Source organism: Thermobia domestica, chromosome 7 (genome assembly GCF_964235325.1).
Source record: "Thermobia domestica chromosome 7, izTheDome1.hap1.1, whole genome shotgun sequence".
In the NCBI taxonomy this organism is placed as follows: Eukaryota; Metazoa; Arthropoda; class Insecta; order Zygentoma; family Lepismatidae; genus Thermobia; species Thermobia domestica.
Window position 1 is genome coordinate 145,698,066 of NC_137460.1, and position 60,948 is coordinate 145,759,013.

A 60,948-nucleotide genomic window follows, 5' to 3' on the forward strand; every position below is an offset into this window, starting at 1 on the left:
TGTCTGCACTCCAACAGTATCACTCTTACTAGACCGTAGATTTAATTTATTGTCAATTAGACGTTTATCAAAACTGGAATTTTCTTTACGGATGTCTTTGTTTTGGGTTGATGATCCTACCATAAAAAATAATCCGGACGATGTGTTGGAGGCTTTCTTTGTCTTTTTGATTTCCTATGTATATTGTCCTGATGTGATATAATTTCTTGAGGAGAAACAATGTCATTTGAAGCACCCCTATTTGCAATATTCGATTCTACACTGATATCTTCTTCATTAGATAGTATGGCATAATTTTGTCTTCCATTTACTACTCCAGAACAGATCGTTTCGTCGATTGACTTTTGCGAAAACTTACTGTTACATGACCTAGAAGGTGTGCTAATGCTTGTTTTCCTGTTTGTACTTACAATATTGCTAGCTTTTGGTTCATCTTCTACACTATTACTCGCTAACCAAAGACTGTTGTTATTTGTTGGAACTTTCCATGTTGCTGGAATAGCATGGCATATCTTCTTCTTGTTCTGGATATACTTTGCCAGTAGCTGGCTTACCTGTTTCTTACCTATCTTATTTAAGTGCATTCCATGCTTGGTGAAACAGTTTCTTCCTAGATTTGAGAGCTCAACAAAGGTTACATTAGGCTGACCTTTACATATTTTTTCGAATTTTCTATTCGTTGATTTAATTAAATCATTTACGCACGAGCTTTCGATTAGATCATATCTAATTGGAATGCCTATTACAACTATATTACAAACTTTATCTTTGAGTAATGACAGAGCACTGATTAAAATTGAGACAGAATTTTCACTTCTATTTGAATATACATCATTAGCTCTCCCCATTATAATTAATGTTCCCGTTGTTTTTGAGTAGAGACTATTAATTGAAGGATCCTTTAGTACTTCCTTCATTGGAGCTCCAGGTTTTACTAAACTGAAAATTGTGTAACTGTCATCCAGCGTATTGCTTAACATTTGAGCAATGTTTCTACCATGACTATCAGCTAAAATTGTAATAGGACTTTTAACATACCTTAAATCGGATCCTTCTACAGAACCTGCAGCAGGATCAAGCGACTTGGAAGAAAAGTTCGGTGTGATACCACTACACTTTAATTTTACAATTGAATTACCCCCCTTATTGTCATCAGAGCCCATTTTCATTTCACTCATTATATTTTCACTTGACTTTCTCATATTACTACACGCACTACCAGTACTCGTTTCAGCACGTACATTTTTCACAACTAAACTATTGCTCTCTTTACTCTCATTTGGCATTTCAACTGTAGCATTTTTAAATGTATCCTTCCTTGCACTTCTTCTTACACTGTTAGCAATAAGCACTTCATTTACTTCGTTTCTTTCTGCAACTGATAAACGAGCTTTTCTGTTTGCTTCCTTATGGGGCGTTTACACTTGGTCGATTTAGTCGCACGACTAAATCGACTCGCTGCATTTGCCACTAAATCGAAGCAACTAGGCCGAATCAGATCGATGGATGTGTTCAATTATTTCAACCACAGAAAATAGAACGTCTTTCAGTTCAGTTGCCAGTCGATTAGTCGCCTTCGATCAACAAGTGATTAAGTTGAAGTCCCGTTTACACGGTCGATTAAGTTGAAAGTGACGTCAATTCAACTGAATCGAACGCAAATCGACTAAGTGTAAACACCCCATATGACTCACAAGTGCTACATACGACGTCATTGAAATTGCCTTAGCAACTACCCTAGCGACAATGTTTTTATAACCAATATGGCTGCGCCCAGTAAAATACACAACAGACGACTTTAGCAGCGTATTAGGCGAATTGCAGAGGATAAATTAGAGGATATATATCTTCCTTATTCTGTATATTGAAACCATGCACATTACTAGAGCAATTTGTGCCACCACTTTTCGACTCGTGCCAGGACCGGATTAACCCATATGGAGGCTCGGGCTAAGAAAACCTCCGCCTTAATAACTTTTCTGTTAAAGTAAAATAGGAAAGCTATTAAAGGAACATGTTCCATATTTTTGGTCATATTTTATTTTATGATGATGATTGTATCTTTATGATTGTTTTTAGATAGCCAGTTCAGATTTTGGTCACAGTTAAGGCCCCTGTCCACCTGGAGGCCCGGAGCTACAGCTCCCCTAAGCCCCTCCCTTAATCCAGCCCTTGCTCGCGCCAAATCATCAGGATCCCGAAATGAAATATCTTGTTCTCCTATAGACCACCTTTTAAGTCCCTCTACACAAGAATAACACATTTTGTGAGGCATCCAAAATTTGTCTTGATTAGCCAATTTTATACTAAAGTACACTTTGTACTTAATTCACAAACGCAGTAATGTTTCTTTGTTACTTTTCCCCCATGAATTCACAACTTATGTAACAAAATAAACCCCAAGTCTTATTACAACTTCTTAAAGCCATTGAAAAATTTATTCAAAATACGATGTCTAAAGAGCGTCAGGTCAAGCACACTATCATTACTGGCAACATTTTGCAAATCTACCTCTGTACACTCCGATTGGATCACAGTGTTGATAGAAGGAAAGGCAGAAGGAAAACCAGGAAGAGGAAGACCAAGGATAGAATATCTAGACGCAGTTACGAAGAAGAGGCTTTATCAAAGTATAAAACAGCTGTCCCAAGCGAGAGAAAAGTTTTAAAATTTCCATGTTGCCCACCAACCTATGGTTGAGGTGAACAAGAAGACCTCTGTAAACGAGGACCGAAACTATTAGTCAGCGAGAACAATTAGGTTACGGATGTTATGACAGAAAAGAACATCTACTGCCTCAAGGTTCACGATCAAGCAACTACTGAAAACAAAAACACATCATCTTGCCATTAGCTGAAGGAAGTGAGTCACTCCTATCTTACTCAACAATGTGCTATGATGTATAACTATGAGTATAAAGAAGGGCCAAGAATAGACTGTATTAAACCGAAGACATTTTACTAAGAGATGCCCTTCACCCCAGGTTTTGAAACTGGATCAGCCGGGCAGGAGAACAATGCCTAGAATTATTCCTGTCCTGTTGATCAATTAGCTCTTCATGATTGTTATTAGGAAATAAATTAACATAATTAATAGCGGAAATAAACGAATAAATATTAAATACCAGTACATCACAAATGGGACAAAACAATTTTTCTTCTTTCGTAATACAAGCGGACTTTGCCGCTGTCGGATGATATATTATTCTCACTTGAAGTTTTAAAGTGTTTAATGCTTTATATCTGGGCGTTAGGACTCTTCTCTTTTTCATAAATCTACTTGGTATAAACCTAATTTTAAGGAACGGGTCAAAACTGACATTTTATTTTAATCAGAATTCAATTGGGAAATTTACAAGTATGGAATTTAAATCCTTGATTTGTGCAAAACTGGTGCGTGGTGGAATTTTTTCACTATTTTTTCCGACTTCAACGCCCCAAAATATATAGGAATCAGTTGAGAAAATTAGAAATACACAACGTTGTATGCCTGTGTTATCATCCAAATTCTCATCCTTATCCCCATTAGTTTCGGTATCTAGTGGGTTGTTAAACTATATACAGTATATGAGTGGCTCGGGGAAGACAATGGTAAACTCCAATTTTCTAAATTTCGAGTAAACTGAAAAAGAAAATTCAACATCCAATGTAATGACATGCACTGAGCAAGTTTCCTCTGCCGTATCCAAGAAGAAGTCCGAACTTAAAATACCCACATACTATTCTGTGATAAAATCTTAACCCATCTCATTTAATAACTCACTAGGGATGATTCCATACCGGGACCATATGTCACACATAAGGTCATAAACACCAACAAACTGGCCCCTTGTAGGGTGAAATTGTGGGTTTGCCCGTGATTTGAAAACGGTTTCGTACTTCTCATGGCAAGAGCTTTCAGACGATATATAGGTTTTATCCAGGTACTTGGTCCCGATATGGAATCATTCCTAGTCAATTTCGTCGGAAGTGGTGCCTACCATTGTCCCCTCCCCCCCCCCGAGGCGCTGATATAAAACCTCACAGGGTATTCCTCTGATATTTAATTAAGAGTACAGATAAAGTTTTTAAATTCACTTTAGGATTCGTTATATTTGTAGCCACATATTCATTTAGAAAATTTCTAATGCAGCTTGTGTGCGTTATATGTTAAGTTTCTTGTATTCGTGTTCACTTAACTCGACGTGAAGAACATTCATAAGGAATACAGGTTAAAAACTGGTTGCAGTACCTCAAGCCAAAATTATATTTTCTTCTATAACACTATAACACGAATCTCAGTTGGTGAACACTTTCTTATTTGAAACTATATTTGAATTAGGCATGGTGTGGTGATATTTGTTCGTAATTTTGGTTCATTAATCTTGCAAGTTCTTGAAAGAGTAATGGAAGAAATTATCCAGTCCTTCTAATTCTGTATGATAAGTTTTATAAGCAAATACTTTAATGTTATTTTATAATATCATAAGCACAACCGCAAAGAACTCGGTGCCGGTATAAGATAAGTAATTGAATTCGGAATCATTCAAGTCACTTTCCCACTTGTAATTTATACTTGTCTTTTGTGTTGTGACTAGTAGTCAAATTGCTGAATCAAAGATATTGTGTCTATCTACTTCACTGAATATAAAATGATAATGGTAAAGGTCACAATTTTTATGAAAACTGGGAAACAAAGTAATCATAGTTAGTACTAGTCAAGAAAATGATCCGCAACAGCTATAGAACTTGCGATTTGCTGATCACAATTTTCCCAATTTTAAATCGCAGCCTAATCGTCTTAAACCGTATTTTAAAAATTGTAAGAATAGAATACCTTCATGTCAAATTCGGAAAGAAAAAAAAAATAAAGTTACGTTTGTCTTATTACACGAGTACTTCTGAAAGTATTATTTTATATTTCAAAAGCATACTTATTACTTGATCTCAAAAAGGGAGCAAAAGGAAAAATCGTCATTGAAAAAAACTTTTCATGACTTGTACCTGTGGTAAATTGTTGCAAATATGTATTCATTTAAATATGCTGTGATATATAGTTTTTGAAAGCATCTGTTAGAGGTGAATTTGGTTGGGTTTTAAACGTAAGAATATGTTGATATATACAGCGGTTGGACAGAATAATGTGAATAGCCCGAAAATGAGTAAATAGTATTATGGGTGTAAGACTATCGCTTACGGCCAAAATTTGGATTTCATTAAAAACGAACTAATAAACGTTGGCAAGTTGTAGCACTCTTCGTGCGAAACACGCTCCAGTTTATCCAGAGTTGATGAGGAGGAGAACGCGACAACACACGGTTTTCTGAAACAGACAACAACGACTCGATAGTGTTTGGATCTGTCGATTGTGGAACGCAGGAAAAAATTCTTTAAGTTTCTGGTACTGGACCATGCTGTGATTATCCTAACCGTGTGACAGGAAGGCGAAATATCCTGATAGGTTTTTAGGTTTGGGTCCTCCCATAGCCACAGCAAATTTTAATGTTTGGCTATGGGAGGACCAGGACTAGGCAATCATCGTTCCACACAAGGGTACAGTAAGCTTTGCAGAAATCCACGATATCACTGCCCACACAGTCACAGAACCACTCTTATGCTTTATGGTTGGCACAAGAGAGTTCGGAGCGTAGGCTTCAGACGGTATTTGCACGCATACACATGTCCTGCTATGGGCTTGACTGTAGCAACTCTGCCATGAATGTCCGTTTTATGGAGTTCTGTGTGGGCTATTTTTTAGAAATCGATTTATCTTGATGAAATTTTAGTGGCATTTTTGAAGAGGACATAATCCGTTTTAATTTCCTCCTTTCTCTGTTTGACAATGTTGTCTTTCGACCACTCATGTTTCGCAGACATGATTTTCCTACTAAACTTTATATGCTCACATGAAATTGGAGATATTGGCTCTTGATACTCCCACAACACTTGCCATTTTTTTCTTTCATTACAGATGTTTTCATTAAGTGGGCACTAACAATGTACCCTCGTCTAAAGTCTGTCAGGTTTTGCCATTTGAACATACTACGGCCACATCACGGATGAACTGATGAATAGTGGTAACAGGTGAGCAAAATACACCTCGCAACATTACATTTTCTACCCCAGTTTGTCGAGAAGCGGAAGTGACGGAATATGACGTCATGACCATGAAGAGAAATGTAACAGTTGAAAAAAAGAACAGCGACGAGTAGAGAAACACGATTTGTGTGAAGAGTCATACATTTCATTCTAATAAAGCAACATAAAGAAATAGGTTACCTTTTTATTTGTGTGATAGGTAGTAAACCTATATATTGTGGTTTATGAATGTACCAACATCTCATATAACATGATTCCAAGTATTCAGTTACCGTACTGTATCAAACGGAGGAGGATGGAATTTTACCAATAACTCGTTACCATCCTTGTTCATATTTGTACATAAAATCATAATGATTATATGCTTGTACCTTCCTTAACTGCTTTGTTTTATTGTTCACTCACTCACCTACTGGCAGTAGAATACATGCTAAGGATGTGTTACTAGTGTAAAATCATTACAAGTGCTTTAAATGGATAAAATAAATGACTGTACAGTATTAGATACTATTTTCCCCCGACACGGTGCATTTCTGCACAGTATACAGAAGCAGTATTTTATATATGTAAGTTGAGCTTTGCTGGCGAGACTCGTATCATTGCTAAAACCCATTTGTTTTTACTCCCTGGCTTCACCGCTCCTGACACGTATGCTCCCTTCGGATGCACTCCCACCAGCCTCGCCCTACTCTGACTTGGTTAGGTAACATTCGTGCTTTTTAGTGGGCACCTAGCACATTTTACTTTGTCTTTTGCACTGTAGATTTTACGCCATACATCCAGACGCCGTATTTATACGAAAATCGTAAAAGAATTGTAATTTTTCAACATTTTGTTTCTGAGGGCCTCCTTGAATTTTATCTATGCTGGATAATGTCACATCTTGCAGCGCAAATGTTTGGAGAACAATAAGTGAATTAGTAAAAGAATTATAATTTTTCAACAGTTATTAGGGGAAGGTAGTAGAATTCTGCGCGGTGGATAATTCTGCGCACAGGTGTTTCTTCAACTTTGAGATTCTTTACGACACATTGGTTGCTGCTGCCATGAAGCGACCGTTACTAGTAACTAACATTAAAGGAGGGAAGCCAATATATCAAATGTTTAGGCTGTAAGTGGCCATTGAATAATTTCTTCCCTGTTGATGTTAAATTGTCTTCAAGAGAATTAAGAGGTACGTTCTATATTTTATATATTTCTAGATCGTTACTTTTATATTCCATTTATATTGTAAATGGACATGATAATTACGGCAATTCGTAGTTCTAATCAAATTTTAATAGCTCGTAGTTTTGTGTTTTTTGTTAAATGGCGGAGTGTGTTATTCTGCGCAAAATCGATGGGATATTCTGCGCAGTGCGCAGCATTGCACCTCAAGAAGTTTTATGTTAATAACAAGCATACGTAATAGATCTGCAAAATATCGTCACTCTCTGATTAAAGATACAGGGAAGAATAGAAAGAGCAACTACGAGAGGTAGTTATGCAGAGGAACAACTAAGAGAAACTATCAGTGCTGTTAAAAGTGAGTGTGCGATTCGAGAAGTTGGAAGATTGTACGGAATAGCAGAATCTACTATTCGTCTACGGATGAAAACTGGAAATATGGAACATGCTACTCTCGTAAGTGTTCTCGCGAGAACAAAAACACGAATTGGTGGACTACGTGATAAGCGTTGCAAGCGTTTGGTATCACACCTATAGACCATCGGCGTTTGGCATACGAATTTGCTGAAGCAAGTCGAATTGCGCATAATTTTAATGGAACTACCTAACTTGCTGGAAAGGACTGGTTGAGACTATTTCTTTAAAGAAATCCAAGAATAAGCCTAAGGAAACCTGAAGAAGTAAGTTTGAATACAATAAATTGATTCAATGAAGAAGCGGTAACACTATTCTTCAATAATTTGGAAACAGTGATGAAAAAGCACCATTTTCCCCTAAGTAGAATTTTCAACGTGGACGAAAGGGGTATTTCGAACGCACAAAAACTTGTGAGAATTTTAGCACCTAAAGGTCAGAAACAGGTAGGAAGTGCTATGGTGTGCGAACGTGGAAAGACAGCCACTGTTGTGTATGCTTGTAGTGCATTTGGAATCTTAGTCCCTCCCATGTTTATATTCTCACGGCGTTGCATGTACGATCTCGCCAGTATTTTCGATGAAGCATACGTCAAAGTTCCAACTATGGAGAAAGCCATAGCTGGATTTAGGACTGTGGGAATAATACCATTAAACCCTGACAAATTTTCAAAATCAGACTTTCACGATGTCACTATGGAGGAACCTAACATAGTCTTTACTCCTGGAGATGATGAGGACAGGTTGATATAAAACGTCGAGGAAACTAGTCATGATTGTGGAATTCATACTTCAACAGAACATAGTTTTAGTGTCACATCTCAGAATGACATTGTTCTCCCTTATCATAGCACGCTTATGATTTCAATACACTCAAAAATATGTAATATTTTGTTCAGTTATAAAACAAGTAGAGAATAAAGTATATAGTAAAACTTGTAGCCCACCTTGTCGTTCTTTTTCTGAACCCATGCCATCTACATATCTAAGTATGTTATATGTTATGAAAATGTTTCCTTGCTTTAAACATATATATTTGCTTTGCGCAGAATTACCCCATATTACGCGCAGAATTACCCACCTAGTTGGGTAATTCTGCGCAAATGTATAGTTCAGGTTTTTTGTCTATTGTCGAGCACTGGTATGAGCTTTTACTCAAACTACATTTTTAGCTTGTCTGCTACACAGCAAACAATGGCTGTGCAAAGTTATGTCGTGATACATGCAAAAACAGCGGAGAAATAACGATTTTTCCTTAAGTGCGCAGAATTCGACCACTTTCCCCTACGATCATGTAATCAATGTGAATACATTTTCATCAAGTAACGAAAGCTAGGGCATGCTTTAAGCCTGAAATTGAAAGATGAGGTTGCTTATTTTATCCGTTAATAAGAATCATAATTCCAATTATAATATTCAACCAAGTGTGGTCTAGTGTTTTATGTGAGATAACTTCCAACTTGTAGACGTACCAAGGACATCAACAATAAATTATAATAATAATATATCAATACGAGAGAAAACTACTTCATTAAATGAGTTCTATTTTAATAATACTTCGAATCTTTTTTTAATGGTTTTTAAAACTGAAGCTGGCACATAGCCAGGATTTGATAATAGCAAAAAAAAGGGGGGGGTCCGTGACATGAAATAATGTGTTATCACACCAGAGTTTGATCATTCTAAACCATTTTACTGACAACATATATTGGTTCGTTTAGCCACGATTTCTTAATGGGGGAGGGGGAAACGTGACATGAAATGCTGTGGTTATCACATCAGAGGCTAGATAAATCTAAACTATTTTACTAGAACTTTCTTGGGACAATAAAATCAGGATATGTTAGCAATTATTTTAATAACAAACTATGAAGAAATCTCGAGTAAAAGATATAAAAACATTGAAAAATATTTTTACAATATATACGTTCCTTCCTCTGTTTATTCAAATATAGCAATTTTTCCTTCATTATGACCTCAACTATTATAAAATGTACTCCATCCACTATTATAAAAAGTACGTATCCCCTATCATAAAAAGTAAATATCCAATAATGTCTTGTAAACTATTTTACAATACCTGCGTTTCTTTCTTTCCTGAATCAAATCTTAACAGAAATTTCTTTCCACATAACTTTTTGTTTTTATTATTCCGTCAACTACTGTCTGTTCCAAATGACAAGTTAAAGGAGCAGTAGAAAACTGTAACTCAATCTCTTCAACAAGTGATGGGTTTAACAAGATAAAAATATCTTCAAATGAAAATGACAATACATATAAAAAAGCCGATAACTACCTCCCACATAAAGATAATTCATACTAGTGATGGGTCGTTACTTGCGGAATCGTTACAAAGTAACGACTCTTCTTGAGTACTCAAAGGAACGAATACCGAAAACAACTCAAAGGACTCGGATTCACTTCAGAATCTTTTGAGTCCAAGGACTCAAAGTATTCATTTGGATTCGGATTTAAAGTTAGACATATGATTCCTGGAATCAATTCGCGTCTGCATTGGACAGATTGACAAGATTTAGTAACGAATACTCACACGAAACAGACAAAAAGACACGTTGGAAGCATATGGGTATTATAGTGCGCATGCGTTAAGAAAAAAAAATCTTCATTGCTTGATTCTTCTGCTTGTTGAGTGTTCTCTCCTCTTCGCCCTTATGCACGCTTCGTAAACAGGACGACGAAGCTAAGCTGTTTCCCTCCCCTTTCTTACGGCATGACAACTTTTAACATCCAGCGGTCAGAATCCATGGCTTTAGCCATACAAGCGAACAAACAACAAAGTAATAAAAAAAAATATGGTGCCGTCTATTCTCTAGTGATATACAATTTTTTTTAAATGTATTTACAACTATTTACACTGGCAGTCTTTCTTACATATTTGCATATAAAAACAGAATTTGGGAGACTTTGGAAGATTGCAATCACCTGCGTGCAGTTAGCACCCCCCTTACAAAAAAATTAAAATTATTTTTATGTCAATCGTGTGATCAGGTATGCTCAACAATTTTTAAGGTTTGATCAGATTTACTAACATAAATATGAGCTATATTTAGTAGGGGGGGAGTAACTACATGCTGGTCCCCTGCACGCCTGATTCTGAATTTTTCGATGCCAATTCAGTAGCGTCATTTCAGATTTGGCTTGGGGGGCAAGACCCCTTGATATATGTAAAATTTCGCGTTTTTCACTGACTTACTTCTATTCTATTGGTAAAATCTAAATAAATCTCAAACTCAGGGGGCGCAAATGCCCCTCCCTGCCCCCTAAATGACGCCCCTGTGCCAATTGTTCGATCAGGTTTGATCAACGATTTTCAACGTTTGATCAACTTTACTAACATAGAAATAATGGTTAGAAAATCAGGAGGCCAGTCCTCCTACACCACGATTCGACTTTTTCTTATGTCAATAATTTGATCACCAATTTTAAACGTTTGATCAGCTTTAGTAACATAAATTTAGTATATTTAGTATATTTAGTATATTTAGTAGGGGGCTAACTATACGCTAGGCCCCTCTCCGACTATGGCATAAGGAACCAGATAATTCACAGCAGCAGAAACAAAATGTCTCCATCTGTTGCCATTTTGAGCAGCTCCAATTCAATTTGAATCCTTATACGGCTTTGTTCTAATTGTCTAGTACTTTTATTACATTTGTAATAAGTAAAATCGTTTTGAAATACAATTATTGGAATTAAGTAGATGTAACATTTTAAAATACCGCAAAGATAACAATTTCTCATTTAATTTCGTTAAATTCATTTTTCTAGTCGCTTTCTTCACATAGATTTTTTGAATCGTAATTTGTGGTGACACTGCAAATGTCTACAGATATCAATGCTTATGGTTACTTTTATGTATCTTTTCTGCTGCATAACACCATTATTTATGATTATGGTTATTTACATTCCAGTATTTGCTTTCATTCTTGACAAACTAACAGACAAAAGAAAAAAAAACGTTAAAATGTCATCAGAGTCGACGTATTACCTGCTCTCAAAGATTCTATTTCATCCGTAGGATTATAAGATTAGGAATTAGGTTTCTGGGCTTTCAGCATGGGGGATGGCTACGTTAGCCCGTCACGTATGAGGGATGACGTCCTCGGCTATCCGGGGGAAGGGGAAGGAATTAAGTGGCCTAGGACCTATATATTAGGTACCATCCCGGCATTTGTCTGCTGTGAATGAGGAAAAACAGGAAATTCAGTCAGGATGGCTGGCCTCAGAAAGATTTAACACTTTTTCGACCGAGTGTACCCACCGGGAATAGAACCCGGGACCGCTCGCACCAAAGGCGAGAGAGTGTTAGCGGCTACGCTATGCGAGGCCACACTTACAATTCTTGCGCAGAAATTTACCGGTACCTTAAATTTTTGAACCTTGTCGAATTTGTCACTTGTAGTCAGTATGCTAATTAATTTATTTACGGAGAACAGAACCCAAGTTCTATTTAGTCACGGAAGATTTCAATTTTTCCGGGGGAGGAATTCCAAGGTATTCTTCAAGCAGTCCGCACACTGCTTGTAGCTGTTGTTTGTAAAGGCTTGATTTGTAGTGGAGGCCAGAAAGTTTTGCGTTCTACTTTTTTTAATCTCAAATTTCATTTTATTTTCCCGATATTTTCCTACTTTCGAAGGATATTATGTTAACTCACTCCAAATTCATGTAAATAACCAACACTATTTTTTTTTAAAAAAAAAAGTATATTAAAATACAGTGAAACATAGCCCTTCATTCTTTGTCTTATTTAGCCGCCCCACAGTTATTCACAATAGTACTATCAAACTTATGGCAGTTCTACGTTGGGTGTTCATTAAGTTAGGGAGAATGAAAACAACTATTTTCCACCGCTCGCTGGTGTCACTCCCTCTAAAGAGGATGAAGCGGGAGGTGCTATTTTCTTTTAAAATCAGTTGCCTAAAAATATTCTTTCCTTTTCTCCCTTTCACTCACCCAAAGCAGAATTCTACTTGATTGCTTTATGAATACTATGCTGCCGAAGATATACGAACTACTACGAAGCCAAACTGAATACATTGACGAAAACGAGGAATCAAGCTTTTGAAAACGTGTTTGAGTACGGGTAATCAGAACTGAAGGAAAGAAACCCAAAAGGCAACTGAGTACAGGGATTCAGAGGGACATATGAGTCCTTGTAATCAAAGTAACGAAAGTAGTCGTTACTTTTTATGATTTCTTGAACTCAACGAATCCAAGGGAATCGAATACCAGAAAGGAATCAGAATTCCCATCACTAATTCATAGATGTCACGGAGAAAAGTGACTTCTCCGGTACCGGAATGTTCTGGAAACCATAACTTCGCCCTTGAAGATTCGAAGGGAATAAATAGAAAGAATCCTCATAAATTAGAGCATCCGGAGACAGCTCTAATACAATTCTCCGGAAAGGATATTCTATGATAACATCAATAGTTACTCCACAACCTCAACAAAAGTTAAAAGAAGGAATCAGAAAGATAATTCATTCAGCAATGATATCAAACGAGGGAGATAGTATACAAACTACATCTGATATTATCTTCAACAACCTATGTTCTTTATTACAGCTATAAAAAATAGATATAGGTAGGAAAGACAGACTCATCTTCTTACAATGGAATTCCCAAAGTATTTATGGTAAATTACATCATTTAATAAATTTAATAAGTATTTTTTCTCCTGATGTCATATTAATACAAGAAATTGGTGTACTCCAAAGAAACCTTTACGAATTAAAGGTTATCAATGTTTAAATCAAATACGTCACGACTCACATGGAGGAATAGCTATATGTGTAAAAAATATTTTAAATTTTCAAACCATAAATGTTCACTTTCAAAATTTACACCCGCACATGCAATATCTTAGTATCAAGATTGGTAATTTAAAAGTTCTTAATCTTTATATTCCCCCTAAAATTCATGTAGATGTGTCTTTCTGGAAACAATTGTTTACTTATAATTTTGATTATATAGGTGGCGATTTCAATATCCATTCAGAAATATGGGGATCAAATAAAACCACCACAGGAGGAAGGGAATTTCTTGCAGAATTGTTGAAATCATCATATATCTTTCTTAACAATGGGTCACCTACCAGAATACAATTTAATAATTTATCAGCACCAGATCTTACGTTAACGAAAAATGTTTATTATTTGGAAACAGATTGGCAAACTTACTATCATACGTGTTCCAGCGACCATTTCCCTATTGTTTTCAAAACTCATTACATTTCACATGGAAAAACAAAGAAAAATATTTACTAAACATATATTAATTGTTTTAAATCTAAATTACAAAAAAATCTCTACAAATATTTCTTGGTCAGAATATCAAAACACAATTCAAATGCATTTGTCACAAAATAATACCCTGATAATTTATTTAAAATCATAAGGAAAACAGTTTCATATTTACGTAATGAGAATCATAAGGAATATTTTGGAAAAAATAAATCCAAGGAAAAATATAGACGTCGACCTATCTGGTGGAATAACATTTGTCAAAAGTATGTAAATAATATGATTATGTTATTTAAACAGTTTGTATCAACACGTACTCCTGAATCTTTTTTTCAATATCAAAGACAAAAAGCTCAAACCAAAAAGATATATACAATACTAAAAGATCTAGTTGGCAAGAATTTTGTAATAATATTTCGGATCGTACACCATCTTATAAAATATGGCATTTTTGGAAAAAATTTCAACTGTATCATGGACATCAGGATATTCAAATTCATTTGCAAAATTTAGAATGGCTGCTGTCTTTTCATAATAAATTAACTCCATGTACCGTTAATAATGATCGTCGTCTTCTTTCACTATATTTATTTTCCAACTACAATGAAGAACTTGATAAAAACTTTACAATAGCAGAATTAGAAGTGGTGCTAAAAAATATCCATAAAAATACTATGCCTGGTCTAGATGGAATCTCATACTCTCATTATAAAAATCTACCTTACTCAGGATTACAATCTCTATTAGAATATTACAATCATATATGGAATACTGGACATATTCTTTTAAGCTGGAAAAAATATTGATATCACCTATTCCAAAGAACTCCAAAGATTCAGTCACTTCTAATAATTTTCGACCAATTGCATTATTATCGTGCGCATATAAAATCTTTGAAAATTTATTACTTAAAAGATTAAATTGGTTCCTAGAATATTCACAAGTATTTCCTTCGCAAATTACAGGTTTTAGAAAGAACTTCTCTACGTACGATGCATTAACGAATTTAACACTAGATATTTATAAAACCATTTTAACAAGAGGAGCTCTTCTGACTATCTCATTTGATATTACTGGTGCTTATGATCATGTGAATTTAGATATTTTAATAGAAAAAATGCACAAATTGAAATTTTCAAGTAAAATAATCAGAATTATTCATAATACTTTAATAAACAGACAGGTATTTATCAAAGTAAGAAATACTTATTCAGAGTCCAGAAATACCTCATTATGTCTCCTTCAAGGGAGTAAATTAAGCCCTCTATTATTTAATATTTATATAATGGATCTGATAAATAGAAATTGGCAGAACAGTAAGATTACTAGTTATGCTGATGACATGGAATCACACTGAAGTTACATTTCCCAGACCTAACCGGACGTATAGATTTGCACAAGATTCTTAATAGAGGGAATGGGCATTCCAGTGATTCATTCAAAAGACCACTAACATCTTACTGTTTCGGGGCCTGACGAGGCTATGATTCGAAGGGATGGTATCGTCGACATGCATAACACTATGACTTGGCTGATGCACATCATTATGGTACGGACATTACTCATCATCAACACCAATTTGAACTCAATACATGGTGTGGTATTGTCCCTGATCAATTGATTAGCCCATACATGCTACCCCAAAGACTGAATGGAGCACAGTATTTGAGCTTTCTGTAAGATACACTGCCTGAATTACTGAAAAATGTTCAACTGGCGATTTGCCGCAACATGTGGTACATTCATGATGGGGCTCTTGCTCACTTCAGCGTTAATGTCCACTAGTGGTTGTACAGCAATTTCCGAAAACGTTGGATCGGGCGTCGCGGTCCAGTGCATTGGCCTGCCTAGTCTCCGGACCTGATTCCACAGGACTTTTATCTGAGGACACTCTAAATTGTGGTAGGGGCCGCAATGGCTCAGTCGTAGAGCGTTCACCTCTGGTGCTTGGGGTTCCGGGTTCGATCCCAGCCCCCGCCAAGTGAACTTTGTGGTGGACAAACACCGTGTGCGTGGGTTTCCTCGGGGTTCTCCCGTTTCCTCCCACTTTCTTCATTCCACCATTTCATTCATTACTCATCATCACCGTCTCCTTTAGCCTGACTGGCATAAGCATGGGACGTAAAACTCAAAGATTTCATTTCATTTCTAAATTGTAGTGTGTTACTCTTGTCAACCATATCAACAACTTGGAACAGCGTATCCATAACTATTCTCCATAACCAAGGTATTTTCGAACGGGTTTACCAATCTATGAACCGGCGTTGTTATGCATGCTTTGCTGTTCATGGCGGATACTTTGACATTTATTGTGATGTGCCCGACGAATGTATATATGCATATGTATCGTATATAATTAAAACACAATTTTTATTTATTATTAATTTTTATTAAATTTTATAGTGGAATTCAAATTAAATCAAAATATTTTATTGAAATCCATGATCAGTCTGTCGGCTGAATAACATGTGTAGTACGGAGTTGTTTAGTTCATCTATCGCACAGTTTGTTATGCTCCAGCATCATAGTTCTGGTGTTGTTAATTTTCATCGTTATGTTTGGTAATTTTATATTTGTTTTAATTTATTATTGTTTGTTTCTTTTGTCTATGTGTTTCTTAAAATAACGTCAATTTTGAACTATTTTCGATGCTGGTGTAGTTTTCGCGCATCATATTTTGGAAGATATACAGATATAATTGAATACTTTGTATGAAAGTGCATACTTATACGGAACACATTTCTGTAGGCGACAAAATTTTATACAAAGTAATAAAGCTGTATTTAAGGCTTACATATGTTGAGTTACTAGTGTAAACTCATTACAAATTCTTTAAGACGGATTAAATAAGTGAGTGCATATGAAAGATGACTCTATTAGATGTTATTTTCCACCGGCATTGTATTTTTGCACAGTGTACAAAAGTGTATTTCATGCCTACAAATGGAATGTTGCTACTATTAAATCATGACAAGTGCTACTGAAAGTCGTATCTTTGGCAAAACCCACTTCTTTTCACTGTCCCCACTTATGCGTTTTGGAACCATCACCGACGCGCTCGATCCCTTCGGATGCACCCCCGCGCTGACGCACGTGTCCAAAAGCTTCACCCTATTCTGAGTCGGTTAGATAATATTCGTTCTTTTTAGTGGCCACTAACATAGGTTGGTTTGTTTTGCACTGTATTTCCATACATCCGGAAGCCATATTTATACGCAACTCGAAAAGGAATTGTAATTTTTCCAACAATTATTACTTATAGCCCCTTGGATTTTATCTATGCCAAGTGAGATATTTTCATGTCGTCTATCGCGGATCTTTTTGGAGACAATAAGAAGGAAATTAGTGAAAATATTAAAAGTTTTCAACAATTATTAAGAGTGGTGCGCCAAAAGTAAACCTACACGCTATTTTCAAATGTATCATCCGTTTATGAAATATACTAGACGAACTTGATCTTTGGTCTGTATCGTATAGAAAACAAAAACAGAGAAAATAGATTTAGAGATACAATACTGCTGACTGTAACAGGAAAGAGTCGGTAAAGTTCTCTTTAAAAAATAGTAATTCGTGGCCTTTTCAAAGTAACATTAATTTTAATTTATTTTCATTTTCTAAAAATTGTCTTAATCATGCAGATATTTAACATGTAGAGCTAAGTTAAGTCTTCGGCAAGCTTTGTTCTTTTCCTATACTGTTGCATAGCCATGCCACTAATTACATCTAAGGTGCACAAATACTAATTCAAAAGATTTCTCAATAATTGAAATTGCGAGTTTGTTATTTCTCTGTTGGAATATTACACAATATGTTTTATTCGTATTCTGGGCATTACTGCTGTATTGCCGGACCAATTTGAAAATCGAAAAAGGTACCAAAATGTACTGCATTCGGTTGTATTTGGTTGGATTACATTACCTTACGTTAGATTACGTTATTAGGCGTGTAGTTTTACTATACGGATCCATAATATAAGTAGTAGTAGTAGTAGTAGTAGGAGGAGGAGGAGGAGGAGTAGGAGTAGAAGTAGTAGTAGTTTGAACAGGTTAGAAGCCCAGCAGGTAGGAACAGGTTAGATACAGCAGTTAACGCGTATTCTGCTTGTTTCATGTCAAAATAGATTCCTGTTATTCAGTACATGACGATAAAGCACGAACCAAAAGAAAATAGTAAACATAACTTCAAACATTATTTATCTACTGTTGCAGAACATCAACAATAATATTGAGTTAATTAAGATAATGTCTTACGTAATTCTTTTTTAAGCCTTCACCTCAACCATCTTTCTTACAGTGATCGTAGGATCTGTCCGTAATAGCAGGATAACAATGTGTATAATGAAAATGAACACTATATTGGTAATTATACAATTAATGCAATATATAAAGTGGACACATATTTTGAATTAATGTACATGGTAAGCACTTCAATTAATTAATCATTATAAAAATGAAATCTTATTTAAATTACGTACTCGCCTGTTAACGGAGATGCCAGAACTAGCTATATATGCTCGGGTTCTGAAATAAAGGATCCACCCCGACGGCCCTCACTTCTATCTGTGGTTATCCGCGGAGTAGATCCGTCATACACCGACGATGAAATCCATGAGGAACTCAAACTCGATGGTTACACCGTTACTAAAGTTCTTAGGATTCGTAACGACCATGGGCCCACCTACATGATCCGAATTCTTACACCTCATCAGGAGACCATAGACGATCTACTTTCACATGGGGCATACATCTATAATCGAAAACATAGAGTCAAACCATCGCGATCGTTAGCACCATTGCCAGTACGCTGTGAACGCTGTCAGGAATATAATACACATACCACTTCTGAATGTAAAAACAATTATAAGTGCGGGTACTGTGCAGGACCTCATTCAACACGGCTCTGTACCAATTTACACCAACCAGCAAAGTGCTCCACATGTCCCCATAACCACCCCACTTATAGTTATAAGTGTAAAGCAAAGCCGGAACCAACATTAGCCCATCCTGAACTTGTTGTACCACTCCGTACAGCACCTGCCGCCACTTCAACTCCGCCTGCTATTGACGCTCCTGTCACCTTAAACCAATTGCTCACATTTTTAAATCTGGCACTCCAAAATATTCACCCTTTCATACGGCCACACATTCTACAGCAAATTACTCTAGCAGCTAAATAAACATTTCATATCAATTTCACAGCTACTTATTCTGGTAATACAGTACACTTTCATGCATCCCCAATCACTTACCTCGGATAATCACCCTTTCATTATGGCTTTAAACTTTCTGTACTTGAATATCAGATCATTCTCTACCAATAAACTCATGTTTGAAACTTTACTTCTTTAGGAACATATCACAGTTTTTCTGTTAAACGAAACATTCTTGACAAAGAGAACTCCATGTCGCATCCCCGGCTACACGATTCTTAGGGCAGACAGTCACATTCCAGCACAACGAGTGAATGGGGGCGTAGCAATTGGTTTCTCTCCACATCTCCCCTATCGTCAGCACGATTGTCCCATCAATCTGTTACCTGAACATCTCATCACCACTTTATACTTCAAATCTCTCAGCATCACGTTTGCAACCATTTACGTACGTCCTGGTCACCCTCTTCCGACTCAGTTTGTTCAATATATTTCAAACACTTACTGTCACTATATTATCATGGCCGATTTTAATCTGCACAGTCGCTCACAACTAGATTTTGCGAATTTCGAAGCTTTTATAACTACGCACACAACTGGGATCATACATCCACTCCCAAAGCCTACTCGGCCCATATTCAACACAACACCTGACATTGTCATCACTTCAGCAAATCTCTCCACCCATAGTCTCATCACTGTTCTCGATACAATAGGTAGCGATCACGCTCCTGTTCAATTTACGCTTCAGTTACAAGCCACTGCATCACCTCGCTCGCAATTACCTTCTCGCCTATGTTACCGCTTCGATAAAGCAAACTGGACTCATCGAAACTATCTGACTCAACATACAGCACACCTAACATCATCCACTACTGAAGATGAACTTTACGCTACAATGGATACTATTACAAATACCATTCAGGAAGCCATTAAACTCTCTATTTCAACTAGTAAAAGCATTCCATACAAACCACGTCTACCACCACAGTATATGACTATGATATCCCGCTCCCGCCAACTTTTCAGAGATTACCTTCGCACCGGAAACCCTGAAGCTTTACATCATCATAAACAAATGCAACGTACAGTGCACAACTACATCAGATGCTGGGTTAAAACCTGCAATAAGCTATCAAACACCAGTCATCCAACAAAGTACTGGAAAAGGTTCAACGCTTTATGCGGCAAGTCCAGTAGCACTCCATACCCCATACTGATAGGAAACTCCGCTGCTCCTACAGACACAGACACAGCAAATGCTTTTGCCGATCACCTCCAGACAATTTTCACTCCCCCCCCCCCTCTCAGGACCGGCCACACATTGCTGATCGGGTAAACCCATCTACTCCATTCTTACAACCTAGTCATCTGCATGTTCTCAATCCAAATCAACGTGTTACCGCACCCATCACCGTCACGGAGATCACCGATACCGTACGATATAAACTAAATACAGCACCAGGTCTCGATAATATAACGTATCGCCAGATCCGAGAATGTCCTTTTACACTACTACTTCTTCTTGCAAACGTTTTCACTTTCATTCTGCGCACTGGATACTTCCCTATGCCTTGGAAGACCTCAAAAACGCTAATGTTTCCGAAACCACACAAACCACCTCAAGTACTATCTTCTTACAGGCCGATTCAACTCACAACAACATTTAGCAAGATTCTTGAGCGCATTCTTGTTAAACGCCTCCATAATTATGTCTTAGATAGAAACATCCTACCTCTCAGCCAAGCGGGTCCCGCCCTTCCTTTTCTATAAATGACCAAGTCTTACGCCTCACAAGCCTAATCAGTACACACTATAATTCAGTGCACACATCATGCCTCGTCCTCTTCGACTTGGAAAAAGCATTTGATATAGTGTGGCATATTGAACTTATTTACAAGCTTATTAGACTTCAGCTACCTACCGCCTACATACTCCTCATCTTTAACTTTCTCTCCGGCCGTCTTACATACGTAGCCATCCGAAATTGCCTCTCGCATCCGATCTTCTTACTCTCAGGAGTCCCTCAAGCTTCCGCTCTCTCACTTTTATTGTACATTCTGTTTGTAGCTGATATGCTACGCCTTCAGGATTTCGTTCATGCCTTCCAGTATGCAGATGACACTGCTTTTCTCGCGCTTGGCACATCCATTCAACATATTAACGGCATCCTACAAACCTCCATAGATGACTTTTGCCGCTGGTGTCGACACTGGAAACTTACAATTAATGCTACAAAGACACAAGCCATCGTTTTCATCCCGAAGAAGAAAACATCTAAAGTACGCAGAAATCGACGTTGTCTCTCCTTACATGTTGACCATGTTCCGTTGCAAGCTACCAAGACAGTAACCTATTTAGGCATCACTTTTGACACTCACCTTACATGGATGCACCATCTTAAAACAATAACGACAAAGGCTTACAATAGACTAAACTTGCTTAAACGTCTCGTGGGTACGACTTGGGGTCTAACACCTACTGTCTTAAACACCTACAAGGTTTTTCTGCGTCCTACCTTAACGTATGGCTTCACAGCTTGGATCGCTGCTTCCGACACATTCTACAATAAACTACTTGTCCTTGAACGACACGCCTTCCGGACAGCTTTTCGTATAGTATTACCTAGCCCAACACGTGATCTCTATTCCCGTATCTCATTTCCAACATTGCAATATCACCTTGAAACTCTCCGACTCTCCTACATCCGTAGCCGCTTTCAAGCAAATTATCCCCTTCTCTTTGACACCATGCAATACATAATATTACATACCACACCTTCACGATATGTACACCCTCCATTATCCCTTCTTTTCACACTATATCATTACACACTTCCACCCGATGATCCCTCACTTTTGCTTATCAATGATTACATCACTCATCTTCATCGTCCTCTCATATTCCCATCATTTCATGCACAGTGATTTCCTCCGTCTACTAACTTGGGTTCCCACCGTCTTTCATCATAGCCTAGAGTCCCCCTAGGGAAGAAGATAACCGCATTCGTCTGCTAACATTTAATCCTTTGTGTTGTCCTGCGCATTGCACCTCACTTCATCCTTCACTTCCATCAACAAATAATTCCAGACTCATATATTAAAACATATATTTGCTCTTTTGGTCTTTATTTCAAAATTTGTCTCTTTTCATACTTGTTCTAGTTGTTTCATATTATGTTTTTTTTATTATGTATGTTATTTCCGTGACTATCCTATATACTGAAAACCTCATTTTCATTATTTTTATTGTTTTGTTTTCTGCAATTCATAACAACTGCATGACTGTATGTATTAACATGTATCACTGTATTTAATGTTTGTCAATTGTGATCATTCCCTATCCACGCCAAATGTTCGGGAACGCAAAGTTTCTTAAGTCCAGCAATTAAATGAATAAAGATATATTACAGCACTTAGACCAACCACAGACCTTGAAACCTAAGTCTTCCCACACCACTTCCCTAAAATAGGGCGTAACCCTGTAAAAGGTAGCTAGCCTTGGCTAGCATTGTAAAAAATAAAAAAATAAAGGACACATTAGTAATAAGTCAATCTCTAAAGATAGTTGTATTTTGAGCCACAACTATGGTAAATTTAGTGAACTAACAGCTCAACAGTAATCTTTTCAACATTATTAAATTCTACTTTATTACCAAAGGATACTAATAACTTTTCGAAAATTAATCCAAATAAAATGCATATAGATATAAACCGAATAACGTTATATGAACTAAATCTAATTTCAACTATTGAGAGCTTACCAGAAAAATATTATGAACTTAACCTTACTCTGCTCCATTTAGAAAATAGATCAAACAGTACCTTAAATTCAAACCGAGATATTGATCTATGGATTTGTAAAAGAAGACAACCAGGTACCTGACTATTATCTCTGGATTTCATCTGCGAAGTTTAAATTTAAGGCCACTTTCTCCGGAAAATATTCAATTCCTATTATATTTGAATAGTTGATCATAAATTGCTAATGTTATTAATTATGTAATATTTGTTGTATTTCATCATTAACTTGAAAATTTATTTTGATAAAGGCATTATCTACTAAAATTAATTCTATATATTCATTTTTCTGAATTAGTTTAAGAGTGTTGTAATTGCTTCTTTGCTCTTGGAGTTTAAATAATTCGACATCTAATCGCCCATACGCGTATCTGAAGACACGGTATTTAATCTGTTTTATGTTGTGTGATTTACAACTTAATCACTACCACACGTACTTTCCACCGAAGTGGAATGAGCGTTCTTTTCCGCGGTTTCCTACACACGGTTGCTACTTAGAAGTACTATAAAACTTTAAAACTTTTTCCGTTGCGAAATTTCCGCGGTGTCCTTGAGGATCTGTAGGAATGTTTTTGTATTTGCTGAAACACGATTCCTTAGAGAAGCTACGAGTTCGTGACCTTGAGTTTTCTCGGGTACTCCTAGTTCTTCCTATATTCTCATTCCACCAATTCTATTATCGTTCACTTGCTTAATTATCAGGTTGAACATAACAGGAATAAACGTGGGACGTTAAACTGAAAGGTTTTTCTATGCTACAGTCTCTTAATGTACGAACTATATAATTAGTACTCTAGATCAGCGTTTCTCAAACTGTCTTCAAGCGGGGACTACTTTTATTAGCTCGAGCCACCACTCTACACTTGTCTCTTTCTTTTTTTATTTTGCCTTCTTTAATATGTTTACCTTATGTTAATAAAACTATCCGTACATTTTTAACTTAGTATTAATTATAATTCCTCTAATTTTATATTGGAAGCTATTAGACTTTGTATAATCTTTACCCTGTTAATGGGAGGTGGTGGCTCGGTGCTCGAGCCCTTACCTCTGGTTCCTGAAGTCCCTTGCTCAATCTCAGCTCTCAGCAAGTGTTCTTTGTGGTGGACAAACACTGTGTGCATGTTTTATTTATGAGTTTTTTGGTTTCCTCTCACTGCTTTGATTCCACCATTTCGTTCATTGTCATCCTGTTCATTTAGTTTCACAGCATAATCTGGAATGTTAGCTCAAAAAAATTATCAACATACATATTGCCAAAAGCAAGATCTCAAGAACTACTTTTGGTCCGCGGATCACAGTTTGAGGAACGTCGCTCTAGATTATAGTATTAAAACAACAACGAAATTAAGTTAACGTATTTAGCAATGACTTGCTTTGCTGTACTTGTATTGAAGTATTTGTATGTACTTAAACACTATAAATTAATTTATTTAGTGCTCTATATCAGTGTTACGTTGCTTGTAATTTCATGAATTTTATTTATTTTTTCTTGTCATCTTCATCAGAGCAATGAGAAAGTCAAGAAGAATGAGATAACCAGTAGATACAATTTTCCTATTAATTTACCTTCTGTAACACCTACAGTTTGTCATTATTTCTAAATCCTCTGATGAAGGTGACAACAGAAGCTTCCTTAGATTAAGGAACGCAACATAGATGTATAACTAAGTGTGAATAAATTCGTAGTGATGTATTTTGTATTTTTGTCTTTTCAATAGCAGAAGGGGAAAAAGTTCAAAATTAAATGTAGTGAGCCAAGAGATTGATAGCATTATTAGTGTACTCATTGTTTAAAGAAGCGAAATTCATTGGTGAGCTACCGCTTTCTTTTATAAGTTAGATTATATTAAAAATAAGCATTGTGTCAAGAATAATTGATCTGGGAATCTGGAATAGTATCGTATGTTACTATTGATACTAATTTTCTCCTTATATCCACACACTATCTGTTTTTATCTGTTTGACTACTAAAGCCATACATCTTGAGCTTGTAAGTGATGCTAGTATTGAAACATTTCTTGCTGCCTTATGAAGATTTATATCGCGAAAAGGAAAATCATTGCATGTATATACTGGCTGCGATAGCAATTTTGTCGATGCCAATCTAGAGTTAAAAAGATTAATGAATTTATTTTAGATGTACTACATAAGGAAAAGTTATCAGAATTTGTTAGCAGTCAAGGTATTGAATGACATTTCAATCCTCCTACAGCTAGTCATTTTGGGTGTAAGCAGGTGTAAAATCAGTAAAATATCACTTAAAACATATTGTTAGTAGTGTAAAGTTAACATTCGAGGAGTTATACAGTGTTAACTCCAATTGAGGCATGTTTGAACTCTAGGCCGTTGACTCCATTGTCTAGTGATCCTAATGATTTACAAGTATTAACGGCAGGTCATTTTCTTGTTGGGCAAGCGTTATTAGCTGCACCTAGTGATGAATGTACAGTAGGTAGAATAAGTTTGATATCTAGATGAAAACTTGTACAAAGTCTGGTTCACATTCTGGAAACATTCTGAAAAGGGAACATTCTGGAAACGGTGGAGATTGGAATATTTGTCAAGGTTACAGGAGGGACCTAAATGGTTGTTACAAAAAGATAATTTGAAGGTTGGTAGCATAGTTCTACCAAGATCATTTGCCACCGCAGCAATGGAAACTAGGTGGGATCACAAATGTTCATATGGGTACAGATGGATTGATACGTGTGGTAACTGTACACACTGCATAAGGAGGATGCGAGAGCTCTATTGTAAAATTCTTGATCTTGCCTTTAGGAGCAAGTCAATGAATCGTAAATTCTAAGTACAATATGTAAATGTATATGTTGAAGTGAAGACTTCAAGGGCGGGGCATGTTGGATTTTATATATTTTAGTAACTTTTTGTTTAAGTTTGTTATATTAGAACATAAGACCTGGTAACACTGAAAAGAAAGGAGTGTGAGTGTGTTCGATGGCAGTGTGTAAGCCCATGACAGCGGACTTGTGGCGGCACTGAATTAGTTTTTGTGTAAAATTGAAGCTAATGTGTAACATCATTTCAAATACAGTCCACATTTTTTATATAATGACTTCTGTCATTTAGAACCTAAAACCAGGCCGAAACATGTATCACAGACTTCAGACGTCCAATCATGATGTCGTATCACACGTCTTCAAGTAAGTTATATATATATATATATATATATATATATATATATATATATATATATATATATATATATATATATATGCAGAGTGTTAATGAACTATACCAGCAAACTGAAATAGATTATTCCTTACATCAAAATAAGAGAAAAAGTTCATATGGAAAAGTGCGTAGTTTAAGAGCTCGGGCTGTCCAAAATCTCGACAAAGCCAAATTTCATGTGGCTATATTGAATTGAGAAACTGTGAACGGTGGTTCTTATCAGCGTAAAGGAAGTCACGAATACGCAATCCAAAAAAGTATATTTCATTAATTTTCAATGACTGTACAGAGTATTCCATGAGGGTGAAGTTCCTAGACATGCATCAACCGCATTTTGAAATATGCTCTGATTTTATGATTTGTCCAGAGTAGGCAAACAATAAGTCTTGATAGCAGTGAACACGAAATCTTTTAGCGTAATGTCGGAAGTGTTAAAGATCGTCAGCAGCATGGTCTCTCGTACTCGGGAGAACACATGATGCAATGTTTTCTTTCACACTTATAAGTGAAGTAAACGTGAAATATACCATGACGAAATACATCGTATCGCACGTTATTCCGAACACACACACACACACACAAACATAAAGCTGCGGGCTTCTAACACTTCCGACTTCCCTCCGAAGCATCATATGTCCATTGTTGTCAAGATTTACCTCCTGCCTATGTTGTACCCTCCTTGAAATCAGGGTATATCTGAAACTCTGTTCAGAGCATGTGTGAGATTTACACCCTGTAGGGAATACCCTGTACACCTATTGAAAATTGACGAAATATGCACTTTTGGATTGTGTATGTGTGGCTTCTTTTACACTGATAACAACTCCAGCCATAGTTTCTGGAATTCGAAATAGGGCCTGTTGAAATTTGGCATTTTCGGGATTTTGGACAGTCCTAGCTCTGAAGGTCCATATGAACTTTTTTCTTATTTTGATGTAGGTAGCACCTCTTACAGTTTGCCGGTGTAGTTCATTAACAACCTGTATATATATATGTAGGGTGTCCAATTTACAATGAAACCCGGAGTTTGGGATAGTAGAACTTTTGAACCTGAAGTGATACACGAATAATGATTATACTAAAATGAAGCCTTCTTCATGCATATATTTTTGAACTAGAAAGCAACGATTCAAATCCACCAGGAACCACACAGTGTTGCCAGATGTAACCAAAGGTGTAAATCAATTTTTTTGCAAAACATGTAAATTGACTGATAAGTCATACGTATGGATGTTCTGTCGTTAATTTTCAGTTTGTTTGGTTGGAGTGGCTTGGAAACCATGGAGCAGAAAAAAGAATTTTTAATTTCCACCGATAACTAATCGGATGAGGCCTCTGTAAGGGGGAACTAGGGAAATCGTAGTTTTCATAAATTAACACTCTGAATTGGCAACTTTGTTGCTGTCTGAGTGCATCAAAAGGTGTGTTAAGGATCTGTCTACATTATGGAATTCCTGCAAACAATGCAAAACAAACTTAGAAATTATCATGATAAAATGTTTACTTACATGCACCCGGCAACACTGGTACTATCAGAAATGAGTTACCAGCTCTACAGCGGGTGCTGGGAGTGTCCCATGTTTTGATTCAAACACTGGTTCACACGTTTCATCAGGTTTGCAGCTCTTTACGAAGATTACAAGTGTTAATGTTCTCAATGGCACTGCGAATGTTCGTTTTCAGGTCTTGAATAGTTCGAGAATTGTACCTGTATACCTCTTGCTTTAAATAGTCTCATAGAAATGTATAGCAGTGTTGCCGGTATAGTGCGCTTAAAAAATTAAGACTACAGATGTCTAGCCTACGCCCTTGTAATTGCTATTGGTCTGAAAAAATACAAAAATTTAGATATGAAACATTATAACAGTATCAATGTCAATCTAAATGTGTTGTGGACCAAGAAGTCGATGCTTCATGTGCTGCGCTGGGTGTCAATTTGGACCATGGGGCAAGTGTAAAGGAAATTCGGCAATTCTAGACTTACCTTAAAGAGTATAAAATTACTGTTTATACCAGTTTCTCAAGCCATTTTGCTTAATTTAATACGTTTCCCTGGCCATTTTGACATTATTCAGTCTTTGACTACTAGTTTCGCGAATTTCTACTGCGAAGCGTACCATAAAAATATAGCAAACGTAACACACATGTCAAAAATTGTCCTGTAATATGTTCAAAATGTTTACAAAGACACGAACCAAACGTTGATGTTGTGCAATGATTGGAATCATCAATTTTATGGTGAAAAATGTTTTAGTAATCACCGAAATGCCCCATATCCTCAAGGAAAACCTGTCTGTGAAGTGGTGAAGCAATGTACCAAATGTTTCAGAGTATACTGTTTTGTACAAAGTGGACAACGCACTCACGACTGTAATGAGGTGTTTTGTAATGTATGTAAGAATATCGCTCCAGCATCACATCAATGTTTTATTTTTCCCGATCGGCAATGCTTGAATCCTGGTATTCCTTCGCTTATGCATGCAAAGAAAGCATTATTGATTTTTTTTCGATATAGAATCCAGGCAGGACAAGAAAATGGACGATAACGTGTTCGTGCACGTCCCAAATTTATTGATTGCACGACAAATATGTAATGCATGTCTTGAAATTCACAATATTCAGCAGTTCTGCAGTACTTGTGGTCAGCAACAGCATATTTTTCAAGGAAAACATTCAATTTATGATTTTCTTCAGTACTTGCGGGAACGTCGTATAGTCCCAACATTAACAGAATTGTCTTTCTTGCACACAATCCGAGAGGCTATGACGGATATTTTATTCTAAAGGCTATGGTAAAACAATGTCAATAGAAACCTGCCGTGACGCTAAATGGAACCAAGATCTAAGCTTAACACTAAATAATCTGACATTGATTGGCTGTTTGCATTTTCTACCTTGGCATTAAGCAAATTGACAAAAGCATTTAATTTACCTACAACCAAAGGTTATTTCCCGCATTTCCTCAACACCATGGAAAATCAAACGTATATTAGACCACTTCCTGAAACGAAGTTTTATGGTGCAAATGAAATATCCGTTGAAGACAGGAACAAGCTTATGCAATGGTACAACGAAAATGGTAATGACACGTTTCATTTCTAGAAGGAAATTGTCAATAATTGCATTCAAGATGTCAATGTATTGCGTCAAGCATATGTTTGCTTTATGACGTCATTTGAAGCAGAAACCAAAGTGAATCCTTTCTTGGAGACGATAACTATTGCAAGCGCTTCAAATTTAGGATTCCCTGGAAATTTCCTCAAGTCGAACACCATTGGAATTCTAGCGGCAACTGGTTACCGCTGGAGAAGTACCCAATCGATTGCTGCAATGCAATGGCTGTCCTACATTGAGAAAACGGAAGGGAAACAAATCCTACATGCGGTTCGACAAAAAGGCGTTTATTGCGGGATTCCGAGTTGATGTCTATTACCGAGATCCCGGGACGTCATAAGACCACGTCTATAAGCATACAGGCTGTGTTTACCATGCCAGTGCTATTTGTATCACTAGAGGACGTAATCAGACTATCTATGGCAATTCTCAAGACACCATTGAATTCCGTTATGAGACACTCAACGAAAAATAACAAGAGTGTGGGAATCGGGATACACAGTTCATGGAATGTGGGAGTATGAATTTAAACACTATTGAAGGAAAACCCAGCAATGCCGACGTACCTAAAAAATCACCCGTACCTGAATCACAACCTTTTAAATCCGAGAGAACTTTTCTGGAGGGAGGACCAATTGCGGGAAAATGTAGCATGAAGTCTACGAAAAGGTAGGAGAAAAAATAAAATATCTGGACATTGTTAGTTTACACCCGTTCATCAACAAGCGAACTAAATATCCTGTTGGGCACCCATGAATTTATATACGAAGAGATGAGAAAATACCACCAATAAGTAAAGTAAATGCCATGATAGAAATGGTGATCCTTCTATGTCGCCACCTCTATCATGGCTTCCTCCCATATTGATGTAACAACAAACTATTGTTTCCATTATTTCGTGTTTGTGCTGAAGAAATAAATCGTGGTCCTACAGGAACGTGCACGCACAATGATCAGGAGCGGTGCCTCACAGGAACATGAGTGTCGTACGAAATACAAAAAGCAATAGAACTGGGATATTAACATATGAAAATCTTTGAAATTTGTGACTATGACATTGATAAATATGATCCCATCACGAAAACTGGTGGTTTGTTCACGGGACCCATCAACACGTGTCTGAAATCAAAATGGAAGCTTCTGGATGGCCAATTACATGTGCCACCGAAGAAGATAAAACGAAATTATACAAACCATCATGGGATGTGAAGGCATTGCTTTGGACCCGACCAAAATTGAAAATAAACCTCATGGATGAAGTTCGTCCAAATTCGCGTTAAATGCGTTTTGAGGCAAAATGTCACAACGTTCAAACTTTAGCCAGACCACTATTATTGATTGGCCAGAAGAATTATATGACAAACTAACTTTCCTCGATATTGAACTCAATCAAATTGTACCAATCTATGTTGTATGCGTTCTAGAAGTACCATGAACACGTCCCGGTTCAAAATCGAAACACCAATCTTGTTATTGGGGCGTTTACGACATGTCAGGCACGTCTGGAGCTGTAAAAGTACCTGAAAATGTTGCAGGAACGTGTATTGTGGTTTGACACGGATTGTGTCATATTTAAGGAAAAACCTAGGGAGCCAACCTTTGAACCTTCAACGTATTTAGGATGTTTATCAGACGAGATAATTCCCTACTGACAACGAGCCTACATCAAGATATATGTCAGTGGAGGGCCAAAAGCTACGCTTTACGTATATATAATCCTAATACTAACATTACGAGCTATATATGCAAGATCAGAGGATTCACGTTGAACTATGAGACCAGACAATATTTCAATTTCAATACCTTAAAAGAAATGATTTCCAATCAATGTAGTGAACAAGTGACCATCACCATTTGACATAAAATGTGCCGTACCAGACAATAGCATCGTCACTAGCAAACAACAAAAAACCTACACTATCCACTAAACAAAGCGACGTTTCCGAGAACTCAACTCGTAAGATACGGTTCCGTACACTACGTTAGAAAATGAAAACTGGAGCATGAAAAATTACGAAAAACTGTGAATATTCGATGAAACAATTTTCCCCTTGTAACATAGTCTTTTTCCTTTCCTTTTCCTCTTACCATAAAGAGCAACAACATTAGCAGAGGGGTCATTCCATAGTAATAGACAGGGCATTCGTAGATATTCCAAGTACAATGAAGTATAATTTTCTAGTTGTCCTTCATAATTATAAATGTAATATACACAACAGGAAAAACGTAAGTAAAATAGCCATTCTAAAGCTTAATTTTAGAATATTGTCAAAGTTATGAACAAGCGCAACGGACCGGACACATATTGGATAGGGTTCGCAACTGTCAAATAGGTAGTATAAATTTCTGCGAATTGTTAAGTAGTTTGCAAATATTGCGTATAGTGCAAGGCGTCTCGATCTTTCAACTACTGCTACACAAGATATTGTGTCAGTTTGGTGTGTTAGACATCAGTTCTGCTTGATTGATAATCGTAGTAGAGCGAATGGACGGGACAATTTGTCATATGTCTTACATGCCATATTTTATATATACTACGCTGTATTTTGCAATACGTTTTACAATATATGTGATATGAACATAGTTTTACTGATGTAACGTTATTTGAAAGTAATAGGATCGTCTATTATACAACAATTTTGGCAACCTAAAAACCATAGGTGTATACTATAGAAAAAACAAAAGTTTAGTTTCATCGTCAGAGTACACTTCAGAAAAAGACTGGTACTGCTTCTTGTGCATTAAACATACTCAAATCCAAATCAGAACTACTGCTACTACTATTATTGTCCTGTATAACATTGTATATGCATGGAGTTCTGATAAAGCTGTTCGTCCAGCTACAACCTGAAATGAATTGATGCCTCTAAAGTAATGTTAGGTTTGAATGTGTGGTATAGCCTTAACAGTTTTCCACCTGTTTTGGAGGAAGGATTTCTGCATGTCTATTGTTCGAGTGTCAACAACATATAGTTTTACCTCTTTACAATAAAAAGAAGAACATAAAAAACTCTTTGGCTGAGCTTACCATCACCTTTCTTTCTTTAACTCTCTACCAGACCGTTCTTTTTAAAGTCCAACCAACACCATCTACAGCTCCTTTATCATATTATGTTGCAAAGATATTTCATTCTCCCTGTACTCCGAAATCGTTTTCCATGTAACACATGTTTGCAATGTTAAACTTGTTTCTAACTGCAAGGCACATCCATCAGAAAATATAGATACTTCAGAAACATTGAAATCTGATCGAAGATCGTCAATAATTATCTTCAAAAAACACCATACATTAACCTTATCACGAAACACATGATCACTTGCAATAGCGTAAGAGATGGTATTATTCTTAACGCATGCAACACATGTGAAAATTGTAAGTTGTTCATGATTCTAATGTGACTTTGTATTTCATTTTGTGTTAGAGTATTATAGTTTTCTGGGAAGTCCACTTGGAACACTGCTTTACATTCTTCCACACTTCCTTTTTTATATTTAAAATGTTTTTCTTGTTGTTGTTGCTGTTTTTACAAAATAATGAGTTGAAATTTGTCAGTTGACTGAAGTTCATTTATAGCATAAACTATGGATCCCTCGACAAATACTTGCTTCAGGCGACCATCTATATCCTCCCATTGCTTCCATTTTATCCTGTCACAAAAGTTAAACAGGCTTGAGCAAGAAGGAAATAATTTCCTTACAGATTTTTACATAATCCTGTAATGCAATTTTCGGATCCCACATAGCAGTATATTTCTTGCATAAAGTCACTGCTGATGGAGGGAAAGCAAGGTAACTTCTTCGCCAAAGCTTCAAGAATGAAGGTAAAATTTGAATGATATTTACACACACACACACACACACACACACACACACACACACACACACAAATATTATGATGCACTTTCGATGACTGTAACACAAACTTCGGTCGTAATTCATAAAATTTGCTGAGTTTAATCTCAAGCGTAGGGTTTTCAATTGTAAACAGACGGTAAACTTCTTTAATTGTCATCATCACGTGACGTTTCTGTAATTTCATTCTACCACCATCACTGCACTTAAAACTTCCCAGGGGACTGAGGACTTACATCATTTCTGCAGAAAAATTCTTCAAACGTACGTACGTCTTCAGTAGACAGTCTTTTCCTAGATGGTTTTCTCGTTTTGGTCAACGAATTCACGGATGAATCGCTATTTTAAAGAGTATCTGAAAACATTTTCTTGAATTCAGTTCTTTTCTTTCATGGGCTTTGTGACAGAACCTTCCTAACTCTTTGGATTGCCTTTCCAAGACATTGTGGACACGAGAAGGAACCTAGGTCACTTAACACACTATGTTCTTTCTCTAAATTTTCCTTCTGTCTTGCTCTGTATCTCTGTTTCTTGCCCTTTCCATAGACCTCTTTGCATTTCTTTTCTTATTTCCTACCATTTTCACTTTCTCCTTAGCACAGGCTTCTCTCTTTCTCTGAGCTTCTTTCCTTAGATGCGTTTGCCATTCTTGACAGTTTGTCTTCAGCTTCTCATTGTATTTTCTCATTGTTAATCTAGCCTTCTCAGCTTCTCTTTTACCCATTTTTACCTGGGAAAGAATACTGGGAAGTTTTAGTAACAATATTCCATGAAATTCTTTAATACACATCATGTAAAGCAAATTAATTATAAATAAAGAAAATAAATTAAATTACATTTATTCTCTCTCCACCTCTCTCTCGCTCTTTGGACCTGTGAATGAATAAAGAATAGGGGATCCTAAAGCACATTTGTAAAAGAAACATATGACACATACTTTTCAAGATGGTCAACTAGAGGAGCCATTACGTGGTTGAACTATTTCCAGTCCGAGTGATTTACTAACCTTACTAATGCATAAGACGTTGGTTTAATTCTATTTATCTCTCTATATATTTTCATAACAGTTTCGGTACAAGCCACATAACTATAGTACGAACTCAAGTATTTAAAGCACAACAATACTTTTATATTCATCAGTCTAGTAAACATTAAATGAAATGCTGATATTCTTTTTTTTTCTTTTCAAGCAACTATAATACAACTTACATTAATGTAAACCAAGAATACCCTAGACCCTACATCTGTACGAAAGGAAACAATGATAATGCACCCACAATGTGAAACTCGTAACGGACGGGACATTTTTTTTTTTTTTAGATAAAACGATATGTGAACTTGAATCACACAACACTCAGTAATTTTTAACTTACTACCTTAATACTTTTTAATACCAGCAGCACAAATATTAATTTCACGAACGTCAACATAATAATAAGCTTTCTTACCTTTCAGCGTAACGAATGGAACAGAACACAATCGATATTTCATTCGAACTTTCCTAACAGCTGCAATGTGTGCGGCTCGAACAACGTCACATACACTCTACTTTCCCGCCTTCTTTCCTCACTAACAAACAATTAAGAAACACGTGAACACATTGTTTCCTGCAGGGGTGCAAACATTAGACTATTCTCACACTGTAGTTGCCCTCAGGCAGACCCTTTATTTCAGCGAAACCAAATAACGTAATTTTATTTAACCACGAAAAATTGTTCTCGTATCATTACGTGGATACTTTCTTCCGGTTGATTACGTACTGAATGTTATATATATATATATATATATATATATATATATATATGGGCGGCGATTAGGGGGGGCAAGAGGGGGCAGTTGCCCCCACTTTTTGAAGTGCCCTAATTTATATAATTTCATTTTGAAATGTAAACAGGGTGTCCATACAATTTAGAGAAAAGATCTCTGACTTTTCCCTGACTTTCCATGACAAAAGTTGCAGATTTCCCTGACCCCTGAATAACTTAAAAATATAGAAAAAAGAAAGAAACCCCAGCCTCCACATTCCCCATAGTTGGCCTTGTTCTATTCCACTTCTATTTCTTTCTTTTTCAATTTTCTTTCCAAAGGAATGTAAATTTACAAATATGTGCATTAGGCCATTATTGATTAGGCCTACATATTACACAAAATGTAAAGTTACAAACGAAAGTATGCAGTATACAGAGTACTTAAGATATGAAAAAAATACACAATATAATACAAATTACACAGCATTATAATGTTGCCTATAGCAATAAACAGTTCATACATGATTTTATTGACTATTGAAAAAAAAAAAGAACACACACACATTATGTAACACATACTTTTGCTGGTGCAGTTGTTAAATGCAACAAATTTAGAAATTTGTTTTCATATTATCTCGCATAGTTTTCTTCTCATTGATCTGAATGTCCTTGTCTTCGCAGGTTAATTTTCTTTTCTTCCTCCAGCTCCTTTAGTTGTTGCTGAATCTTCCGTTTCTCTCTCATCTTCTCGTCTCCAGCATTTATTTCTCTTTTTTTTTCAAATACACCTGATATTGTCTCATTGAACTTCTGACTGAATTTATCATACCTCTTGTAATTATTAATTCTGATGATCCACCTATTCTCATCACAGAATCATGTATGATCCGTTGAGCCACCAGAGATTCTTCTTGTAAGTTGTCAACAATGAGAATTTTATTTATTGTGAAACAACTTTCAAAAAATGCGTTTCCGTGAAAGAAGATAAAACACATTTCATAACTGACCATAAGTCAACGAAGTTCTTCCCATTTCCTAAGACTAAGTAAAAAACTCATCAAGTCCAATACCATCTCTATCATTGGCCATGAATTCTTTCGAGTGTTCCTTAAATTCTTCAGTCTGAGTTTTCGCGTTCTCAGCCACTTGTCCAGATATCCTCTTGGCACCATGCAATTCTTCTAGAACAGCATCTACCCTTTTGAGCAAATATGCCAGGATGTAGTTAGATGTGTTTTTCGCAGAAAATTAGTTTCAACGAATATATCAGAGAACACTGACTCCCTCAATATAATCATTGAGAACACCACATTTTGCATCCAGTAACAGTAAAGAATCAACCCTATTTCATACATTCAATAATTGAACAATGGACCTAAATCGATTTTCTCCTGACTTTCCCTGACCAATGTGCCATTTCTCTGACTTCACGTGATACATTTTTACTCCTCTGACCTTTCCCTGACTTGCACTTATTTTCCAGAATGTGGACACCCTGGTAAAGGTTTTGTATGTATTACTGTTTCATAGAAAAAATGGTGCCATATGATATTTGCCGTTGCGTGAGTACATATTGGTTATTTGTCTTCCCATGGAGTTAAGAAAGCTACAGGAATTGCGTTTTAATTGCAATTCAAAGCAATTAATATTGCAATTGCATATTTCTTTAAATGTCATAGCATATGCTTGCAGTACTTACTATATTTCATTTTCTAAGACTAAAAACATTCATTTAATGGCATGTGTGGAATTAAAAGTATAAATTGTTCATTAATTCTCAGTTTCAATATAACTTGTGCAAAACAAGCGTCATTATTCATTACTATTATGATTAATATTATCCCTTCTATTTATTTATTTTGCAAATTTATTAAATAATCTGATCATACAATTTTCCAGACAGAATTTTAAGATGTTCATGAGCAAGAACTCAAATCCCTTCTTACACTTTCGTTGTTTAAGAGTATGAAGGGCTAGTACCTACCTGTATTGCTTTTATGAATTTACTTAATAAAATAGAAATACGATATACGGCATTTTAAGTGAAAAAGATAGTATCCTATTAGTTATACAACCTTTCATGAAACAGTGTTAGAAACAATCAGGAAATCTAACATTGATATACAATTGTTCAGATCATGTTTTGCCCCCCCCCCACTTCTAACGTCCATCGCCGCCACTGTATATATATATATATATAACATTCAGTACTATATGTATATATATATAAATGTTTGTAAAATGGTACCCAGGCTCAGTTTGACGTAGAATGACCCAGTCATGTCGTACATTCAAGCCCGGAGAAGGAGGGAACTGAGTAGAGAGCAAGGACACATTCATCTTTTACGAGTTTTTCATCATTTTTATTTCTCTCTCTTGTGTGACAAAATCAATATTTACTTGTTGTTTTTCCTTCCAGGAAAACAAATTCGTATTGACATGTAATATAATATATTGCTTCTTTACATTTCATTGTACGTCTGCAAGACTCGAAGATGGCACGTCCAGCGTACTCATTTAACTACATTCTGTACTTATCATCTTATTAAAATTAAATACTGTATGAGAAGAGAAAATACCTTTCGTTAAATGCAACTAGTTGAAATCCAGGTCACTGATGTTTCTCTCGTTTTCAAATAATGTTGCTTTGTGAATTCTAATTTTGAAAATTTGGTTTGTGAATTTCAATTTGAAAATTTTAAATTTAATTGTGGCATAGTTTTGCAAAATTTGGTTTCAATTATTAGTTTGAAAATTTTAGTTTCAATTTTTTCCTTCGAAAAATTTTGATTTAAAAGTATTCATTTACGTATTTCTAGTTTTCAAATTTTCCTTTCAACATTTTCAGTTCAAAAAATTTGATTTGAATATTTTGATTTAAGAATTTTTAGTTTCCAAAATTTGGTTTAATTTTTAACTCGAAAAAATAAGATTTGAAAATTCTTAGTTTTTCAAAATTCGGTTTGAAATCTTGAGTTTGAAAATTTTATTTTGAATTTTTTTAGTTTGAAAATTTGAGTTCGATAAAATTGATTTGAAATTTTGATTAATGATCTTTTAATTTTCTAAAACGATTTAAATTTGCATTTTTTAATTTTTAGTTAAAAAATTTAAAATCTTAGTTTGAAAATCTTGAGTTTGAAAATTTTGTTTAAAATTCAATTCGAGAAAAGTTTGATTTAAAAATCGACATTTCGAAAATTTAATTTAAACCTTTTATTACCAAAATTTTGGTTTCAAAGTTTTAGTTTTAAAAAATTGGTTTAAATGTTTAGTTCGAAAATTTGATTCGAGAAATGTTTGATTTGAAATTTTGATATACGAATATTTAGTTTCCCAAAAGTTGTTTAAAATTTTTAATTGAAAACTTTTGGTTTCAAGACATATTTTTAAAAAATATTTTAAAATTTTAGTTTGAAAATTATTATTTCGAAAAGTTTGGTTTGGAAACATTTCGAAAACTTTCGTTTGAAATCTTTTATTTTTCAAATTTTTGGTTTGAAAATTTGTTAGAATTTTTAGTTTTGAAAATTTTGTTTATTTTTTTAGTTTGAAAAAATTTAGTTAAAAAATTAGTTTTTCAAAATTTTTAGTTTTGAAAATTATTGCACTCAGCGGAACCGTTTTGAAAAGAATCAGAGCAGTTTAACTAACAAATCTGGCCGTCAACGAAGCGCTTACTGAGGAAAAAACGCTGAGATCCCTAACATCACTCAAACGAATAACAATGTTTATTTATTGTCTCATTAGAAGAGTTGTTACCATCAACCAATCAGATTTAAACAAAGCGTAAATGTAATGTTATCTTTTTTATTTCATCCACGAACAAAACGATATGTAGTAATATCTTCTTTAACAAGACCCTGGACGCCTATCTTTTACACATCGTAAAGGATAAATGGATACTTTCAGGGACACACTATTGAACTATTAAGTACCATGGTTCGAGAGCCAGCAATCAAAATTGAAACTTGATCCTCAAAAGTTATGTATTCCCCCAAAGTTTTCAATTTTTAGTAATTTCATATCCATCTCCAAGAGAGAAATTAGTCGTGGACAATAATCATGAGTCTGCCAAAAATATTAATCTTGACTTTCAACTCTCCCAAAATTTAAGAAGATTCGTTCGTATACTTTTGCTCTATGACAGAGTTAAGACATACGCCGCTTCAAGACTCTGTACTCAATCATATAACCATACAAGGTATAGTTTCCACATTTTATGCCCGTGAAACGGAACGAGAACATTTAAGGTGGGTTATACATTCCCTTCTAGGGGAAGATTAAGTATCTCCGTCCTTATATAACAATATAAGGTAAGAAAGGCGATAACCATCTCTAAAATTTATGCCTGAAAAAGGGAACGAGAACATTTAATTTGGGTTCCTCCTTAAGGTGAGCTACACATACATTTTTAAACCCTATAGGATCATATAACAATATAAGATATAAAAGCGCTCATCAAAGTTGATAAAAAAAAGTGTCGAAAACCTACAAATTTACATATTTGGCAATTTTTTAAACATGAAAGCGAACGAGATAAAGCTGCATACTTACAAAGGTACATACGCAAGTCCTATATTTCCCTGGACCATGGCCTGGTCTTGTCAAACTTTGACCTTGACCTTTGAACCCCAAAGTTATATACCCATGCCAAAATTTGCCACGAGTAAAGGGTGTGTTGACCTGGACCAAGGTACCTCTGATTCATTCATGCCAAATAGGAGTGACTCGTTCGTGCCAAAACCGGTCGCTACGACTACTTTCTTCTTTCAACTCATAGTGCATATATCAGTCAACAGAGTTTATTCATGGTATTAAGAGACACATAATTCAGTAGTTGTTTGTATAGTCATGTCTGAGAAAATAGGAGATGGCACGGTGACTTAGTGGCAGAAAACTTACTTCTGGTGCGCGGGATCCTTGGTTCGATTTCTTGCCAAATAAGTTTATGATGGATAACATCATGTCCGTGAGTTTTCTCTGCGTACTCCCGTTTCCTCACACTTTCTCAATCCACCAATTCTTCCGTCACCATTAATTTGCCTTAATCATCGTCTCCCTGAGTCTAAAGGACATTTACGTGGGATGGTAAACTAAGAGATGAAAGAAACGATTGAGAAAGTTAGTTTTTCTTCCATTTCAGGTTTCTTTTTCCGTACATAACATGTTAACGTTGCACTCGACAGTACTAAAGTAAAAATCCTGATCAAGACATCAGTATGTAGACTTGGCAATTTATCCCTCTGCAACGGGAAGTCAATGGTTCAGGGCAAAAAAGATGAAGCACACTTTCACCTTTGATGTATATAGTGTTGGATTGCATGTAGTTCATGAATAGGATTTTGACGCAGCATCCTACACTATTTTGATTACGATATTTCATCACGCTGTCAGGTGAACTTGAAATAGGACCTGATTGATTATTTTCCATAACATTTGTTGAACAATATTTTTCATTGAAGTATGTAAAGATTGAAATCTGAACATTTTCTGAAATATAGATTAAATGAAGATATGAGACGTGTCGACAGATACTGAAATAAAATTGCTAAGTTTGTTGATCTAGTGAACCAACTGCATATAATTGAAATAGTATTTTAATGTTACAGGAACAGAAAAAACGCTCGGAAAAATTGAGAACAGTGAGCTGAGGGCTTTCTCAGAAACAATTGGCATATAAAACACCATTTACACTTTTATGTATCTTTATTCCACTGACAAGTTTTTTACGAAATGTTCAATATATTGGCAGTTATGTATCCGATGTGTTCTTATTGGTATACTGTCCATTTTGTATGTGGAATGTTTGTAGCGGTGAATGTCAGCATGAACTATATTGCAACAGTGTTGGTAGATTCAGGCATATTCCGTACAGCTATAAGGGAACCAATTAATGGCAGATGGAAATTTTGTTCTATCTGTAATCGATGGGAATCACCAAGGTCATGGCATTATGCAAAGGGTGTATATAGAAAAGAGATCACCATTTTGTTTTGACTAACTGTTTTATAGGTCAATATAATCATCGATATTTTATAGTGTTTTTATTTTACTTGTTTGTTGTAACTATTTCCGCAACTACATTCAATATTAAGTATGTTTATCTTAACCATACTTATAGTAATCCAGTACCATTTTTACAAATGTTAATGCCATTACTGGTATATATCTTCGGATACGAAACTCCTTGTAGTTATTTCTTAATAAATGTTATTTTCACCTATGGTATTCCTGCTGGGGTACAAATGTTGTTGATTTATGGGAAACTGTTGTTACAGGTTGTACTCTTCTATGAAGGACACCAAGAAGTAACAGAGTACAATTTAAGTCCAAACAGTGCATCAAGGAAGTGCTTGGTGAAAATTATATATTTTCTATCTGTTTTTATATGCCCATTTATTTCATCTCCTTTGCCTCATGATGGAATTGATTGGGATTCAGTAAAATTGTCATAATCATGTGATTGATATTGCACTTTAAATTGATCCTATATTACTACTTTGATCATAATAAATATCATACTTTGTGCATATTTTATAATCTGTATTTAAGTTAAATAGTGTTATAGTTTATTTATATTTTGCTGTTAGTTCTTTACTTAAGATTTTTGGAATTTTAATAAATTCGTTTGTAGTTAATGCAAGAATGTGTTTTAAAAATATTAGGCAACAGTAACTTATATTAATTCTGTTTCTTCATGACTGAACTCCAGAAAATTTTCGTTACTATAATTTGAGTCGTCCAATCCCAAAACTTCTCTTGTCCACTTTTCTGGAAGATGTATTTTTTTCGTGATTTTTGCTTTGCTAATACCTAATTTTAACTCATCTATAGCATTTAATGGTTCAGGTATTTATTTTAGAGTTTACAAAACTTATTTTACTCGTTGTCAGATGTACTAAGTATGATGATAACAAAGTAAAACAAGATTTACTGAAAGGTTTGTAAAATGGACAAGGGACCTTCTGGAAAAATCCAAACATTTTATCGTATTATGTTTGTTTCCTGAGCAGTCCTCTAGATTTTATTATTGAAGTAGAATAACGGGTTGACATATTTCAGTATGAAAAATGATATTCTTACAGACATCGACATACACATTTCTCTAATAACGAGATTTCAAAATGTTGATATAATTACGCTACTCAAAGAGAGTAGTCCACTTTAATAGTGATTTTACGTCAACAAATTTACGAAAATAACACTTCCACCATATACAAACTAAACTAAAGAGTATTTATTTATTTGTAGAATTGAAAAGGCTTTTGTAACTTCATATTTATAGTAAGCATGTCCTTACCATGACTTGTTTTAATATTTCAGGAGAAGCTAGCCATCATGAGCATAAGGAAGAATATTTTTCCAAAAGTTTTAATTGATAGAGGATCTTTTCTGTTTATTTCCTTAATGATCCCGTTAACTTACTGGTTTGAGCTGTTTGTGGTGTTACCGTCGACGTATCCTCAATGGTCAGTGTGGTACATTTATCATTTCTTATTGGGCAATTTCTTAATGGTAAACATCACGAGCAACTTTTTGGCCCTGATACTCACTGACACAAGTATTCGTGGTAAGATACTTGTAGCAGATTCTAAGTGGTCTTTCTGTTCGGTATGTGAAACGATGATGCCTCCGCGATCTTGGCACTGCAAGATATGTAATACATGTATATTAAAAAGAGAACATCATTGTATGTTCGCAGGGTATTGTGTAGGACATTACAATCATAGATATTTTTTTATGTTTTTGACACACTTTTTTGTTGCAATGCTGTATGCTAGCTACTATAATGTATTATTTTTCTGGAACAATTTTGAATTTGATTATTTCATGTCTGTATTGAATCATGATTTTCCACTTACGAAGCAAAAATCTGAATCTGATTATTCTAAATATCCATTCTATATACTAATTAGTGTCATAATTTTCGTTGGAATGTTTTTCACCGTAGGTTTGTTGTACATTCATATGGATTTATTAAAATCCGGTGAAGTTACATACGAGAAGAATCACCATATTAAAGATTATGATTTAGGAGTGAAGCAAAATATTAAAGAAGTGCTTGGGGAGAATTGGTTTTTTACTTGGATATCCCCGTTTATTATATCACCTTTACCCCATAACGGTATTACTTGGGACACAAGACAAACGAGGAAGAATAAAGGTATAAAACATACGTAAAATGAAAGTCGTCGAATTAGTCAAATTATTATAGTGCTTGTGTTGAACTATTAATTTATCTATGTATGTCGTTCGTCTTTTTTTTTAAATATACGGTAGGGAAGTATATTTTTATTTTTATAAAATATAATAAATTTTATGCGAACGTTTTGTTTTGTTCTTCTTCTATGATACTATCCTGTTTGAATATTATGTATTGTGGTATGCAATTGTTTACATTAATATATTTAAAGTTCACTACAACTTCAATCATTCATTCATATCAGTAAAATTTTAGTATCATACTTATTAATGAAATATGCGTTCTTCTTCTCTCAGAATTTAGTTAGGCTTTTTCGTCCAGCTATAATACATTTTACATTAGAAGTAATTTGAAACGTAGAGGGAAGGAAAACTAGAATGACTTATTATGGGTAAATAAAGCTTTAAAGATAATTTGATTTTGATACACCTTTTACCAACGTCCACATCTGTAATAGTAATTTATATACCTTCACATAAGTAAATAAGGCGATATCCGAAAAACCAGTGAGTTAGTGACTGTTATTGTAGGCCAGTCCACGGATGAAACCACTCCTAGTGCTGGAGTTGGTACTTGGAGTGCTTTTTGGCAGCACCTGAAACTTCAACAATATGTGAAAAAAGACTACAACCTTTAAACTTGAACGCACTTCGTATGCGCATTCGTGCTCAGCGGCATTCCAGATAGTCGTTGAAAGAAAGAAAAATTCATTGTGTGTTTCATGCGTTTTTACAGACCATAATTTACTTCTGCGTCCATCTACTTTGGAATATCTTTTGGTAAACAAGTTGAAAATTAAAAGAAATTATTTTATTTTTTGTGAAAGCCTGTTGACGTGAAGCGTACTAGATCTAGAACAGTAGGTTGTTAAGTGTGTATTAAACAAGTTATTTTTAAGGTCTGTTAAATAAGGGATGATGTAAGAGTTGCTGTGTGGAAATGTTTTAAGTTTTGAGATGATACTTCACTGTGATATTAGGTTTATGAAGTAAATTAAGTTCAACACAGATTTCTTTACTTAATTTTACTAATCTCGTCAACTTCGTAATATTAAATGGCATTACTATTAATGTGATTTTGTTTTTGTGTCAATAGTATGTAATTGATTGTATTTCAATGTTTTGTTTAATATTGTTATGGAGACTAAAAAGAATCAAAGTAATTACCAAATTCACTAACAGTATAGTGCTCATCTCTGACGCGTGGCGTCTCTGTTTCGATCTCAGCTCCCACCAAGTGGGTGGAGTTTGTCGTGGACGAAAATCGTGTTCGTGAGTTTTATCGGAGTTCTCTTGCTATCGGAGTTTCACTTATATCACCATCACACAGGATTGTGAATTTCAACTTAGGTATGTTTTCCAAGGTTTTATTAGGGTTACTATGTATGTTTGGGCGGTGATTTCAAAAAGCAAGACTGTCTATTGCCATGTAATAATTTACCGCTTAACAAAATGAAAATGAGAAAGAAAAAAACAACTATAGTAAAACCATGTATTTGAAGGAAATTGTTGAAATCACAGTTTCGTGTTACATTTTCTTACAAAAGTTTTAAACTATTGCATCAGCTGAAATATTTCCTAGACGACTTGAGACCCCCAAAGTAGGACGAAAACCTGAGATCATTGCGAAAAAAACTAAATTGGCGTCTGAATTGGAATGTTTTATTAGTTTTTATGTTACGTTCAGCCTGGTAGTAAATTTATGTCCCTTATGCTTCCATAAACATTCTCCAAATCACACTGAAGGTAAAAAATGATATTAAGTACTCACAAAAAGAACTACTCTATGACATTTTCCTTGGCATTCTATACTTCTTTTCGAACATTGCATTGTTTTTCTGCTGTGTATTATCTTGGTACGACATTCAGCAGTTACCAGTCATAATTGAGAAATCAGTACGACCTTGATACCTTCGTTCCATCTTCTTTATATCCTTGTGAAAATATCTACTCATTTCTTCACTCACGGCATTTAAGTTCTCACGAAAGTAATGCAAACGATAGTTTGAAAAATGTAATTTCATACTTATTCATCATCCTAAATTCCTGTTTTTCCGTATTCTCGACGTTTGTCTTGTAGTTTGGGTCTGTGTTGTTTCCTAAAGGTATGGTAGCTACAGGTTGAAATGAGTTCTATGCGTTTTGCTCAACATTTGATACATTTTTCTCAAATTTCTTGTCATTTATAAGTTTTCGGATTTCAGGTTCAGTGTAAGTGCTTTCTTTGAGTTTTGCTGGTGATAGCCTTGGCAGCGTTCCTCCTCCACTTTTATTATATATATTTTAAAGGCTTTAAGAAATTGTTTCATCACTAAAAGCTTGATTCTGTAAGGGTGATAACAACACTTAATTGGCTCAATCAAACTGTCGCGGAACACATTTTTGGTTCCAGTTTGCAGTGATATCCTTGTGGACTACAGTTTTGTACCCAATGTTCTCTATCTCGACTGTTCGATTCGCACAAAACACATGGATACTTTATGTATCCTCTTTGTTGTCTGGTATCGTTGATTTTATTTTTAAATCGTCACTCAGGTGCCATTGGTGGTCCTTGTATCAAGTATGATTGACAAATTATCCTATTCTCTCTCATCTGTACAGAATGACCTACAATAGAGAATAGTCAATGAATAGTTGCCACTCAGTTTTGTCATACTCATTATTACATTTGTCCACTAGTCCAGGAAAATTGTTGCAGTGCGCGAATGCAGATTCCTAGAAAATAATGGTAAGGAAGTTTTCTTTCTTGATCCGTGCCAGAAGAAAGAACTACCGCGAATGAGAAAATACTTTTTTCTAACCTCGATCCAAGTAATAGTAGTAGTCCCCGACGTTTGCCCGAATGACTCATCCTCACTCTCTTTTATGACCAGGATATTTGAACTCCGTTCCCTTTTACGGCTAAGATGAGTGCTTTGGTACCTCGATTCTGATTGGCTGAGAGAGGTCACGTGACGTTAGCCCCCGCCCGTACATAGGACCACCCCCCAGGACCCATGGTCCCTGGCCTGTGTCAATGACCTAGGGGTACTTAGGACCATCCCTCTAGATTTTGGCAGGGGTACATAGGACCACCACTTAAATTTTGGAAATTGCCAAATCTAAAAATTTGGTGTGGTAGCCTAGGACCACAGTATGTACCTCTATCAGTATTGGGTGTCTATGTCGTTCCCTTTCATGGGTAAAAAATTGCCAAAAATTCAAATTTCGGGGGTTTTTGACCTAATTTATCTCCTTTGATGAGGTATTATTACCCTATATAGTTATATGGGCGTATACAGGGGTCCATTCCCTTTCATAACATATGGGTATATTAATGCACCCCTTGAAAAATTTGGGAGGGGTATCATGGCCCACCCCTTAAATTTTGAAAATTGCCAAATCTAAAAATTGTGTGTGGTAGCCTAGGACCATAGTATGTACCTCTATCAGTATTGGGTGTCTATGTCGTTCCCTTTTATGGGTAAAAAATTGCCAAAAAGTCAAATTTCGGGGGTTTTTGACCTAATTTATCCCCTTGGATGAGGTGTTATTACCTTATATAGTTATATGGTCGTATACAGGGGTCCATTACCTTTCATAAGACATGGGTATATTAATGCACCCATTGAAAAAATTTGGGAGGGTTACCTTGGCCCACCCCTTAAATTTTGGAAATTGCCCAATTTAAACATTTGGTATAATAGTATAGGAACCTAATACATATTACTGTTACTTCGTTCCCTTTCAACGTGGGAGACCAGGGTTCGATTCCCGGAAGGCGCTCATGCGGTTCGGATTGTTATTCCTTTGATGAGATGGACTAACACTGTTGCAAATGAAATCTTTAGTTTACGTCCCACGATTAGGCTAAAGGAGACGGTGACTATGAGAAAGGAATGAAAGTGTGGGAGGAAACTGGAGCATAATGTTGCTTACCACAAAATTACTTCGAACCAGGGACCTCATACAGCAGAGGTGAACGCTCTACCACTGAGCCACCACCTTCCTTACTGGTGCGAATGAAGTAGAGGTATTTGGTTTGAGGTAATGTGATTGTTTGACGTCGGGGTGACCCTATTTCACTTTTGGGACCCCCACATGGACCATAATGAATGAGTTAGAGATGCTTTGGCCGGGATTGCATTACCTATTGAAATTTTTGCTTATGTTTACTCAGGGGGCAGGGATCACTCAGGACACATAAGATCACCTTGATCCACGTGACGAGGGGGCCTCGTTCCATTTGATGAGTATAAAAATATCAATTTCGGAAGGTTTTTTTTTTAACTTATCCTATTATTTTTCACGAGACATTTTCGTTATATAATAGAGTACAATGGTTTACTTTTTTGGGAGTTATCGTTTCCTTTGGAGCTTATTACGTTATATGGAGACGTATTTAAATTATTTCCTTAAATTTGATAAGTACTTTGTGATCCATTTTGTTCCGCTTCAGGGGTGAACCTTGCAATCGTCCCGAGTTCGATTCTTGGAAATGTTGAATTTAATGTCCCCACCGATGATGAGAAATGAGAAAACATCATAAACTTACTTGCTTGCGGATTGAAACAGAGATCTCACACATCAGAAATAAGAGCTGAGTCACCATGGCCCATTGAGAAGTTCAGTTTGTCATGGTCCCGAGTTCGATTTTTTGTGTTAGTTTAAGAAATGTTGAGTTTAACGTCCCCTTGAAACGATGATGAAAAATGATAGGAGGAAACATGAACTTACTTCGTTGTGGAACCTCACTCGTTAGAGACAATCACTGAGCCGCCGTACTCCATTCAGTGCGAACAATTTTACCTATGAAAAGAAACATGGACATGTTATGTTACATTAAACATTTTTTCTGCTCGTTGTTACGCATACGAATTGTTGTGAACTTGCAGAATCTACTTTTACGAAGAGTATAATGTCAGTTCGTTTATTGAATATCTCTAAGAGGTGTAAAGGAGGAACGATTTCGGGTCTGGTTAATAACATTAATTTATATCGTTTTTGTTCGCAGATTAAATAAAAATGATGAAAAAAAAATGCTTCTTCGTGCATTGGCTTATAATCATATGTTTAGAAGCAAACGTCAGCTATATTGTGTTACATGTGCTTACGTATTCGTTGTCAGTATCATTGCATATTGAACATATACAGTATTTAATTGCCAATGGTTTACTTTGAAAGGATATATTTATTTTGAGATGAATAAAAGGGATGGGATGATGTGATTTTGGACCTAATTAGTATCTTTTCGTTTCCGTTCATGGATTAAATAAAAAGATGACTCTTTGCTTAAATCTGATTAGTTCATTGTTCGAGCGATTTTTAAACGCTCTGCGTTTGTTGATCAGTAAGCGCTTCATTGATGGAACCGATGTTGCCAGATTTTGAAAATCTAAACTGCTCCGATTCTTTTTCGAAACGGTTCCGCTGAGTGCAAGAATTTTCAAAACTAAAAAATTTTGAAAACTAAAAATTTCAAACTAAAAAATTTAAACTTTTCAAAAAAATTTTCGAACTAAAAAATTTCAAATAAAAAATTTAAAACAAAAATTTTCAAACTAAAAGATTTCAAATAAAATTTTGAAACAAATTTTGAAAATCTAAAATTTTTAAAACTAAAAATAAAATCAAACTTTCTGGAACGAAATTTTTTTAAACTTAAAATTTTCGAACTCGAACCGAATTTGAAAACTAAAAACTTTTCGAACCAAATTTTCAAACAATTTTTTTTTCGAACTCAGAAAGTTTCAAACTTAAAACTTGCAAATCAAAATTTCAAACTAAAAAGTTTTCGATCTAAAATTTTGAACTAAAAAATTCGAACTCAAAGTTCTCACTAAAAATTTTCGAACTCAGAAAGTTTTAAAATCAAAATTTGAAACTCAAGTTTCGAATTAAAAATATTTTTGAACTACAATTATCAAACTCAAACTTTTCGAAAATCTTAACAGAGATTGAAAGTGATCACGCGTTTCGCGAGCCGTAACTTTTAGTAATGTAACATAGTTTACGGTTTAAGATTTATATTGTCTTGAGAACGATTGAGTTCGTTTATGTAATGAACCCGTTGGCCAGCCATACCCTGATTTCACATCGTAGCTCATGAAAGCAATCTTGTTGTAGTTGTGTAGCCGTGACCATTTTTTTTCTGGACATATAGCCTGTACGATCACCAGGAATGAAATACTACTTAGTTTAGCGACCATTAAGATGTGATTTAATAAATAGGTCCTAGGCCTAGGCTACCACACCAAATTTTTAGATTTGGCAATTTCCAAAATTTAAGGGGTGGTCCTATGTACCCCTGCCAAAATCTAGAGGGATGGTCCTAGGTACCCCTAGGTCATTGACACAGGCCAGGGACCATGGGTCCTGGGGGGGTGGTCCTATGTACGGGCGGGGGCTAACGTCACGTGACCTCTCTCAGCCAATCAGAATCGAGGTACCAAAGCACTCATCTTAGCCGTAAAAGGGAACGGAGTTCAAATATCCTGGTCATAAAAGAGAGTGAGGATGAGTCATTCGGGCGAACGTCGGGGACTACTACTGTAATTCAGCACTTGATTGTGGCAAGTATAGATGTTTTACCAAAACTTTAAAGTCGTTTGAACAAAATGCTCTATCGACAATACTAGTTGTGTACTCCTATCAGTTCGTTGAGTTTCATCTGCTCTTGAGGCACTAGAAGACAGAAACTCTAAAATTTTGTGAGGTTTTGACACAATGATTGAGAGACCATGGTCAATTGAGCAAATTGCAGAGGCCAAATTATATATATATATTCCATATTCTGTATCTTGAAACCATGAACATCATTCGAGCAAAAATAGCAATTTGTGCTATGATTTTTAGGATCGCGCTAAACCATCAGGATTATGAAACGAAAAGTCGAAAAGTGCTTTGTTCTCCTTTAGACCACATTCTAAGTCCCTCCGCACACGTATAGCACACTTTATGAGGCGTCCAAAGTTTACCTTGATGACCGAATTTTATACCAAAGTAGGTTTTGTACTTGCTTCACAAACGCAGTAGTGTTTCTTTATTATCTTTAAACCATGAATTCACCACTTACGTAACGAAACAAGCCTTAAGTCTTAGTACATGTTAACGCCATTGTAAAAGTTACACAAAATACAGTGTCTTTAAAAAGTGTCAGATCTAAAGCAACTATCATCACTGGCAACATACTGCAATTTCACCCCTGTACATGAGTCTCTGTACAATGTGCTATGATGTATAGCTATGAGTCACCTAATTTTGTAAAGAAGGGCCAACATTAAACTGTATTAAGCTGAAGATGTTTTGCACTGGTCCCTTTCCCCCAGCTTTTGAAGCTGGAGCAGTCGAGCGGGTGCACAATGCCTAGAATTGCGATTGCTTCGGTTGACCGATTTGCTCTCGATGGCGCTGATTAAGAAATAAATAAACATAATAAATAGCGGAAATAAACTAATAAATACATGGTGACATATAGGTCGAAACAATTTTCTTGTCCTTTCATAATACATAGAGGACTGCACTACTTTCGGGCGACGTTTTATCCTCACTTAAAGCTTTAAACTGTTTAATGCTTTTTGTGTGGTCGCTAGCAGTCTTCTCTGTTTCGTAAATTTCCCAGGTATAAACTTAGTTTTCCGGAACGAGTGAGAACTAACATTTAATTGGAATTTAATTGGAAATTCTACAAGTATGAAATATAAATCCTTGATTTGTGCAAAACTTTACGCGATGGACTGTTTTCCGACTTCAACAACCAAAAATACATAGAAATCAGTTGAGAAAATTAGAAAAGCACATACATTGTATTCCTATGTTATCATTCAAACCATCACCGACCCGATTACGTTCTGCGGATAATAGTGAATTGTTAAATTACACATATGAGCGGCTCAGGGAAGACAATGGTAAACACCAATTTCCTAAATTTGTAGTATACTGACAAAAAAATTTCAACATTTCTATGTAATGACACATACTGATCAAGTTTCCCCTGCTGTATCCAGATACAATTAAATGCAAGAACCAGGTGAGTCCAATTTATGATTTTTTTTCCGGAGCTCCCTCCTTCCTGCTCTAACTTCACAGTACCTCCTTTGCATTATAACACTGAATATAATAATCGCATCCACATGATTCTTGCACACAATGCATAGCGTTTTTTTTCCCACTGGAACATTTGAAAATCTCAAATTTGCTAAAAGATGGACCAACCTGGTTCTTGCATCCAACCCTTCAATTCTGAACTCAAAATACATACTATTCTGAGATCCAATCGTAACCCATTTCACTTAATAACTCAATTCGCCGGAAGTGGCGCTTACCATTATCTTTCGCCGAACCGCTAATGTAAAACTTCATTGGTTATTCCTCCGTTTTTTTTTAAATTAAGAGTACACTGAGCAAAAAATGTAGGTGGTATACTTAAAAACGTAGGTTACATTCGTATTTCCTGTAGTTTTCGGACTTAACGTACAACCGTATATACAACGTATAACCGTATATAACGTACAACCGTATCCTGCAGAAAACGTGTAGCTGAAAACGTATGTGTGATACGTACTGTCCGTATAAATGTAATGACGACAGTTATGTGACGTCATCTGCAGTAACAGTATATATGGAGGGAACATCTGGCTTTGTGATATCAGGCCTGTTTGTAGCATGTGAGTAAATAATGATGACACACGCAGACTATCAGGGCGGAACATAGTTTCAAGAAATATGTAATATACGTTCTGTACAGCGAACCACCAAAGTATCCCCCCCTAAGTGCTCTAATTCCATTACTGGAGGTCCAGATAATTTGCAGTTGTGAGAAGCCTGGACAGATGCAACCCAACTTACACGTAACTCTTCTGGGCACTGACAGCTGTTGGTAGTACTGAATCAGGTCTTTAAGCAAGTAAAATGGTGTGACGCACGAAAGAGTTCTCCATTATGAAATGAATCTCTCCGGTTCAGACCATGTTGTCTAATGAATACCATATATTTAATATCAATATTGGTATGTATTATTTCATTATATACTGCATGTTCAAAGAAATAAAAACACTGATCACTCGTGATTCAGAAAATGCTTGAAAGCAGTCGAAAATATCAAATCTAGAACGACTGCTGGTAATAAGTTTGTAAATCACTGTCTCCATTGATGACCTTCTCGAATTCTGCTTATTCCAATTCTCCAATGCATTTTGTTTCCCATTCTTCTAGGTAGAAAGGTGAGATGGCATTGTAAGTTTGATCATTCTCGTGAATAGAGTTGTAAGTTGGATCACTATTTGCAATTTTTACACAGCTGGAAATCATTTTTGGTCCATACTACAGCAGTAAGGACGTATTTAGTCTTTATCTATTCATCAATTCTTGTCCAAACACGTTATATTCCCAGACAGGAGGAATTAAGGTTGATACGGATGACGTAACTTGGTGTTGTTGGCACTTCACTTGTGAAGGAAATCGTCTCAACTCTCAGACCCAGACAAATTGAATATTGTTCATGTTAGTATACATCAGCAGTATCAATATTGCAAATTATAATTATTTCCTTAATTGCCTCAGCGGGAATCAAACCCTGGACCCCAACATTATGAAACTAACGCCTAGGCTACTACTCTAAGATATCACTGTTCTGGGAGAAGTAAAAAACTCGGTATGCAGTGAATTCAGTAATTGCACACTTTAACGATTCCAATGTAATAATCGTGAAACTTTCTGATTTCAGTCGTGATAAAATAGTAAAGTATTATGCAGAAAGAATAATCCAGGAAATTAAACTTTAAATTGACAGCTAGAAAGACATACAAACACGCAAGACCATGAAGGATAAATTGGCTTTTAGAGTGCTTCTAACTCTCGACAGGCACAGTGTCGTGCCGTTTGGTGAGAGAGCGGGTTAAGGGAGCGGGACCAAGGAAGAGAGCACAAAGTTCGGAAGGAAAAAGGAAAGAAAAGAAGGAAAAAGTATTAAAAGTGCTCAAAGTGAAGGAAAGCCAGGCTTCAATTTTGAAACTTTTCTTATGCCAATCATGTTGGCGCTTTGCGGCTTTTCTAGCGACCTCACTCATATGTACGGAGGCACTGCCTTATGCTCTCGCCTCGGTTCCTGATTTCCCACGGCACGGCACTGTGCAGAAAACTCATATTGATTGGAATCTGGTTTTTCAGGGCACTGGATTATTCTTTTAAAAATTAACTAAGTTAAGGAAACTTCTTCAGTATCTTATGTTTCCTATTTTTACGCGTTTTATTCACTTTCATAGTTTTAACAGTAACTCTTTAAGAACAGGGACAAAAACACAAAAACATTGAGGACAGTAAAAATCACAAATATTATTTGCACGTTCTTTCCTTGCCTGAAGTAAAACAATAAAATATGGTAACAAATAGCAATATTAATATACAAAACTCTCAACATGTTAGCTATTCATGACATAACTATTGCATGATCAGAATAACTCTAGTATATCCAAAAATCGTCATTTGTCTTATTTTACCGAAATACGTCATGAATTTTCTGACAACCTGATACTTTAAATACCTGTACCTGTTGTTAATACGTAAAATTCATTGATGTCGCCACTCATTCACTTACTCTCTTTTGATCGAGTTTTAGGGTACTTCCCGTAGATATAAAAAGGTGAAATGTATTATTCAGGCTTGGTGGTATAATAATAATAATAATAATAATAATAATAATAATAATAATAATAATAATAATAATAATAATAATAATAAAGGAATAAGAGAATTACATCAATTACGTAAACAATTCCTTCCAATAAAGAATAATATAATAAATGCAATGACGGGATTCGAACCCGGGTCGCTGTAATGGCAGTTTTCTGCTTTCACACTTTTCCGTCAATTCCTAAAACAAAGATTAGAAAATAAACTAGTAGTTATGTTAGGCACACTATTTCTACACGTGTTGATATAATTCAAAGAAGGTGAAATTAATGTCTACTGTCTTCTCTTCTTTGTAAATTAGAAGGTCAAAATCGTAACCATGGCTGAAAACGATGAGGTGACTTTAACGTGAAGAAAGGTTCGTGATATGTTACTCATTGAGGATCGTCTATATAACTTGTTTTTGGGTTAAAGAAAGAAATCTCGAGTAAGTCATTGTGACACTCACATAAGCAACGCCTCCTTATGGACGGACAAATCGTTCAGTCTTTTTAATTTGACCAACAAAGTGCTCCTTTAACCGTGTATATTCGACGATAACCGATTGGAATAAGAAAATATGCATTCGCCATATAATTGTATAGTTAAATTACGCTCATCTATTTACTTTATTTCATACTTCTCCCATATTCATTTTCTAACATTCGGCGACAGTTGCCATCGAAATTCATATAACTATACGTATAATAATAATAATAATAATAATAATAATAATAATAATAATAATAATAATAATAATAATAATTATTATTATTATTATTATTATTATTATTATTATTATTATTATTATTATTATTATTATTTATTCACGGGGCAAAACGCGGGTATCGCCACCTTCCCTCCCGGATCAGGCTGCCCTGGCAGCGAGGACTTTATTTTGGACGCGCTCCTTCGATTTGTGGTCAAAAATCCCTAAGGGACAAATACGAACTATCGCCAGGTATGTGCATGCCGTTATTATTATATATTACTTTTCCAGACGAATTGAGCTGCGGGGGCAAGAGTAACCCCTGCCTCCTCCATCAGGAAGTCGCGGTCGGAAAGAGGCATTGCCGTCGTTGATGGTGGCAGACCGCCGGATTCAGCCGGCACCCGTTTCCAGTGGCACGACGATCTACTTGTTCAAAGTAGGCGACCTTTTGCCGAGGCGGTAAGCGGTCGAAAATCGTAAAACAAAATGCCCTTTGCCGACTCTTTGCCGACTGTTGCTACCGTCAGAGTCGGCAAAATAGTTGGGAAGGCCTCTTTCCAACCCTCTGCCGACTCCTTTTGCCGGCCTCTTTTCGAAGGCGACGCCGGCGCATTTACTGCGCCTTTACGGCTGTTTGCCGACTGCTCGGCAAGACAACTTTCCGGCGGCGGCGCCCGCGCATTTAATGCTCATTTCCGACTGTTTGCCGATTGCTCGGAAAGGCAAATATTCAACGCGGTTCAAAATCGTGCTGAAAGACGCTGGTGTCCGGCACCGGTAATCCGACCGCAGCATGTGGTCGACATGGACAAATTGTCCGACTGTAGACGGCAGAATCCTGATAGGGTCTACATCATGAAGTGAAGAATATTGAAATGAGTGCGTATAATTTTATGAATTTCGATGGCAAATGTCGCCGATCATTAGAAAGTAAATATGGAAGAACTATGAAATAAAGTAAATAGATGCGCGTAATTTTATTATAAAATTATATGGCGAACGCATTTCTTCTGATCCCGAAATGGTTTTCGTCGAATATACACGGTTACAGGGACACTATGATTGACCAAATTGAAAAGACCTCAATGATTTATTCTTATATACGCGATGTCTCCTTCTTCGCCTCCGTGGCGAAGTCGGAAGAATACGCGCCTTCGGGTCGTAAGGTTGTTGGTTCACGTCGGGGTACTTTTTAAGAGTTCTTTAGACTCACCGTAATGTAAATAATCACGCATATAGATGATTTAACATAGTTTGGTGAAGTAATTTTCTGGTTCATTGGCGTTTCGTCAACTTTTATGCTGCTCGGGGTATAATTTTCAAAACGGAAGCATTGCCACAGCGGATCGTCGCTCCGGGGCATCTACGTTTTGCTCGGAGGTGTCTAGTTGCCCATCGCAGGTCCACTGACGCTTTCAACATGGGATATCTTGAGTTTCAGGTTGTTTACATTATCAGTTTTCTTTTTCTACCTGTCACAAAAAGTTCCATAGAAAATAACGTATTAAACAGAAAAAAATATAAAATGTACGTTGGAGTGTTCGGGCCACACATCACGTCTTCGGGGGGGGGGGGCAATGGTTAGAGGTTTTTATTTCCCAATATCGAGTAACCTGGATAAAACGTTGAACTCGACGATATGTAATATATATTAGTGGCTCGTGAAAAAATATTGTTATAAAGAAATACTAAAGAGATACATTTAAACTCCAGTTTCACGTAACATTAGCCTCGATTTTGAAGCAGGACGTTAAACTTTCTTATATCTAAATGCTGCAACAAATACACTAATACCACTTCAATCACACATTTTCAATAATTTATTTTGACAATTTAGATTTGCATTTTCTTGACTATTGTTTCTACATAACACTCTCTATTTTATTATGGCTGAAACAAGGGTTTTACAATATTGAAATGGTAAAAGTGTGGAGTTTGCTTAAGACACTTCAAACCAAGTTATTCCCCTTTTAATTGACAGCGATGTCTTAGAGTAGGGGGATAAGCGTTAGTTTTACATTCCGGTGGTCCTTTGTTCGATTCCCATCGGATAATTATAAGAAATTTTTATCATTTGTAATGTTGATACTTCCAATGTAAGATAACAGAAAATATTTAATTTCTCTCGGTCTTAATCTTGATAGGACTTTTTCCCAGGCACTCGCAATAGAACAGTGACCTACAAGGTGACGTCAGCCGTACTAACCTTCATTCGTGCTGTCTGGAAATGTAACGTGTTGTGCGAACAATTGATAAATGCATAAGACATATCGTTAGTATACGTAAAAAATACGATTGATCAAAAACAAAGATTATTATTTCACAGACATTGCTTATGTTTCTTCTACTACTACTTCTTTTACTACTACTAGTACTAGAAATATTAAAATTTTAAGAAATTCGCCAGTTCAGATACGTTCCATATCAACAAAAAAGACCAAATTGAATAATCAAAAACTTAATATAATATAAAATATTTTGCCAAGTCTCAACGTTCCAATAATAATAATAAAGGAATAACAGAATTAGAATAGCAATTACGTAAACAATACCTCCAATTAAGAAAAAAATAATTGCCACGATGGAATTCGAACCCGTGTGTCTGCCATACGAGTTTCATAACTTGTTCATCTACCACAAATTCCTCATGTAAAAAACTTAACTACTAGCTACGGAAGATAAAATAGAACTTTCTTTTTCTACACATGTTGATGCAATTCAAGGAAAGTGAAAATAATGTCTGCGGGCTTGCATTTTCGCGTATCCCAAGAGTTTACGATTTGCTCCGATCTTACGAGTAGCTCGCGAAAAATAATACGGAGTAGCGCACGAATACTGAAACTCTTGGGGCGTAAGTGCTGCCGGCTTTTCTTCTTTGGAAATTAGAACTAACGATGGAGAAGAATAGTAGTAATGTAAATCGGGAGCAGTTACATACGATAAGGTAGCCTTAATTTGAAGAACGTTTTGTGATATTTTCCTCATTGACGAAGGTCTATATAACTTGTTTTTGAATTAAAGAAGGAAATCTCCAGTAAGTTATTGTGAAAAAACGTCTCCTTATACGAGCATTAGTATTTTTTATTATATTACACGCAACTATTTTCACTAACTAATATTTTAGATGAAAGATGAAGTGACGCGGTAGAAGTGGTTCGTAATACCTGCAACACAGTCCTCATTCCGAAATCCCGCGCAGCGCATTATGTTCAGGACTATGGACCTATTTCTTTATTGCCCGTCGATCTTAAGTTGGTCATCAAAGTGCTTAGAGCCCGACTTCGACCAACATCCGTCACTACATTAGTCCCTATCAGGCAGCACTCCATGCTACTCATAACCTTTCATATACTCTTCGCTCTTTTCTTATTTTAATTTTCGGCAGATTCCCGCGGGTTCCTTAGCTGTAGATTTACAAAAAGTGTATGACAGTTTAGACCACGGTTTTTTTGCAGGTACATGAACCCTGGAGGTTTACTTTAGCCTTCGGCACGGCCATTAACACGAATGCGTATACCACGGCCAATATCCGCATCCAGATTAACGGACACCTGTCCTATCTTATTCCGCTTAACCGTGGATTACGACAAGGCTGTTGTCTTTCCACGACACTTTTTGCACTCGCATTAGATCCTTTACTGAGACAGTTCGCCACCATGCACTCACCTGGATTCTCTCGTTTCTCGAGTCAAAATATATTTGGATATGCGAAAGACGTCACAATCACCGGGGTGGATCATTTTCTTATGGTGCTGGTTTCTGCAGTGTTGCAGCGTTTCACACTTTGTTCCGGATTACAGTATAATGTACACAAACTAACCTATTAGAGTTCATTCGTTTTCACTTACCACCTAACGAGTATGGAGTGCCGTGTGTACCTCACGTTACTACCCGTTACTACCGGTAAGATCCTTTCGGGGAGATTTGGTATCCGTTGTTCCTACAAATTCGCTAGCTTTTGATTTCCCAGCATTTCAGTCGCCTTCATGTAATCTTCATATCTACTTTATCAATATTTACATTGCAACGAAACTGTGGTACCGGGATCGTTTTTTCCCATGACCAGAATTGTTTGCTAAACGGTTTGACTCTTAATTCCTATGAAATATTTGGCGTGGCTTTTATTTTCGTATTCCATGTACCGGGCTCTATCATCCCCGTTCGCAGGGAGGGTTGGGTCTCGTCCACCTCAAATTGAAATGTCAAACTCTGCTTATGCTAGATTTCTATACTGCAGTTCTATTAACGAATTCTTTACACGCCAATGGATACGGTTTCTGGCCTAGTTATGAATTGTCTGTGAGCCCCCCGTTTATTAAGTTTGCTGATTGTTGTCCGGAGCATATTAGTTCATTGATTCGTTTTTGGACATACGCCGGCGTGGTTCTCTGCACTACGAGATAAACTTCGCGTAGTTTGTATAGCTTCCTTCTCTCGTTTACTAAAGATCAGATTATTCTCCGAATTCATCACCGATATCCTTAGACTATGTGGTCCCAGGTATTAGCTAATATCTCCGCCCCGGTATTATCATCATATATACAGGTTGAATGGTTTCAAGTAGTTCAACAGTTGGTCCCTACGCGCGCTCGTTTATTTGAGCTGAATCGTGTTCTTGACCCACTGTCTTCTCGGTGCGCCAAAGACGATACACTTGCCTTTTGGTACAACCAGTGTGTGGTCGCTCGAGCTATCTGGAACTGTCCCAGGTCCTTCTTAGGACAAAGTTGTAGACGACTTCCACACCAGTACATAGTATCAAATGTTTTGTTTTCGGATTTTCGATATTTCCCACAAACTAAACACCAAACCTTTTTCTGTAGCGTGTACATTTGTCTATATCCATCATCCTGTACCTTTGCTGGATGCTCGCACCAACTTGGATTTTTTAAAAGGTACTCGCCGAAAGCTCTTTTCCCCCGATTTGGACAGGCATTATTTTAGTCGGTTTTTAAAAGTAGTGTTGCAGTAAGCTCCTTCCTTCTCGTAAAAAAATCGAGAGTAACTACTATTGATGTACAATGTTTATCGTTTGTTTTTACTTTAATTTTATAGATTATCGTTGTGCATTTCGTTGTTCCTTTTCTTCTATGTAAGAATTAATGTATTGTATTAAACCCTGAGTAAGTCCGTTTCTTGTACACCATTTGTATGAAGACAAGCACTTGAACAATAAAAACTAAGTATATAAGTGGTTAAAGTATTGAACTTCTATTCCGCGGACCCGGGTACAAATTCCGGTCAGGTTGAAACTTTTTCAAATGATTCAATTTCAGTACATACTCAGTGTGACAAGCAAGATCTCTCCTTCAGAAAGAAAAATATGTTGGAATGAGGAGAATTGGAGAAGGTATGTCAATGGAGGCAATCATTTACAAATTTATTTGCAGCAGTTGTTCTAGATTTGATATCTTCAGCTACTTTCAAGCATTTCCTGATTCATGCGTGATCAGTATTTTTATTTCTCTAAACATACAGTATATAAAGAAATAATACATTACATACACAGCAATATTGAGATTAATATACGGTGTTCTTTGAAACCACGATCCGAACCTTAGAGATCCATCTTAGAATGGAGAACTGTTTCGTTAGTCACCTACTTTACAATTTCCCTGCATAAACACCTGGATGAGAAGTATCAACTGCTGTCAGTGCCCAGAAAAGTTACGTGTAAGTTGGGTTGTATCTGTCTAGGCGTTCTCACAACTGAAAATTACCTGTACCCCAAATAATGGAATTAGAGCACTTAGGGGGCAGACACTTTTGTGGTTCGCTGTACCAGAATATATGATATTTTTTGTTTTTGTTATTTCTGGCCGCCACAATAATCGGACCATGCTATTAGTTTCCTCCTTCCTTGAAGTACTTCATCATAACTTTTTATATAGGCTTTTAGACATGAGGCTACATCTCGCGAACCTCGGCTACATCATCTTGCCAGACATGCATTGCCGAAGTTGCCTACAAAAGAAAACAACACAAGTGGATATATATATAGATATAGTGTAGGCAGTGTCTGCTGCATATCAAAAGCTATTGTGAATATCTGTGAATTCTCTCTTGCAACAGGAAAATCGTGTTCCATCAGGGTCTGAGCGGCTTCAGCTTTTCGGAAGGGAAGTTGCCTTTCTTGCTCACTTGTCTTTAGTATATCTGCATCCCTTGCACTATCTATATCTATAGCAAGTTAATCACACGTTTTCAACTATCCAGTTTGGGATGTCCAAAATGAAATTTGAAATCTTTTACGAAAATCTCCGTGAAAATTCAAAATGTTGCTGGCGGAATGGCTTTATGTTGAATACTGGACGTACACTCATATCCAAAATTATTGTCACATGTCTAAATATTTGTTGTAGGAATAGAATTCGATAACGAATTCGCCCAGTATTTCTTATAATGTTAGTATGTGTATAATCGGCAAAGTCATGTATGTGGCAAATTCCATGTCAAAAGAGCAGGAAATGAGGACAATAAAACTTGATTATTCATTTAGCAACATTTTGTTTTACTCATTCTAATTTTCGTATTTATAATTCTTTTCCTATGAAATTTACCACAAATATACATTTCTCGATTATACACATAGTATCAGTATTAAAAG

General features: G+C 36.0%; 1 long non-coding RNA gene across 2 annotated transcripts; it reads left to right on the top strand.

Annotated features, from left to right (window-relative positions):
* Positions 1-17,403: 17,403 nt before the first annotated feature.
* Positions 17,404-42,606, top strand: LOC145690458 (uncharacterized). Of its 2 annotated transcripts, none has more exons than XR_014132235.1 (3): positions 17,404-17,463; positions 24,593-24,682; positions 42,104-42,606. It is a non-coding gene; the product is annotated as an uncharacterized LOC145690458 (long non-coding RNA). The 2 variants fall into 2 exon arrangements; XR_014132234.1 differs by having other exon boundaries at positions 17,416-17,463; positions 24,590-24,682.
* The last annotated feature ends 18,342 nt before the right edge of the window (positions 42,607-60,948 follow it).